Genomic DNA, 72,089 nt, shown 5'->3' on the forward strand with positions numbered 1-72,089 from the left:
TGTGTCTTTGTGTTGTGTTATGTTTTTCTCAATCTCCCATTGCCCCCACTCAGGGATAACCATTCCTCATGGGTTGCAGCTTGCTCCAAAATAGGTGCAAAAGGGTTTGCAATGTTTATGTCTTCTTGATGGATTCTTTCCTTGAATATTATGAAGTGTCCTTCTGGGTCTCTTTCTTTTTTTTTAAATTAATTAATTTATTTTTTCAAATACATTTGTCTCTGCCTCCCCCCTCCACCACTTTCCCTTGCTCTTTGCCTCCCTTCTTCCCTCCCTCAACTCTTCCCCTTTAGTTTTGTCCATGAGTCCTTGCTATATGTTTCTTGACTTTCCCCTTCCCTTCTTTTTCCCCTGCCCCTCCTCCCTCCTTCCATCTTGTCTCTGTTGGTTTCTTTTCCTTTCAGTGTTGCTGGTCTTATTTCCCTTGCATCTTTGTATTGTTGGTTAGGTTCCACTTATAGGTGAGATCATATGGTATTTGTTCTTTGCCTCCTGGCTTATTTTGCTTAGCATAATGCTCTCGAGTTCCATCCATGCTGTCACAAAGTTTAGTAGTTCTTTTTTTCTTTCTTCTGCATAGCATTCCATTGTGTAAACTGGATATCAAACTCTACTACAAAGCCACTATACTCAAAACAATCTGATACTGGCACAAGAACAGACCCATAGACCAGTGGAACAGAATAGAAAGCCCCAAAATAAGCCCAGGACTCTATGGGCATCTAATATTTGACAAAGGGGGCAGAAGCATAAAATGGAGCAATAGTAGCCTCTTCAACAAATGGTGTTGGGAGAGCTGGACGGCTACATGCAAAAATTGAAATTGGATCATCAGCTGACACCATACACAAAAATAAACTCAAGATGGATAAAAGACTTAAATATAAGTTGCAACACCATCAAAGTTCTAGTGGAGAACATTGGCAGGAAACTCTCAGATAGCCCACGCAGCAATTTTTTCACTGATATGTCTCCTAAAGCAAGGGACGTAAAGGAAAGAATACACAAGTGGGACCTCATCAAAGTAAGAAGCTTCTGCACGGCCAAAGAAAACATCAACAAAATGAAAAGGGAGCCAACCATATGGGAAAATATATTCGCTAATGATACATCAGATAGAGGTTTGATCTCCAAGATATATAAAGAACTCACTCGACTCCACTCCAAGAAGACAAAGGATCCAATCCAAAAATGGGCAAAGGACCTGGGCAGATGCTTTTCTAAGGAGGAGATACAGAGGGCCCAGCGACATTTGAAAGAATGGGTCTCTTTTTATGGCATTTTCTTAAAAATATATTTTGTGTGATAGAAATATTTCTACCCCAGCTTTTTTTTTTCCTGTCCATTTGCTTGGAATATTTTTTTCCATTTATTTACATTTAGTCTGTGTAAGTCTTTTGTTCTTACATGGGTCTCTTGTAGTCCCTGTATTTGTGGCTCATGTTTTCTTATCTCTTCAGCTATCCTAAGTCTTTTGTTGAGGGCATTTAATCCATTTACATATAGAACTATTATTGAAAGGTACTGATTCATCTTTTTCCCTTTGTACCCGTGTTCTTCTCTTACTTCCTCTTTTCCTTCATCTTCCTATAGCAGTCCTTTTAGCATATTTTGTAGTGCTGTTTTGATGGAGGTGTATTCCTTTAGTCTTCCTTCATCTGAGAAACTCCTTATTTTGCCTTCCATTTAAATTCAGAAACTTCCTGGATAGAGTAGCCTTGGTTGCAGGCCTTTGGTTTTCATTACTTGGAATATTTCTTGCCATTCCCTTCTGGCTTGTTGTGGTTTTGTTGAGAATTCAGCTGCTAGCTGTATTGGGGCTCCCTCAGATATTACTCCCTGTTTCTCCCTTTCTGCATTTAGGATTCTCTATTTGTCTTTTATATTTGATATTTTAATTATGGTATATCTTAAGGTGAGCCTCTTTGGGTTTCTCTTGAATGGAACCTTCTTTGCTTCCCAGGCTTGCATGGCTTTTTCTCTCCCCCAATTAGGGAAGTTTTTCATTGTTACTTCTTCAATCAGGTTCTCTATCTCTTCCTCTTCTTTTTCTCCTTCTGTTATCCCTATAATACAGATATTATTACATTTTAGGTTGTTCTGTTTTCCCTAAACATTTCTTCATTCTTTTTGAGTTTGTTTTCATTTTCTTGCTCTTTCTCGGAGCTTTTATCTACCTTGTACCCCAGCTCACTGATTCTATCATCTGCTTCCTCTAGCCAGTTTTGATTCCTTCTACTGTGTTCTTCAGTTCAGAAATTGTTTTCTTCATTTCCTATTGCCTCTTATTGATAGTTTCTATGTCCTTTTTCATGCTGATATAGTTTGCAGTAAGTTCCTCCTAGTTTTCCTATAATTTTTTGGGAATTCTCTTTGAGTTCACTAAGCTTCCTTAGAACCATTGTTTTGAATTCAGTTTCAGATATTTTACTTGCCTCTCTTTCATTTAGTTCTCTTTCTGGGGATTCCCCATTTCTCTTTAACAGGGGGAGGGCATTTCTTTTTCTTCTCATTATTGGTGAGACTCTTCTTTTTTGCTTTTACTTATTAAATTGCTCTGTCTTGGTTTCCTGCATTTGTAGTATGAACTTCTATAGTAGGGTCCCACTATTTTTTTTTTTTTTTCGTTCTGGATCTGCCTCTGATATTGTCCAATATTGACCTTGTGTCCCCTTAGGCAGTATGTTCGAGACTTCCACGAATCTCTATCTGTGGTTGTCTCCTTCAATCGTTAATTTCATCACTCTGCATTCAGCAGTCAGATTTAGACACCCAAGGGCAAAGCAAAGTCCCTTCTGGGAGTGTGGTGATTAGGTCCTCTCACACTGCACTGGCTCATGAGAGTGGTCTGCCTGAACCAGATATCTGCTGCCATATGGGGGAAGAGTCAGTGCTTGGATGCTGCCAGCTGGTCTCTCAGTTCTCTCCCCAAAGCCTCCTTCCCCTGTCTCTCTTCTGGTGTCTCCAGCCCACTGTGCCCCTGCCTTTGACTGAACCCAGGGTGACTGTCAGTAAAAATTTATGCATTGACCCTTTAAATGGGCCTGGGTGCCTCCTGCCACCCATCTATGGCACAGAGCAACCCTTTCACTTTTCCCATCTGGCTATTTCCTGTGTACTTTTTGTGCTGTATTGCTGTAGGCTATAGATTCCCACCTATGTTTCAGACCCCACTCTTCTCAGGGGGAACCAATTGCTCATAAATATCCCTCTGGCACTTCCACCCATGGCCACCCAGCCCACTTTCTCAAGTCTCTACTGGCACTCCTTACCCATTAGGTTGTGCTAAAGCTGATTCCTCTGTCTGTCCAAGGTTAAGGCTCCTCTCTCACTATTGTTCACTTGTTTTCCAGGTGATTTTTGCAGAATTTAGTTGTAATTCCTGATTGTTCCTAGGAGGAAGTCAGTGTGACTTCCATCCACTCTGCCATCTTTAAGTGTCCAAAATCATTTTTCTTCTCATTAGTCATCTCACATTGTTTTCCCATTCTTAAAATACCCTTATTCCCTCTCCACCTTTATTTGTCTTTACTCATTAGCTGTGGATATAGCGGCTGTTGCATGTCTCCAATTTTATTTCTAGATATTAACTATTTTTGTATTTCAAATCTCAATTTTTACACTTCTCCTCTCCTCAATTTTTTATTCTTTTCCCCCTTTCTATGTTTCCTTTTTCATTTTAAATTTTAATTTTCACCTGTCTTAGCCTGGTATTCATTGTTAACTCTTAGTATTTCTTCTCCCTATATCATTTAAAAATCACTTCTGCTTTTTTTAGACATATCTTAAGTTTTTCTTTCTTTCTTCTTTTCCTCTTACTTCCCTCCTTGCTACATTAATCTTTGCTCATTGTTGCTTATAATGCTGTGGTGGATTTTGTTTTTCTCTTATTAGGTTTTTATTTTTTTCTTCTCTCTCATTACTTTTTGTTTTTTTTCCTAAGTTTTAAATTAAATTTCTGCTTAATCATAATAGTTAAGATTCCTTTCTTTTAATCCATTCTGATTTCTTCCCTCCCTTTTTTATTTATGATGTAAGTTTATTTTTTCTCTTTGTCTACTCTTTATTCCTTTCTCTTCTTTTTGCTCCACCCTCTACCCTTTCAAAATCATTTTTCTTTCAGTTAGTCATCTCATATTTGTTTTCCCTGTCTTATAATAGTCTTAATCTATTTACAAATTTATTAATACTGGCTAATTTTCTGTTGATAGTGTGATTGTGAGTGGTGCTTAATTTTGCAGGTGTGGGTTTGTCCTGGGCTGTTTGATTTCATGCTGGCAGCACCTATACAACAGCATACAAGATGTGGTGGATAGATTGACTCTCGTTCATCCAGCTGGAGGGAAGAATCCACCAAAGAATAACCCCAAAACAATCAGAATCCAATTACAAAAACAGAACCCACATAAAGAGCATAAAGTTCATCCCATGAACATCAATTCCAGGGTATCAAGGAGACTGCACCACTGAATCACACAGGGCTCCTACAACAGAAGGTCACACCATGAAGACAGGGAATAAAAGCAAATCAATTTAAGAAGCAGAATAAAACAATAAGAGGCTCCTCTAAAATGGGAAAACAAACAAACAAACCCAGTCAAAAGTAAAAGAGAAATCCCCAGAAAGAGTGCTAAAGGAATTTAAGGAAAGCAAAATATCAAACATCAAATTCAAAGTAATGGTTATAAAGATGCTCAATGAACTCAGAGAGAACTGCAAAGAACTCCAGAGAAGCCACAGGAAAATTACAGTGAACTACACTAGTATTAAAAAGGGAATAGAAACTATCAATAAGAGCCAGGAAGAAATGAAGGATACAATATCTGAAATAATAAGCACAGTAGAAGGAATTAAATGCAGGCTAGATGAAGCAGAGTATCAAATCAATGAGCTGTAGGACAAGGTAGAAAAAAATTCCCAGAAAGAACAATACAATGAAAAAAGACTCAGAAAGAACAAAAGGGTTTAAGGGACTGCAGGACAACATGAAATTTAATAATATCCATATAATAGGGATACCGAAAAAAGAAAAAGAGGAGGGAAGAATAGAAAACTTACTTGAAAAGTTATGACAGAAAATTTTCCCTAACTTGATGAGAGAAAAAGTCATGCAAGTTCAAGAAACACAAAGGATCCCCATCAAGATGAAGCCAAAAAGGCCCACTTCAAGACACACCACAATTGAAATTTCTAAACTTAAAGAAAAAGAGAGACTCTTAAAGGCATCAAGGGATAAATAGCAAGTAACATACAAGGGAGTTCAAATAAGACTGTCATTTAATTACTCAACAAAAAACTACAAACCAGAAGAGAATGGCAGGAAGTATTCCAAGTGATGAAAAGCAAAGGACTTCGACCAAGACTGAACTACTCAGCAAAGCTCTAATTTAAAATGATAGGTTAAATAAGGAGTTTCACAGACAAACTAAGGTTAAAAATAATACATCTCCACCAAACCAGCATTTCAAGAGATGCTAAAGGGACTGTTTTGAGAAGATGAAGAGAAAGAGAGAGTGAGAGAGAGAGAGAGACAGGGAAAAATAGCAATGAATGGGTACATATCAATAATAACCTTTAATGTAAATGAATGAAATACTCCAATCAAAAAAAATATGACAGCTGAATAGATAAGAAAACAAGATCTGCATATATGGTGTCAACTAGAGACCCATATGTGAGCAAAACATCTACACAGGTTGAAAGTGAAAGGATGGAAAAATATAATAAACAAATGGACATGAAGAAAAGCTGAGGTAGCAATACTTATATCAGAAAAAAATATATTTCAAAGCAAATGCTGTACAAAGAGACAAAGAAAGACACTTCATAATACTTAAGGAAATAATCCAACAAAAATATATAACCATTGTAAACATATATGTACTGAACATAGGAGCAACCAAGTATATAAGAAATATCCTGGATGATTTTAAGAAAGGTATATACAGCAGCACACTCATAGTTGGGAATTTTAACGCCTTATTATCAATGACGGAAATATGTTCCAAGCAAAGAATCAACAAGAATATTGTGGCATTGAACAACCCTTGAGATCAGTTGGACTTAGTTGAATATACAGAACTCTTCACCTCAAAGAAACAAAATATACATTCTTTTCTAATTCACATGGAACACTTTCAAAGAGAGACCACATCGAATGTCACAAAATAGGCCTCGATAAATTCAAGAACATTGAAATCATATCAAGCACCTTCTCAGATCACAAGGGCTTGAAAATAGAGAACCTGAAGGAAAAAAAAAAAAAAAAAACAACAACAACTCTTAAACATTTAAATTCGTGGAGACTTAATAACATGCTATTAAAAAATAAATGGGTAATCAATGAGATCAAGGAAGAATTCAAAAAACTTTCTGGACAAATAAAAATGAACACACAACAACCCAAAATCTGTGGGACACAGCAAAGACACTTCTGAGAGAGACATTCATAGCAATACAGGCCTACCTAAAAAAAGGATATAAAATTTTCAAATAAACAATCTAACCCCACATCTATAAGAACTATAGGAACATCAACAAACAAAGAGAGAGTAGAAGGAAGGAAAAAATCAAGATCAGAGCACAATTAAATTACATAGAGACTGAAAGAACAATTCAAAGGACAAATAAATCCAGGAGAAGGCTCTTTGGAAACATAAACAAAATCAAAAAGCTTTTAAACAAATTCATCTAGAAAATAAAAAGACAGACGACCCAAATATTTAAAACCAGAAAAAGAAGAGGAGAAATTGCAACTGATATCAAAGAAGTACAAAGGATTGTCAAAAATTACTATGGACAAATATATGCTGAGAAATTTGACAACCTAGGGGAAATGGACAAATTTCTAGAAACATATAATCTTCCAAACTGAATCAAGAAAATTCAGAAAGCCTCAATAGACTAACAAAATCTAGTGAAATTGAAGTAGTAATTAAAAAAACTCATGGCACATGAAAGCCTTTAATGGTATGGCTTCACAGCTGCATTTTACCAAACATATAAGGAAGAACTAATTCCTACCCTTTACAAACTATTCCAAAAAAATTTCAAGAAGAAGGAGGACTCCCAAACTCTTTTCTTTTTTTTTTTTTTTGAGACCAGCATTACCCTAATTCCCAAACCAGATAAAGATAAAAAGAAAAGTAAAGGCCAGTATCACTGATGAATATAGATTCTAAAATCCTCAAAATATTGGCAAATGGTATCAAGCAATACATTACAAAGATCATACACAATGATCAAGTGGGATTAATCACAAAGATGCAAGGATTGTACAATATCCATAAATCAATTAATATAATACATCACATTAACAATACAAAAGACAAAAACCACATGATATCAATAGTTGCAGAAAAAGCATTTGAAAAAGTACAGCACCCATTTATGATTAAAGCACTCAGCAAAGTGGGAGAGGAGGGAGCATATGTAAACAAAATAAAGGCTATATACTAGAAGCCTATAGCCAACACCATATTCAACAGCAAAAACTAATAGCTATCCCCATAAGATAAGGAACAAGTCAAGGCTGTCTGTTTTCACCACTTTTATTCAACATGGTATTGGAACATCTACCCACAGCAATCAGACAATAGAATGAAATAAAAGGCATCCAAATTGGAAAGGAGGATGTAAAACTGTCATTATGTACAGATGACATGACAGTGTACATAGAAAACCCTATAGCCTCCACCAAAAAACTATTCAAACTGATAATTGATTTTGGGGAAAAAAAATCAACACAGGATACTAAGTCAGTATTCAAAAATCAAGGGCATTTTCATGCAACAAGAATGAATTATCAAAAGGAGAAAGTAGGGAAAAATCCAATTTATTTTAACAAGAAAAAATAAAGTACTTAGGAAGAAATTAAAACAAAGAGGTAAAACCTTTCTACTCAGAAAACTACAGGACACTGAAGAAAGTAATTAAGGAAGATAAAAATAAGTGGAATCATATGTCATGTTTATGGATTGGAAAGAATTAACATCATTAAAATGTCCATACTACCCATATGAATCTACAGATCAAACACAATCCCTAATAAAATACCAATGACATACTGTACAGACTAGAATAAATATTTCAAAAACTTATACGGAACCAAAAACCAACCCAAATAACAATCTTGAAACCAAAACAATCTTGAAAAAGATAAACAAAGTAGGAATAATCACAATACCTGATATCAAATGATATTATAAGGCCACTGTAATCAAAATAGTCTGGTACTGGCATAAGAACAGACACATAGATAAACAGAACAGAATATAGTGCCTAGAAATAAACCCACGTGTCTATGATAAATTAATATTCAGCAATGGGGGCAGGATCATAAAATGGAGTAAAAATAGCTTCTTCAACAAATGGTGTTAGGAAAACAAGAATGACACATGCAAAAAAAAATAGAACTAGATCACAAACTTACACCATATGCCACAATAAACTCAAGATGGATAAAAGACTTAAGTAGAAGTTGCAAGACCTTGAAAGTTCTAGAGGAGAACATAGGTAAGAAAATTTAAGATATTCCACACAACAATATTTTCACCAATATGTTCCCTAGATAAAGGGACATAAAGGAAAGAATAAACAAATTGGACTTCATCAAATTAAAAAGCTTCTGCACAGCTAAACAAAACATCAGAAAAATGAAAAGGAAACCAATCATATGATAAAATATATTTGTCAATGATAGCTAGGACAAAGATTTGATCTCCAAATATATAAAGAACTCATATGACTCAACACCAGGAAGACAAACAATCCAAATTAAAAAATGGGCAAAGGACCTGAACAGACACTTCTCAAAAGAGGACATACAGAGGACCCAGAAGCATATGAAAGGATGCTAAACACTAGCCATCAGAGACATACAAATTAAAACCACAATGAGATATCGCCTCCCACCAGTCAGAATGGCCATCACTAAAAAATCAACAAACAAGTGCTGGTGAAGTGGAGGAGGAAAGGGAACCCTAGTACACTGTTACTGGGATTGCTGACTGGCACAGCCACTATGGAAAATAATGTGCAATTTCCTCAAAAAGCTAAAAATAGAATTGCCTTTACAGCCAGCAATTCTGTAATAGGGCACAGCCAGGACCCTCACAAAGGGTATTTGTAACAGGGTCCAGAGATTGGGGTGTCCAAGAAAAATATATTCTTCCCACCCCAGGGCAGGCTGCCATGGGGGATGGGAACCTTGAGCAGTGCCATTGGGTGTCATTTTGCATGTCAATAACAAGATAGCTTCATTCCTCATTTGCAAATAGGGTTATTTTGCCTATCACGAAAGCTAATCAGGAAGGTTAAAAAGACTTAATACAGAATGTAATGGGGAGAGAAAGAGGAGAGACAGGGGCCTGCAGGAGAGACAAAGGGACACAGACTTTGGTGAACAGTGTGAAAACCATGCAGGAAGAAAGAAGGGAAAAAGGACTCTTGCTAGTGGGCCATGAGAAGGTGCCACATGGTTATGGATTAAGAGCTGGAGATCGCAGTGGCTCAGTGGATGGTACTGAGAACCACGGGAAGCCTGCCTAGCTGAGCCCCAGACTTCTGTTCTTTTTCTTCTGAAGGGTGGTAGCCCTTACTGGCCTGACTGGCCTAACTGGGCAAAAGGGGGAAGGCAGGACGGTGTGTGTGCTGGTGATTGTTTTGAAGAGATTTTGAGGTTTAAGGGTGACATTTAGCCATTCATCAAACCTGTATAACTTTTGAATAAATAGTTCCTTTCCTTTTCACCAAACTCTGTCATTCAGAGCTATAATTCCAAGGGCGGCGGGCAAAGGACCCATAACCGAGGGATCCTGGGGAAGGAGGGTGTTGTTGTTTTTTGGTAATAGCATCTGGGCATCCCCTCCCCCCATGAGTCTTTTTGTTCAGTAATGATTCCACTATTGGGATTATACCCTAAGAATTCTGAAACACCAATTAAAAAGAACCTATGCACCCTAATGTTCATAGCAGCACAACTTACAATACCCAAATACTGGAAGCAACCTAAGTGCCTATCAATAAATGAGTGGATCAAAAAACTCTGGTATATTTACACATTGGAATACCATGCAGAAGAAAGAAAAAGCTAGTACCCTCTGCAACAGCATGGATAGAACTGGAGAACATTATGCTTAGTGAAATAAGCCTGGCCATGATAGACAAATACCATATGATCTCTTCTACAAGTGGGACCTAATCAACAAAACAAATAAGCAATGAAAATATAACTAGCAACATTGAAAGAAAAAACAAAGCAACAGTAACAAGAGGGTAGGAGGGAGGAGTGTAATGGGGAAAAAAAAGGGAAGGGTGAAGTCAAGGAACATCTATAAAGAATCCATGGACAAAGCCAAAGTGTGGAAAGATTAAGGTTGGGACATGGGAGTAGGTGAGGCACAGGAAAGTGGCAGAGAGGAAATGTAGACAAATATATTTGAACAACAAAAAGAAATTTAAAAATTTTAAAAATAATGTAAAAAAAATTGACCTAGATGTATTATGGAACCCGAGGATTATGGAACTGATTCTAAGTACTAAGTTACCTTAAATACATGTATGGAAGAGCCACAGTACACCTTACAGGTAGTCAGTACTTGAGTAATAAAGGAACCATTATTTTCATTATGTAGTATGAAAGCATATATTAGCAGACAAGCACAATATCTCAAAGGTATACTATATCAAAACTACACTAAAAAATGAGCAATAACATGAAACAAAAATTTTATATAACTTGAACTATCAATAATTAAAAAAATAAATTCTAAAACATTCAGTGCAAATGAAGCTTTGCTCTAAAGGAAAAGAGCCCTGGCTAGTGTGGCTCAGTGGACTGAACACTGGTCTATGAACCAAAGGGTCTCAGTTTGATTCTCCATTCGGGCAGAAGCCTGGGTTGCAGGGAAGTTCCTCAGTGGAGGGAATGACAGAGCCATTGATACTTCTCTTCTTATCTTTCTCCTTCCCTTCTCCTCTGTCTAGAAATAAATAAATAAGATATTTTTAAAAAGAAGGAAACAGAACAAGGAATTTTGTGAGAGCTGAGGGGAAGAGAGGAATCTACATCTCCCAGTTTCCCCCCAAAGCAAAAAACAAAAAGCAGCAACAACAACAACAAAACAACTATGGCTCTCCATCACAAGGAGATTTCTCCTCCAGGACCTATTGAATAGGGGGAGTATTAGGCTAAATACCACTCAGGTTTATGTATGTAAACCAAGTAATTCATGAGTTTGGCCAAGGTTCAAGTTAATTCTGAAGCATTAAATCAAAATCTCACAGATTTGGCTCAAACATTTTAGAATGTCTTTAGTAGTGAATTACAAACCAGTCAGCTTCCTCTTACCCTTGTAATCTATCTAATCTAGGTAACAGAACCAAAATACTACTAGGACATGACCTGTCCTCAATAATAATTTTTGCAAAAAATAACTTTGCAAAAATAACCCAAAGAATTAAAACAGTAAATTACATTGTTAACTGTACTTCTGAGCAAAGTGGAGGAATTGAAGAAGGAAAGGAAGTAACTCAATAAAGAAGATGTTTGGGAGAGAAAGAAAATATTCTGTTCAGTGCAGAATTGGAAAGAGCAGGAAGATATTTGAAAAGAAAAAATGGAGGAGGAAGATGGTGGAAGAGTGAATGGGAGTCATGCTGACCACCTCCAAAGACCAAACTGGAATTGTGAATAAATAGTGGAGAAATTGCCTGGAAAACAATGGAACCATAGAGGTAGAGGAGCCTTGGAGCTGCAGACAGACAGTGGATTCAACTGTCACACATCCCAACTGGTGAGAAGTGTGGTGGAGGCTTGAGAGGGTGGGCTGGGCAAGCACGGGCACCAGAACCAGAGGGACATTGAAATGGCCAGTTGGATCCCCCTGAGAAGAACAAGGTCTGAACCATAAACAGAGACCCCTAGACTACAGCAGTTGAAACCAGGGAAACACACGGACAAAATGCAACCCCGAAAAGCTTAGGGGCACCCTCTGCTAGAGACAGGCAACTGGGGATGCAAAGAGACATTTAAAGGGCCAATGCAAAAATTTGCAGTGGCAGCCGCCCTCCTTGATCTCTGGGTAGAGGCTGCAGCAGAGTGGCCTGGTGCCTGGGAAAAGATTGATGAGGAAAACTTTGTGAAGAGAACTGAGACAGTGGCTGGCAGAACCCCGGTGATAAACTCACCTCCCACTCTGCAGCTACCATCTCGCTCAGGTACAAGGGAATCAATTAACCTGCCTTTTGTGCACTCCGCACACAGCTTGTATGTGTGTGAGCTGGGGGGCTAAGTGCAGAGAAGCTGGAAGAAATAGTGGCTCCTTGGTCAAAGGAGTCACACAGCTGCATAGAGAGCCTTGAGGAGAGACTGGAGACAGAGACATTGGGGAAAGAATGGGAGGAGAAACCAGGGAATCCCAACTTCTTCCCCTTCCCATAGTCTCTACTGTGTGCGAACAGGCCACACCCCCAAGAGCTGAAAAGCACACAATAGACAGCCCAAAACCACCCAGTGCAGGAGCGCGCGCACACACGGACCAAGTGGCCTGCAAGCGTTGGTGAGCGCGTATGTGGACAGACTCAGGCTGGAGAAGGCTCCAGAAGGTTTGCACCCACGGGGCCTGCGAGGGAGTGCACAGATCTGCGATGGCAGGCGTAAACCAGCCCACGCGAGCCGTGAGTGCACAGCGGTCCACAGAAATACTGGATCCAGGGCCAAAGGGGTCTCAGAGCTTCCCAGAGACCCTAGAGGAGAGACTGGAGACAGGATTAACTGGAGAGTCCCAGAGCTGACTTCCTGCCATTTCTGTAGTCTCCATTTGGCGTGGGAAGGCCATGCTCCCAAAGAGCCAAAAGCGGGGAAAGCACACAATAGAAGACACTAAACTGACCAGTGCTGGGGTGCCTGCCAGGCAAGGGTCCAGATGAGTGTGTGAAGTGGTGAATAAGTGCCCTTGGGATGAGGCAAGTGTACTCGAGCCCAGGCGGGCAGGGGATCCTGCTGGGCCTGGGGTGTGCGCGCAAGGAGCCAGCGTGAGAGTGTGGAGCAATCAACAGAAATAGTGGATCCCTGGCTGAAGGGGTCACAGAGCTGCCCAAAGCAGGAGTCAGACACAGACAGTAGATTCCTGGGAGGCTCAAACAAATGACGCAAGGTCATATAGGGTAAACAACTGAAATCATCAGAGGCAGGCTGAGAAAGAAAAGAAAACAATAAATAAATAAATAAAAAGGCCTGCCGACTACCATAGAAGTTTAATCCACAAAGTCAGGAAATCTAGACAAATCAATTGAAGCAGAAGCAAAAACAAATAAATAAGTAAATAAATTACTTAGTCAACTCTCATAAAAATGGAAAGAAAAAGAAGTTCCCCCCAAATGAGTGGAAAAGGGGACTCCCCACAGAGAGAGCTAAATGAAATAAAGGCAAGAGAACGACCAGATATTGAATTCAAAACAATGGCTATAAAGAAGCTCAATGAGCTCAGCCAGCTCAAAGATAACTATGAGAAGCATTAATCAAGACACTCCAGACACACAAAATCTCTAAGCTAGACGTTTTCACAGGAAAACTTTACAAAACATTTAAGGAAGAACTAACCCTTGTTCTTTTCAGATTATTCCAAAAAAATCCAAGAGAAGGGAAGAATCCCAGGCTCTTTTTATGACTCCAGCATCACCCTAATCCCAAAACCAGATAAAGACACTACAAAGAAAGAAAGCTACAGGCCAATTTCGCTGATGAACATAGATGTTAAAATCTTCAACAAAATATTGGCAAACCGCATCCAGCAATACATTCAAGATTATTCACCATGATCAAGTGGGATTCATCCCAGGGACGCAGAGATGGTTCAATATACTCAAGTCAATAAACGTAATACATCACATAAATACAAGAAAAGACAAAAACTTCATGATCATCTCGATGGACGCAGAAAAAGCTTTTTAGAAGGTACAGCACCCATTTATGATCAAAAAACACTCAGCAAAAGGTAGTAAATGGGGGATTCCTCAGCATAATAAAGGCCACATATGAAAAACCTACAGCCAATATTGTACTCAATGGGCAAAAAATAAAAGCTTTCCCACTAAGATCAGGAACACAAAAAGAATGTCCTCTTTCACCACTTCTTTTCAGCGTCATATTGAAAGTCCTAGCCACAATAGTCAGACAAGAAAAAAAATAAAAGGCATCCAAATAGGAAGGAGGAAGTAAAACTATCATTGTTTGCAGATGACATTATAGTGTACATAGAAAACCCTGTAGACTCTACCAAAAAAACTACTCAACCTAATAAGTTAATTTAGCAAAACAGCAGGTCACAAAGTCAATATTAAGAAATCAAAGGCATTTTTTGTACACTAGCAATGAAATAGAAAAAGAAGAAATCAGAAAAGAAAGTACCATTTGATATAGCAATAAGAAAAATAAAGTACCTAGGAATAAATTTAACCCAGGAGGTAAAAGATCTCAACACAGAAAACTATACAACATTGAAGAAAGAAATTAAGGAAGACACAAATAAATGGAAGCATATACCGTGGTCATGGATTAGAAGAATTAATATCATCAAAATATCCAAACTACCCAAAGCAATTTTTAGATTCAATGCAATCCCTATTAAGATACCAATTATGTATTTCTCAGACATAGAGCAAACAATTCAAAAATTTATATGGAACCATAAACTTCCCCTAATAGCTACAGCAATTTTGAGAAAGAAAAACAAAGTAGGAGGGATCACAATACAGGACATCGAACTCTACTACCAAGCCACTATACTCAAAAGAATCTGGTACTGGCACAAGAACAGACCCATAGACCTGTGGAACAGAATAGAAAGCCCAGAAATAAGCCCAGGTCTCTACGGACATCTAATATTTGACATAGGGGGCAGAAGCATAAAATGGAGCAATAATAGCCTCTTCAACAAATGGTGTTGGGAGACCTGGACGGCTACATGCAAAAAATTGAAATTGCGTCATCAGTTGACAACATACACAAAAATAAACTCCAGATGGATAAAATATTTAAATATAAGTTGCAACACCAGCAAAGTCCTAGAGGAGAACATTGGCAGGAAACTCTCAGATATCCCGTGCAGCAATTTTTTCACCAATATGTCTCCTAAAGCAAGGGACATAAAGGAAAGAATGAACAAGTGGGACCTCATCAAAATAAGAAGCTTCTGCACGGCTAAAGAAAACATCAGCAAAATGAAAATGGAGCCAACCATATGGGAAGATATATTTGCTAAAGATACATTAGATAGAAGCTTGATCTCCAAAATTTATAAAGAGCTCAGTCGACTTTACTCAAAGAAGACAAATGATCCAATCAAAAAATGGGCAAAAGACCTGGGCAAATGCTTTTCCAAGGAAGAGATAGAGAGGGCCCAGAAGCATTTGAAAGGATGCTCGGCATCACTAGCCATCAGAGAAATGCAGATCAGAACCACCATGAGGTACCACCTCGCACCAGTCAGAATGGCCATCATAAACAGATCAACAAACAATAGGTGCTGGCGAGTCTGTGGAGAAAAGGGAACACTAGTCCACTGTTGGTGGGAATGCAGACTGGTGCAACCATTGTGGAAAGCAGTGTGGACTTTCCTCCAAAAGCTGCAAATGGAACTGCCTTTTGATCCAGTGATTCTCCTTCTGGGACTGTACCCTAAGAATCCCAAAATGCCAATTCAAAAGAACCTATTACCCCAGTGGTCATAGTAGCACAATTTACAACAGCCAAGTGTTGAAAGCAACCTAAATGCCCATCAGTAAATGATTGGATCAAAAAAGTATGGTACATTTTTCCATTGGAATACTATGCAGCAGAAAGAAAAAAAGAACTACTAAACTGCACGACAGCATGGATGGGGGTAGAGAGCATTATGCTAAACACAATAAGCCGGGGGAAAAGACAAATACCATATGATCTCACCTATAAGCAGAACCTAACCAATAATACAAAGATTCAAGGAAAATAAGGCCAGCAACACTGAACAGAAAAGAAACCAACAGAAATGAGAGGGAAGGAGAGAGATGGTGTGGGGTTAAAGGAAGGGAAGTGGAAAGTCAAGGAACATATAGCAAGGTCTCATGGACAAAACCAAAGAGGAAGGATTGAGAAAGGGAGGGAGGATGGGTAAGTGAAAGAGGTGGGGGGAAGGCAGAGACAAATGTATTTGAAAAAATTAAAAAAAAGTACAAATATGTAGTTACAGAATAGCCATTGGGATTTAAAGTACAGTATAGGACATGTGTAGCCAAAGAACTTATATACATGACCAATGCACATGGACAATAATGTGGAGATTGCTTGAGGGATTTGGGGATGTTAAATGGAGGGAGTTAAAGGCAAAAAATTAAGGCAACTGTACTAGAATAATCTTTAAAATATATTTTAAGTAAAAAAATAAGAAAAAATCCTTAACACACCCCACAGTTAGGCTAAATTGTAAAAGACATTTAATAGAGGAGTCTGAACTTGAAAAAACTTAATGATAGAGAAAACAGATAAGAAGAAACAAAATGAACAAAGGTGCTTTTCCCCAGGATCTCAGATTCATTAGGTAGGAGGCCAAGACCTGTGTGAGACGTGGGTGATGCTCTCTGTGAAGTGGGGCTGTGGCCAGAATGAGAGCCTGAGACGTTAATTCTTGTGTTTTTAAATATTGAGAACAGTGAAGTTATTACTTGGAGGAAAAAATAACATTGTAAAATAGCTTTTGATTCACCAGAGGTAATATTAAATGTATTAAAGAGAAATAATTGTAATTATACTTTCTAAATCAAGATAATTTTGAACAAAAGTACAGTCTCTAGCGTATTTTTCAGAACTACAAGAATATTCAATTAAAGCTGAATATTTTTATTAATAAAAAGCTGATGTGAGAAAAATCAATTAAGAAAATGCAATACACTTTCTTTTGCAAAACATAAATTGGAATGTCTTGATTGACAGTGACATCAGCTTCCGCTTAAAGCCTGCAATAGAAGGTTCTGTCATGTTGATACTAAATGGGGTTTGGTCTAAGAGACAAGTAGAAAACAAAAATTAAATTAGTTCTTTCCCTCTTTCTCTATGTAAAAGTTCATATTGTTATTAAGTAAGACTGGAACTTTTTTTTTACCTGACAGATTCTTCCATTCTCCCAATGGAAAATAACTCAAGGAGCTTTACAGCCTTCTCCACAGATTCTAAATAATCCTGACTACATAGATCATCTTCCAGCAGCTGAGAGGAACACAAAGATTTTCCTAGGATATGGGAGGGTAAAATTTTGAAGTGGACTAATGACAGTTTTTCCCCATCTCTCATGTGATGTTTTTAAGAGTCAACCAGTCTGGAAAATGTTGAAGTTGTTTGTAGGAAAGGTAAACAGTGCCAAAATCAACGTTTCTTCCTTAGGGGGCTCTAGAGAAAATTGGTATACACATTAATTCAGTTCAGACAACTTAAGTTAGAGTATAAGAGAACCCCTGTGGCACCCAAATTGTACCCTAGAAATGTATTAGAGCTTTGATAAATTTTTGTTGGAGAAATTACAAACTGCTATCTAAAGGAAAAGGGAATTGCAATTGATCGATTATATATTTTAGGCAAAATGAAATTTTAAAGTGGGCCAGAAGGCTTAGTGAGTAAGGTTAAATGCATCAGACAGCCTGATTAGATTATGTAACTGTGATTAGAATTATATAAAATGGTTTCGTAGGAGATTGGTTAAAGTCAATAAAAACACTTTAGTTAAAATGGAGAAGCTAAGCATTTCTTGCATGCCATGTAATGAGGGCCACCAAATACAATTTCAGATAGACAACAGATAATTTTTTTCAGATAGCATGTCCTAAATATTACATGTGACATACTTATTCTAAAAAAAAGTATTCATTGTATATCCAAATTCAAAAATAAGTGTCCATTCTCTCTATTTCTATTTATTGAATGTGGAAAATTGACCTGTAATACATATAAAATAGAGTATGTGTTTTTTATACTTCCATCCCCCAAAGCACACTGAATTCATAATTGAATATGTATCCCTAAAACCTATATCTAGAATCCTAAAGATCAAGTATTTTTTATGAAATAAAACTCCAGGCAAGGTTTTCTAAGAAGTTCATTATAAGAGTTACTTTAGGGATATTTTTCCCAGAAACCTTACTTATCAGTGTCAGTTATAGAATTTAGAAAATAAAATCAGGAAGACCCAGTACGTTCACTACTTTTTAAATCAAATTATTGGTTTCTTTTCAATTGCACTGTGCTCTTAAAATTACTAAGTTTTGTGAAGATCATTAATATTAGTTTTTCTCAGCAAATGTAACTGACAGTTGATGCAAACTTATTGCCTGAAGATTATTGTAAAAAATTATTCCTGTATTTGTGCTAGAAGTAGACCTTGACAAGCCTGCTGCAGTGCTGAGCTTTTTCAAGCATTTTTTGTCAGATTGCCAAAGAACTGTTACATTATTCAAATCCTAACACTTACAAGGAAAGTCCCAAAGCAAACCTCTGTATCTTATGACAGACCACTGGTTCAAAAGAGCATATTCAGACAGAATATATTTACTCACAGAATGACAACATTATCTTTGTTATACTCATATAACCTAAACTCTTTAATTTAAGAATCTCCTTGTTAAAGTAGAGGACGTAGGTATAGAAAACTACACAACACTACACAACAGAAGAAAGAAATTAAAGAAGATAGAAAAAAAAAATAGAAGCACATACCATGTTCATGGATTAGAAGAATTAATATCATCAAAATGCCTATACTATACAAAGCAATCTCGAGGTTCCACACAATCCCTATTAAAATATCAATTACATATTTCACAGATATAGAAGAAACATTTCAATAATTTATATGGAATCATACATGACCATGAATAGCCTCAGCAATTTTGAGAAAGAAGAACAAAGTATGAGGGATCACAATATCTGACATCAAACTATATTACAAGGCCACCATAATCAAAACAGTCTGGCACTGGCAGAAGAACAGACACCTAAATCAATGGAGCAGAATAGAGAGCCCAGAAATGAACCCATTCTTCTATAGTCAATTAATATTAGACAAAGGGTGCAGAAGCATAAAATGGAGGAAAAATAGCCTCTTCAATGAATGGTGTTGGGATATCTGGAGAGCTACATGCCAAAAAATGAAACTTGACCACCAACTGACAACATACACAAAAATAAACTCAAGGTGGACAAAAGACTTAAACATAAGTTGCGACTCCATAAACATCCTAGAGGAGAACATAGGCAGGAAACTCAAAGATATTCCACACAGCAATATTTTCACCAATATGTCACCCGGAGCAAGGGACTTAAAGGAAATAATATGTTAATGGGACCTCATCAAAATAAAAAGCCTCATAGGAGAGCAAGGGCAAGATGGTAGGGAGTGAATGGAAGTCACACTGACATCCACCCTGGACCAATCTGGAATTATTACTAAGTTGTGGAGAAATCAACTCAAACAAACAATAGAATAATAGCAAGAGAGGGGCCTTATAACCTAAGACAGAGAGAAAAATGAGATTTTTAGCAGAACCTGACTAATACGGAGTACAGTAGAGACTCGAGAAGGCTGCTGGGCACCCATGGGTGGCAGCATTAGAGAGATATTTAAAGGGCTAGTTGGGTCCACCTAAGAGTGGGGTCTAAACAATAAACAGGTATCTCCAGCCTATAGCACCCGAGCCCAAAAAATACACAGATATCAGCCAGATGCGAAACTGTGGGCTGGCTCTGTGCCAGAGAAAAGGGTCTAGAGATGAAAAGAGCCATTTAAAGACCAATGTGTACATTTTTATTTGTAGCCACTATTCCAGCAATGGTGGGACAGAGTGCGCTAAAATAATACCTAACAAGAGACTGGGGAAGGCGGATTTTGGGAGAGAACTCAAGGAATAGTCAGCAGGATCCTAATACTGACTTATCCCCAATAGGGCAGTAACCATGTTGCTCAGACAGACTAGGGCTCTGAGTGGCTGCAGCAAGAGAGGACACAATAGCCTCATCCCCAGGATGGTCTATGCCCTGGCATGGTGGTGCTTAAGGGTGACTGCTGAGTACAGAGTGGCAGTCAGAGATAGTAGATCCTTAGCTAAATGGGGCACAGAGCTGTCAAGAGACACTTGAGGAGAGACTGTAAATGGAGGCTTTAGGGAGAGAACTAAGAGATGAGACAGCAGTATCCTGGTGCTGACCTCTCCCTATTTGGCAGCAGACATCTTCATCAGGCAGACCACTCCCCTGAGCAACAGCACTGTGAGAGAACTCCACCCACAAGAAGGACTTGGACCTGCCCAGTAGTGCCAAAGCAAAAATACTGACTGCAGAGTGACTAGATTAACAACTGAAGGAGAGAGCCACAGACAGTATATTCCAGAAAGTTTTGAACAGACTGCCTAAGATCAGACATGTTCAACATCTGACATCATCAGAAGCAGATCCAGGAAGGAAAAAAAAAAAAAAAAAAGGACCGTGGAAGTTCACACCACAAAGTCAGGGAGTCAAGACAGATCAATTTAAGAAACAGAAGCCAAAAAGAAGAGTCTCACAAATAATGGGAAGACAAAGAAACACACCCCCCAATGAAAGGAAAGGACGAATCCCAAGAAGGAAAATAAATAAAATAGAGGCAAGTAAACTATCAGATACTGAATTCAAAACAATGGTTCAAAGGAAGCCCAATGAGCTCAGTGAGCTCAGAAAGAATTACCAAAAACTGCAAGAAAACAACAAGAAACTTACTGCAAACTATATGATCATGAAAAAGGACACAGAACGTATTAATAAAAGGCAAGAGGAAATGAAGAATACAATTTCTGAATTGAAGAACAGAGTAGAAGGAATCAAAAGAAGGCTAGATGAAGAAGAATATCAGATCAGTGAGCTGGGAGACAAGGCAGATAAAAACTCCCAGAAAGAGCAAGAAAGTGAAAGCAGACTTACAAAAGAATGAAGAGGCATTTAGGGAAATGCCTGAAATGTAATAATAATTATATAATAGGGATACCAGAAGGAGAAGAAAAGGAAGAAGGGATAGACAACCCATTTGTAAAAGTAATGATGGAAAACTTCCTTAATTGGAGGATAGAAAAAGTCACATAAGTACAGGAAGCAAAGAGGTTATATTCAAGAGGAACGCAGTGAGGCCCACTCTAAGACACATAAAAATTAAAATGGCAAATATCAAAGACAAAGAGAGAATCCTAAAGGCAGCAAGGGAGAAACAAGTAGTAACATCCAAGGGAGACCCGATATGGCTACTATCTCATTTCTCAACAAAAGCATTACCAGCCAGAAAGGAATGGCAAGAATTACTCCAAGTAATGAAAAGCAAAAGCCTGTAACCAACATTACACTACCCAGCAAGGCTGTCATTTAAAACTGAAGGCAATGTAAAGAGTTTTCCAGTCAAAAGGCTAAAAGAATACACCTCCATCAAACCAGCACTGCAAGATATGCTAAAGAGACTGGTTTAAGAAGATGAAGAAAAAGAATGAGAAAAAGAGGAACAGCGGTACAAAGGGAAGAAAATGAACAAGTACCTAAAAATAATAACTTGAAATGTAAATGGATTAAATGCCCTAACCAACAAACATAGACTAGATGAACAGATAAGAAAACATGGTCCACACAAATGCTGCTGACAAAAGACCCACCTCAGAACAAAGGACCTAGACAGATGAAAAGTAAAGGGATGGAAAAAATATTCTTAGCAAATGACCAAGAAAAAAAGAAAGAAGAAGTAGCAATACTAATATCAGGCAAAACACATTTCAAAACAAAGGCTATAACAAGAGAACCTGGGGACACTTTATCAAACCCAAAGAATAATCCATCAAGAACACAAACATTGTAAACATATATGCACCCAACATAGGAGCACCCAAATATATAAGAAAAACCATGGAGAACTTCAAGAAAGATATAGACAGTAACACAATGATAGTAGGGGATTTTACACCCCAGTGTCAACTATGGATAGGTCTTCCTAACAAAACATCAACAAGAATATTGTGGAACTGAAAGAAAAAAAAAAACATTAGATCAAATGGACTTAACTGACATATACAGCACATTTCATCCCAAAGTGCAAAATATATATTCTTTTCAAATGCACATGGAATATTTTCAAACATAGACCACAAGATAGGACACAAAAAAAACCTCGAAAAATTCAGGAAAATTGAAATCATAACAAGTACTTTCTTGGACCACAAGGGATAGAAACTGGACACTGTGCTCAAGGAAAACTCTAAAATATTGAAAATCATGGAGACTGAATAGGATGCTATTAAACAATGAAAGGGTCAAAATGAGATCAAGTAAGAAATCAAAAAAAATTCTGAAAACAATTGAAACCAAATACACAGCAGTCTAAAACCTATGGGACACAGCTAAGGCAGTCCTGAGAGGGAAGTTCATAGCAATACAGGCTTCCTCAAAAAGATAGAAACATTGCAAATAGGAGACCTAACCTTACAGCTCCAACTCCTGCAGAAACAACAAATACAAAGCCTAGAGCATGGAGTAAGAAGAAAATAATCAAGGTCAGAACATAATTGAATGACATACAGACTAAAAGATCAAGTCAAAGGATCAATAAATCCAGGAGATGGTTCTTTGAAAAGATAAACGAAATTCATAAGCATTTATCAGATTCATCAAGAGAAAAAAAGAGAGGACCCAAATAAACAATATCAGAAATGAAGGAGGAGAAATTACAACTGGTACCATAGCAATACAAAGGATTGAATGAAATTCCTATGAATTATATGCCAAGAATTTCAAAAAACTTGACAAAATGGACACATTTCTAGAAAAATATAACATTCCAACACTGAATGAAGAAGTAGCAGAAAGCCTGAACAGACCAGTAACAGCTAGTATATTGAAGCAGTAGTCAAAAAACTCTTGGCACTAAAAAGCCCAGAATGGGACAATTTCTGAGGAGAATTAAAAAAAAAAAAAAACATTTAAGGAAGAGCTCACCACTGTCCTTCTAAGACTACTCAAAAAATTCCAAGACTAGAGAAGATGCCCAAAATCTTTCTTTATGAGGCCAGTATCATCTTAATCACAAAACCAAATAAAGACACAAAGAAAGAAAACTACAGGCCAGTTTCACTGGTGAACTTAGATACCAACATCTTCAATAAATATATAGACAAACCACATTGAGCAATGCATTAAAAAGATAATCCACCATGATAAAACGGGATTCATCCCAAGGATGCAAGGATTGTTCAATATTCACAAATCAATAAATGTAATACATCACATAAAAAAAGGAAAGACACACACCACATGATCATATCAATAGATGTGGAAAAAGCATTTGATAAGGTACAGCATCCAATTATGTTAAAAACACTCAAAAGTGAGTGCAAAAGGGGCATACATCAACAGAATAAAGGCCGCATATGAAAAAACTACAGCCAACATCATACTCAATGCAAAAAAAATTAAATTTTTCTCATTAAAAGACAAGGGTGTCTGTTTTCACCACTTCTATTCAAAATAATATTGGAAGTTACAGCCTCAGCAAATGGAAAAGAGAAAAATAAAAGGCATTCAAATTGGAAAGGAGGAGGTAAAACTATCATTGTTTGCAGATGACATGAGAATATACATAGAAAAGCCTGTAGAATCCACCAAAAAACTACTCGCCCCAGTATGTGAATTTGGCAAAACAGCAGAATATAGTCAATATTCAAAAATCAAAGACATTTTTTACACTAACAATGAGATATCAGAAGTAGAAATCAGGAAAAAAAAATCCTATTTACTACAACAACAAGAAAAAAAAAATGTTCCTAAGAATAAACTTAACCAAAGAGGTAAAAGACCTATACTCATAAAACTATACAACAGTGAAGGAAGAAATTAAGGAAGGCACAAATAAATGGAAATACATAACATGTTCATGGATTGAAAGAATTAACATCATGAAAATATCTATACTACCCAAAGCAGTTTATACGTTCAACACAATCCATATTAAAATACCAATGAGGTATTTCACAGAAATGGAACAAACATTTAAAAAATTTTGAGTGGAATCATAAACTATGCTGAATACCTGCAACAATTTTGAGAAAGAAGGAAAAAGTAGGAGGGATCACAATATCTGACATCAACCTATATTACAAGGCCACTGTTATCAAAACAGTCTGGTACTGGCAGAAGAACAGACACATAGATCAATGGAACATAATAGAGACCCCAGAAATAAACTCCAGTCACTCTGGTCAGTATTCAACAAACGGGACAGAAGCATATAATGGAGTTAAAGTAGCCTCTTCAACAAATGATGTAGAGAGATCTGAACAGCTACATTCAAAGAAATTGAGACTGGACACCATCTTACTCCACACACAAAAATCAACTCAAGACGGTTAAAAGACTTAAATATAAGTTGCAACACCATAAAAATCCAAGGGAAGAACATAGACAGGAAACTCTAAGATATTCTGTGCAGCAATATTTTAACCGATATGTCTCCTTGAACAAGGGACATAAAGGAAGGAATAAACAAATGGAGCTTCATCAAAATAAGAATCTTCTGCACAGTTAAAGAAAACATGAGCAAAACAAAAAGGGAACCAACTGTATGGGAAAATATATTTGCCAATGATACCTTTGATCTTCAAAATATAGAAAGAACTCACATGACTTCATGATGTTCAGGAAGACAAACAATCCACTTAAAAAAATGGGCAAAGGACCTGAACAGGCATTTCTCCAAGGAGGACATACACAGAGCCCAGAAATATATTACAGGATGCTCAGTACTAGTTGACAGAGAAATGCAAATTTAAACCAAAATGAGATACCACTTCACACCAGTTAGAATTGACTTCATAAACAAATCAAGTATGGCTAGGTTGTAGAGGAAAGGGAACCCTAGTGCACTGCTAGTGGGAATGTAGTCTGGTGCAGCCAGTGCAGAAAACAGTATGGAATTTCCTTAAAAAGCTAAAAATGGAACTGCCATTTGACTCAGCAATTGCATTGTTGGGATTATATCCTACGAATCCTAAAACACCAATTCAAAAGAACCTATGCACTCCAATTTTCATAGCAGCACAATTTACAATAGCCAAGTGTTGGAAGCAACCTAAGTGATCATCAATAATGATTCAATCAAAAATCTATGGTACATTTACCCAATGGAATTCTGCGGAGTAGGAAGAAAGAAAGAGCTGCTACCCTTGGTGACAACATGGATGGATCTGGAGAGCATTTTGCTAAGTGAAATAAGCCAGGCAGTGAAACATTGTCAATACCATATGATCTCACCTATAAGTGGAACCTATTCAACAAAATGAACAAACAAGCAAAATATAACCAGAGACATTGAAATGAAGAACAAAGTGACAGTAACTAGAGGAGAAGTAGAAGATAACGGGAAAAAGAGGAAGGTTCATCAAGGAACCATGTATAAAGGGCACATGGACAAAGCCAAAAGAGGGTAGGATGGAGGGTGGGGTCTGGTGGGGAGGGAGTGGTGGAGGGAAATAGAGGATACAGTACTTGAACACTAATTTCAAGAAGAAAGAAAAAAAGAATATCATGTAACACTTATAACATATTGTTTTGTAATTTCAACCATATAAAAGATAAAGTGTTAGTTAATCTTTCATCAATAATAGAAGGCTGATAGTCTGTATATACATGCTGATAGAAGTTTTGCCTGGCACAAGGAAAGAAGAAATAAATAATATAAATCATATTTTTTTATATTTCATTCCATCTCTACTCCCTTATGAATATTAAACACTATCCACACTTAAATACAAAATATTTTCCTTTGATGGAATTATGCTTTATATATAAAATTAAGGGGCTTGTATTTGTAAGAGAGAAGTCATCTGTCACCAGATTCACCTCAAAATGTATATGATAACTATCATTCTGGTATCCATCCTTTTCTCTTTTTCCCCTTTATGTTCTTAATCAAGCCTTTAATAATGTCCTATGTGTTTATAACCCTTAAATATGTATTCCCATTTCTAAATTTGCTTCTAAGTTACAATGTAACTATTTCCAGTTGTGCACAAAATAACTCAGCTGCTTAGGCTCAAATTATTGAGGAAACTTTGACAGATCAACCTTCATATAATCAACAAATTTACCCACCCATTCCTTTTTTATAGGGAAAATTTCAAGTGTTTCCACATACGAACTTTTATGTATATTCTAACGGCCAACTCCATGCAACACATGTTATTAGCTCATATCCAAACTATTACTGTAAACTATAATTGGGTTCTGTTCATCTACCCTATACTTACTCCTGATAATGACCCTCTCAAGGGAATTTTTTTTTTAGAATATTCTTATGCCAGGACAAGAGTGTTTTGATTACAGTGGTCTTGTAATATAGCTTTATGTCCAGCATTGTGATCCTGCTGCTTTGTTTTTCTTTCTCAGAATTTCTGTGGCTATTTGGGGTCATTTATGGTTCCACATAACTTTTTGAAATGTCTGTCCTATGTCTGTGAAATACATCATTGGTATTTTAATAGGGATTGTGTTGAATCTATAAATTGTTTTGGGTAGTGCAGACATTTAGATGATGTTAATTTTTCCAATCCATGAACATGGTATATGCTTCCATTTATTTGTTTATTCCTTAATTTCTTTCTTCAGTGTTGCATAGTTTTCTGCATACAAGTCTTTTACTCCCTTGGTTAAGTATATTCCTGGGTACTTTATTTTTCCTGTTGCTATAGCAAATGGGATTTTTTTGTCCTGATTTTAGCTTTTGATGTTGCATTTTGGGTGTACAATAATACCTTCGATTTCTCAATATTTATTTTGTATCCTGATGTTTTGCCAAATTCACTTATTAAGTCAAGTAGTTTTTTGGTAGAGTCTATAGGATTTTCTATGAACACTCTCATGTCATCTAAAACCAATGACCCTTTGCAATTTGGATGCCTTTTATTTATTTATTTTTTCTTCTCTGACTTCTGTGTCACAAGAACAGACACATAGGTCAGTGGAACAGAATAGAAATCCCAGAAATAAACCAATGTCTACATTGTCAATTAATATTTGACAAAGGGTGAAGAAGCATAAATTGAAGTAAAAATAGCCTCTTCAACAAATGGGGCTGGGAGAAATGGACAGCTACATGCAAAAAATTCAAATTTGATCATCAGCTGACACCATACAAAAAATAATCTCAAGATGGATAAAAGACTGACATATAAGTCGCAACATCATGAAAGTCCTGAAGGAGAACATAGGCAGGAAACTTTCAGATATCCCATGCAGCAATATTTTAACTGATGTGCCCCCTAAAGCAAGGGATATAAAGGAAAGAATAAACAAGTGGGACCTCATCAAAATAAAAATCTTCTGCATGGCTAAAGAAAACATCAGCGACATGAAAAAGGAACCAACCGTATGGGAAAATATATTTACCAATGATACATCCAATAGAAGTTTGATCTGCAAAATATTTAAAGAATTAACATGACTCCACTCCAAGAAGACAAACAATCCAATTTAAAAATGTGCAAAGGACCTGGGTGGACACTTCTCCACACAAGAGATACAGAGGGCACAGAAGTATATGAAAGGATGCTCACCATCACTAGCATCAGAGAATCGCAAATTAAAACCACAATGAGGTATCACTTCACATCAGTCAGAATGGCCATCATAAACAGATAAACACACAATGGGTGCTGGTGAGGCAGTGAAGAAAAGGGAACCCTAGTACACTGTTGCTGGGAATGCAGATTGGTGCAGACACTGTGGAAAACAGTTTGGAATTTCCTCAAAAAGCTTTTTGACCCACTGATTCCACTGCTGGGATTATACCCTATGAATCCAAAAACACCAATTCAAAAGAACCTATGCACCTCGATGTTCATAGCAGCACAATTTACAATAGCCAAGTGCTGGAAGCAATCTAAATGCCCATCAGAAAATGAGTGGATCAGGGCAGATACTTCTCCAAGGAAGAGTTACAGAGAGCCCAGAGACATTTGAAAGGATGCTCGGCATCACTAGCCATCAGAGAAATGCAGATGAAAACCACAATTAGATACCACCTCACACCAGTCAGAATGGCCATCATAAACAGATCAACAAAAATGGGTGCTGGCGTGACTGTGGAGAAAAGGGAACCCTAGTACACTGTTGGTGGGAATGCAGACTGGTGCAACCATTGTGGAAAGCAGTGTGGAATTTCCTCAAAAAGCTGAAAATGGAACTGCCTTTCGATCCAGTGATTCTCCTTCTGGGACTGTACCCTAAGAATCCCAAAATGTCAATTCAAAAGAACTTATGCACCCCAACATTCATAGCAGCCCAATTTACAATAGCCAAGTGTTGGAAGCAACCTAAATGCCCATCAGTAGATGGTTGGATCAAAAAATTATAGTACATTTACACAATGGAATACTACACTGCAGAAAGAAAAAAAAATACTACTACCCTTCATGACAGCCTGGACGGAGCTAGAGAGCATTATGCTAAGCAAAATAAGCCAGGGGACAAAAGACAAATACCATATGATCTCACTTATAAGTGGAACCTAACCAACAAAACAAACAAGCAAGGAAAATATAACCAGCACTATTTAAAGAAAAAAGAATCCAACAAACTCAAGAGGGAAGGAGGGAGGTGGGCGGGGAAAGGGAAGTGAAGGGTCAAGTCAAGGAATATGTATAAAGGATCCATGGACAAAGCCAAAGTGGGAAAAGATTGAGGGAGGAAGGTTGCAGAGGGGATGGTGGAAAGTGGTGGTGGGAAGGTGGAGTCAAATGTATTTGAACAAAAAATAAAATAAAAATATTTTTAAAAAGAAACATTCCCTTTTCCTCACTGAACTTTTAGGTATTTGGTGTTTATCATCCAAATGAATCAATTGTATGTCATAAAAAGCAAATACTTAACTGATGCTAATAATTATGGTATAGGTTAGAATTATTTTAGAATTTCATATTAGTCTAGCACTAAGTAATGTAGTGATATATTATTTTTAAGTTATATTATTTGTCCTATATTAATATAAACAAATTTTGAGAATATACTCACACAGACCTTATTCTATATAAATTTCTATCTATAATCTTCCTCATTAGTGATTGGCATACTTTCATAATTATTTATCAAGGAATGAACTTTGTAGTTTAGTCATTTTAGACTCACTTTTGTCCTTGTTTGTCAATCTACGTCACAAGGGTGTTCAAAAATTAATTAGTTAACATGCAAGATTCTTTGAAGATGAAAAGCACTGTGAAATTGCTAAGTGGTTCTAGCAATTCTCCATAATACCTATTTTTCTTTTATATTTGTTAACTTTCATATAGCTCCTATTAATCCTTAAAATTTTAAAAAGTATGTTTATTGATGAGAGAGAAATAGTGCACAACATTGATTTGTTGCCTCTCATATGCACCCAGCCTGGATTGAACTCGCAATCTCAGTACATGCCTTGAGGAGGAATCAAACTCCAACACTTTTGATGTACAGGGACAACACTCTTAACAATAGAGCCACACGGGCCAAGGCCTATTAACACTTTTTGCTAACATTATATATTCAAATTATTTAACAAATTAACTACATTTGGATGTAGGTTCATGCTTTTCATGACTTTGGATACTTCTTTCCAGCCCCTTCTTGCCTGTAATGTTTCTTTTGAGAAATCAACTGATAGCCTTATAGGAACTCCTTTGTACGTAACTCTCTCCTTTTCTCTTGTCGCTTTTAAGACCCCCTCTTTATCTTTAATTGGGGTAATTTAATTATTTTGTGTCTTGGTGTGTTCCTTCTTGAATTCAACTTCTCTGGGGTTTTCTGAGCTTCCTGGGGTTGCATGTCTATTTCCTTCACCAGATTGGGGAAGTTTTCCTTCATTATTTTTTCCAATAATTTTGCAAACTCTTGCCCTTCCTCTTCTCGTTCTGGCACTGCTATTATTTGGATGCTGGAATGTTTAAAGTTGTCCCAGGGGTTCCCAAGTCTCTATTTCTTTCTTTCTTTTTTTTAAAGTCTTGTTTCTTCATCTTGTACTGGTTGAATGTTTATTTCTTCTTTTTGTTCTAAGTAATTGATTTGAGTCCCAGTTTCCTTCTCTTTACTGGGTTCGCTGAATTTTTTTTCTTTATTTCACTTCGTATTGCCTTTACTTTTTCCTTTATGTTGTGGCCATACTCAATCATTTCTGTTAAGCTGTAAATGGAGGAGTCTTAGGTATTCACCAAGGCAGGGCAACACACTTCACTGCATTGTGGTGCTGTATGTGGGAGAAGGGTCAGATAGGGAACAATTCCACTTGCTTGTCTCTTGGCCACTATAAATCACTTCCCATGCTACCCCCAAGATAATTGTGCCCTTCTGGTTCTGACTCCTGGAGGAGGTGGTTTATGTACCTTTTAGGACCCCCTCCAAATGACTCTCCTGTAAGATTTTTAATTTCTTCCCCCACCACAGCCCCCACAGGTTTTTACAGACAGAGGTTTTGAGGATTTTTTTTCCCATGCTGGAACCCTGGTTTGTGTGGTCTGTCTTACTCCCCAGCTTTTCCTTCCAGTTTATCTGCAAGTGAACGTGTGACTTCACAGTATGCCAGCTAAGATTATTCTATTCAGCAAACTATCATTTAGAAAGGAAGGGCAGATAAAGTGCTTTCAAGATACGTTCAAGTTAAAGGAGTTCATCATCAACAAGCTCTGATTATATGAAATGTTAAAGGGACTTATCTAAAAAAGAGAAGATAAAAACTATGAACAGAAAAATGAAAACAATCTCACAACTATAAAAAACTGATCCTAAAAACAGAAACAAGAACAAAAACTAAGAAAACAACTAGAACAGGAACAGAATCACAGAAATGAAGATCACATGGAAGGGGAGAATGAGTGAAAAGGTACAGAGAATAAGAAATATAATTGAGAGGTACAAAATAGACAAAGGAAGGTTAAGAACAGTATAGGAAATGAAGAAGCCAAAGAACTTACATGTGTGACCCATAGACATGAACTAAGAGGGGAGGGGAATATTTTAAGGAGGTGGGTGCAGGACAGAGTGGGGGAAAAGGGGAGAAAAATGAGGCAATTGTAATAGCATAATCAATAAAATATACTTAAAAATTTAACTAGGCTTTTCCTTCACAAGGCTCAAAAATATTTATTTACCTATGTCCTCATGTCTCCTATTCTCAGTTTTCACTACCAAATATTAATATATTTCTATCTGAGGTTCTCTTATAATTCATAAAATCTTACTATTTTTTCCTACTTATGTTTCTTGCATTCATTGGAATTGTGGACTGGTATACATAAGTAGCACCAAAAAAAGGAAATGTCACTATTACTGATTTTTAGAGGTATATACTTTTGAAAATCATTCATTTGGAACAAATGGCACAGTCCAAAGGGCAAAAAAAAATCTACTTGTGCAATTCACTGAGCAAGGAAGAAACAATTGCTTTTTTCCAAGACCTAAATTTTTCATAATAAGTCACTTAAACTGTCTTTTATGATATTTAATTATATAGTTAAGGAAGTTTGAAGAAGTTTCTCAGGTATCCCAACTTCTGACCTTGGATGTGCCCAATTGTATCCACTGCCCAGCAATATCTTTGGAAGCTAGAGAAGGAACATTCCTCCAGCACACATAATCTGTGATTAGAACACTCATTTCCATTAAGCATCTGAACATCAAAACAATTATCTAGACTTATCACAATTACTTTATGTACCTAAATTTGTAAAACAGAGGCATTCACTTAGGATGAAATCCTAGAATTTTTTTCATAGCTCCAGCTAGGAAGAACCCAGACATTTTCACTATTTTCTTTGGCATATTCCTTTCTGATTATAAGTGGGATCATGGAATGTTAAATGTATCAAAAGTGTTTAAATATGCCAGCTTTTAAAAAGAAGTGCTCTTCATGTTATTATGAAATTTTCTTCCTCAAGAGATTATGGTACCGACCAATATTTTTATCAAAAACAGCAGTTACAAAACTCAGCTACATGTAAATGCTTTTGCCTTTATTTAGTGAACTTAACTGAGCTAATATTTTTATATATTCATATGTTTATCATGCATCCTGTCTCAGAATGAGCAGAAACCAATGAAACAACAAGAAAGTAAACTAAAAAATAATATTGGTCCAATATATTAATAGTAAATTGTATTGCTGCATACATACACACACATATGTACATATATAATACTTTTAATGCTATCATAGGAAAACATTTTTTAAAAGTACCGTATCCTTTCTGTGATAAATAAAAATTATACCAATATACATAATTAACATATATAATTTGATGAATTTGGAGATAAGTACAAACTCATTGAAACCATTAGCAGAATCTATGTCATGAAAGCTACCCATTACCTTCCAAAGTTTTCTCTCATGCTCATATTTCTTTCTCTTCCTTTATATTTTCCTCTTTATCTTCTTCTTATTTATTAATATTATTTATGTTAGTATGATTTTGTGATAAGTGCATATAAGATTTTCCAATAGTACACTTTTATATCTACAATAAAGTATTATTAACTAAAACACCATGTGGTACAGATTTCTGGGATTATTTATCTTCCATAGTTGAAACTTTGTATTCTTTGACTAATACCTCCCATTTCCTTCTCCCCCCATCCCCAGGCAACGACCATACCAGTTTGATTTCATGAGGTTAGTTATTCTAAATTCATCATATAAGTGATATAATATAGTATTTGTGTTTCTGTACTGGACATAATATCTGCCAAGTTCATGCATGCTTTTGGAAAACGCATGATTTTCTTCTTTTTAAAGGCTGAATAACTCTGTGTGTGTGTGTGTGTGTATTACACTTTCTAAACCATATATCCATTAATAGGCATTTAGTTTGCTTCCACAACTTGGATACTGTAAATAATTCAGTATTAAATGTGGGAGTGCATATATACATAGCTTCAAGTTCCTGATGTCAGTTCCTTTGTTTATATACCCAGAAGTAAAATTGTTAGATCACATGGTAGTTTCTTTTCAGTTTTATTTTTTTAATTACAGTTACAGTTGTCGCCATTTCCTCTCTTTACTCTCCCTTCCTTCCCACTCCCCATCGCCCACATACAAACCTCATCCCCATTATTCTTGTCCATGGGGCCTTTATACATGTTCCTTGACATGACCCTTCCCCTAATTTTCCCTGCTGTCCTCCTACCACCACTGCTCTAGTCAAAGTCAGTTTGTTCTATATTTCTATGTCTCTGGTTTTATTTTGCTCACTTGCTTATTTTGTTGATTAAGTTTCACTTATAGATGAGATCATATGGTATTTGTCTTTCACCATCTCACTTATTTAGCTTAGCATAATATTCTCTAGTTCCATCCATGCTGCCGTGAAGGGTAGAAGTTCCTTCTTTCCTTCTACTGCATAGTATTCCATTGTGTAAATGTACTGCAGTTTCTTGATCCAGTCATTTACTGATAGACATTAAGGCTGTTTCTAGCACTTGCCTATTTTAAATAATGTTGTTATGAAATTGGGTGCATAGGTTCTTTTGGGTTGGTGCTTAAGGATGCTTAGGGTAAAATCTCAGCAGTGGAATAACAGGGTCTAAAAGCAGTTCCATTTTTAGATTTTCGGAGGAGATTCTAAACTATTTTCCACAGCACCAGTCTGCATTCCCAACAACAGTGGACTAGGATTCCCTTCTCTCCACAATCTCGCCAGCACTTCTTGTGTTTGTTGACTTGCTTATAATGGCCATTCTGACTGGTGTAAAGTGGTATCACATTGTGGTTTTAATTTGCATTTTTCTGATGTCTAGTGATGTTGAGCACCCTTTCATATGCCTCTGGGGCTTCTCTATGTCCTCTTTTGATAAATGTCTGCTCAGGTCTTTGCCCATTCTTTTAAAAATAACTTAATTATGTTTATTTTATTTTTTGAAAGTCATTAATTTATTTTTTTATTGTAGATGAAATAACTTTATTCTGTTTTACTAACTGCCCATCTAGAACTACACTGTCTGCATTAGGTCTCTTATACATCCCATCATTCATGCTATTAGATTTTTTTTGTTGTTGTTCAAATGCACTTGTCTCCACCTTCCCACCACCACTTTCCCCTGCCCACCTTCCCCACCTCCCTCCCTCAATCCTTCCCCACTTTGGCTTTGTCCATGGATCCTTTATCCATGTTCCTTGACTTGACCCTTCCCTTCCATTCCCGTCCCCACCCCTCCCTCCTTCCCTCTTGACTCTGTTGGTTTCTTTTTTTCTTTCAACAGTGCTGGTTATATTTTCCTTGCTTGTTTGTTTTGTTGGTTAGGTTCCACATATGGTATTTGTCTTTCTCCCTTTAGCTTATTTCACTTAGCATAATGGTCTCCAGTTCCATCCATGCTGTCATGAAGGGTAGTAGTTCTTTTTTTTTCTTTCTGCTGCATAGTATTCCATTGTTTAAATGTACCATAGTTTCTTGATTCATTCATCTACTGATAGGCACTTAGGTTGCTTCCAACACTTGGTTAATGTAAATTGTGCTGCTATGAACATTGGGACTCATAGGTTCTTTTGAACTGGTGTTTTGGGATTCTTAAGGTATAATCCCAGCTGCAGAATCACTGGGTCAAAGGCAGTTCCATTTTCAGCTTTTTGAGGAAATTCCAAACTGTTTTCCACAGTGGCTGCACCAGTCTGCATTCCCACCTACAGTGTACTAGTGTTCTCTTTTCTCTACAGCCTCTACAGCCCCTGTCATTTGTTGATCTGTTTATGATGGCCATTCTGACCATTTGGAAGTGATATCTCATTGTGGTTTGAATTTGCATCTTTCTGAGGGCTAGTGATGCTGAACATCCTCTCATATGTCTCTGGGCCCTCTGTATCTCTTCCTTGGAGAAGTGTCTGCCCAGGTTCTTTGCCCATTTTTAAACTGAATTGTTTGTCTTCCTGGAGTGGAGTCATGTGAGTTCTTTATATATTTTGGAGATCAAAACTCTATCTGATGTATCACTGGCAAATATATTTTTCCATACGGTTGGCTTCCTTTTTATTTTGCTGATATTTTCTTTAGCCATGCAGAAGCTTCTTATTTTGATGAGGTCCCATTTGTTTATTCTTTCCTTTATGTGCCTTACTTTAGGGGACATATTGGTGAAAAAATTGCTGCACGGGATATCTGAGAGTTTCCTGCCTTCTTTGCCCATTTTTTAAATTTTGATTGTCTTCCTGGTGTTGAGTCATATGAGTTCTTTATATATTTTGTAGGTCAAACCCTTGTCTAAGCTTTAATTGGCAAATGTATTTTCCCTTACAGGTGGTACTTTTTGCACTTTACTATTTTTTTTTTTTAGCCAGGCAGAAACGTTTTATTTTGATTCATTCCTATTTGTTTATTCCTTGCTTTATTTCCATTTTCCTAGGGGGATGTATCTTTCAATATATTACTTCATGGTATATCTGAAATTTTCCTACCTGTGTTCTCCTCTATGACTCCTATAGTGTCATGACTTATATTTAAGTCTTGTATCCATCTTGGGTTTATTTCTGTGTATGGTGTAAGTTGGTGGTCGAGTTTAATTTCTCTATGTGGACCTGTCCAGATCTCTCAACACCATTTGCTGAAAAGGTTATTTTTAATCCATTATATGCTCCTGCATCCATCATCAAACATTAATTTACTATTGAGGCATTGGTTTAATTCTAGGCTCTCTATTCTGTTCAACTGGTCTATGTACCTGTTCTTATGCCAATAGTAGACTATTCTGATTACAGTGGACTTGTAATATAGTTTGATATCGGGTATGTTGATACCTCCTACTTCCTTTCTTCTTTCTTAAAATTCCTGAGGCTATTTGGGGTCATTTTTTGTTCCATATAGATTTTTGAAATATTTGTTCTATATCTGAGAAATATGTCATTGGCATTTTGATAGTGATTGCATTGAATCTATAAATTGCTTTGGAAGTTATGGACATTTTAATGATGTTAACTCTTCCAATCCATGAATACAGTATATGCTTCTGTTTATTGTGTCTTCCTTAATTTCTTTCTTCAGTGTTGTGTTGTTTTCTAAGTTCAGTTCTTTTATCTCTTTGGTTAGGTTTATTCCTAGGTTCTTTATCTTTCTTGTTGCTATAGCAAGTAGGATTTTATTTCCTGATTTCTGATTCTGTTATTTCATTTTTGGTGTACAAAAATGTTTTTAATTTCTGAATATTGACTTTGTATCCCACTGTTTTGCCACATTCACTTATTAGGTCAAGTAGTTTCTCTGAGGATTCTATAGAGTTTTCTATGTACATTATCATGTCATCTGCGAACAATGACAGTTTTACTTCCTTCTTTCCAATTTGGATACCTTCCATGTACTTTCTTGTCTGATCATTGTGGCAAAAACTTCTAATACTATGTTTAATAGAGGTGGTGAAAGCTGACATCCTTGTCTTGTTCTTGACCTTAATGGGAAAGCTTTTGGTTTTGCCCACTGAGAATGATATTGGCTGCAGATTTTTCATATGTGGCCTTTACCATGTTGAGATATGCTCCCTCTGTTCCCACTTTGCTGAATGTTTTTATCATAATTGGGTGCTGTACCTTGTTAAATGCTTTTTCCACATCTACTGATATGATCATGTGATTTTTATCTTTCCTTTTTTTTATGTAATGTATTACGTTTATTGATTTGTGAATAATGTATCATCCTTGCATCCTTAGGATGAATCTCATTTGTTTATAGTGTATGATCATTTTTTTGAAGTGTTTTACTTTTTATTTTCAGAGAGAGTGGAAGGGAGGGAGGAAGAGAGAGAGAGAGAGAAATATTAATGTATGGTTCCTTCTTGCATGCCCCCTACTGGGTACCTGGCTTTCAACCTAGGCATGTGCCCTAACTGGGAATTGAACCAGTGACCCTTTGGTTCACAGGCCAGTGCTCAATCTATTAAGCAACACCAGCTATGGCTGTGTGATCATTTCAAGGTATTCCTGGATCTTTGCCAACATTCTGTTGAGGATTTTAGCATCTATGTTTATCAGTGATATTGGTCTGTAGTTTCCTTCCTTTGTTGTGTCTTTATCAGCTAATGTGATTAAAATGATTCTGGCTCCATAAAAAGATTTTGGAAGTCTTCACTCTTCTTGGATTTTTTGGCATAGTCTGAGAAGGATAGGGGTTAGCTCTTCCTTAAATGTTTCATATTTCTCCTGTGAAACTACATTCCAGGGCTATTGTGAGCTGGGAATTTTCTGATAACTGCTTCAAACTCAGAAGCTGTTATTGGTCTGTTCATATTTTCACCTTCCTCTTGATTCAGTTTTTGAAGAGTATATTTTTCTAGAAATGTGTCCATTTCACCGAGGTTTTCAAGTGTCTTGGCATATGATTTTTTGTAGTAATTTCTTACAATCCTTTGTATTTCTGTGGTGTTAGCTGTAACTTCTCATCTTTCATTTCTGATTTTATTTATGTGGGTCCTCTTTTTTCCTTGATGAGTCTGGTCAAAGAGTTGTCAATTTTGTTTATATTTTCAAAGAGCCAGCTCCTGGATTTACTGATCCTTTGCATTGTTTTTTAGTACCTATGTTATTTAATTTTGCTCTGATCTTGATTATTTCCTTCCTTCTACTTGCTCTGGGCATTGTTTGTTGTTGTTCCTCCACTTCTTGTAGATGTATGGTTAGGTTGTTTGTTTGAAGTGTTTCTATCTTTTTAAAGTAGGCCTGTATTGCTATGAATTTCCCTCTCCAGAGTGTCTTCAGTGTTTCCTATAAGCTTTGGATCATTGTGTGTTAATTTTCACTTGTTTCCAGCCACTCTTTTAATTTCTTTTTTGATATCATGGTTTACCCTTTCACTGTTTAAACATTGCTATTCAATTTCCATGAATTGGTATGTTGCTGAGTTTTTTCCTTGAGGTTGACTTCTAGTTTCAAGCCCTAGTGGTCCAAGAAAATGCTTGATATGATTTCAATTTTCTTGAATTTGTTGAGGCTTGTTTTGTATCTTATCATGTGGCTTTTGTTTGAAAATATTCCATGTGCATTTGAAAAGAATGTGCATTTTGCTTTTTGGGGATGAAAGGTTCTGTATATATCAATTAAACCTATTCGATCTAGGACATTTTCCAATGCCACAATATTCTTGCTGATATACTGTTTGAAAGATCTATCCCTTTTTTTTTCCTGTGGGGTGTTAAAATCCTCTACTGTAAATGTGTGGATATCTATCTCTACACATTCCTCCAATCTGGAGTCCTCCAAGATTTTTCCTTATATATTTGTGTGCTCTTATGTTGGGTGCATATATGTTCACAATATTTGTATATTGATGGGTTCTTACATTGAGTATCATGAAATGTCCTTCTGTGTCTCTTTTTATGGCCCTTGTTTTAAAGTTTATTTTGTCTGATACAAGTATTGCTACTGCAAGTTTTCTTCCTTTCCATTGGCTTGGAATATTTTTTTCCAACCATTCATTTTCAGTTTGTGTAGGTGTTTTGTTCTGAGGGGATCTCTTGTAGGCAGCATATGTGTGGGTCATGGTTTTTATCCATTTAGCTACTCTATGTCTATTGATTGGCACATTTAATCTATTTACATTTAAGGTTATTATTGATAGGTACTTATTCACTGACATTTTTCCCCATTGTACCCATGTTCCTCTCTTACTCTCTTCATCTTTTTAAAGAAGTCCTTTAGCATATCTTGCAATGGTGGTTTGGTGGAGATGTATTCTTTTTCCTTTATTTAGTCTGGGAAATTCCTTATTTTACTTTCCACTTTAAATGAGAGCATTGCTCGATAGAGTAGTCTTGGTCACAGGTCTTAGTTTTCTATACTTGGAATATTTCTTGCCATCCCAATCTGGCTTTTAGTGTTTCTGTTGAGAACTCAGCTGCTGGCCTTATGAGGGCTCCCTTCTATGTTACTTCATGTTTCTCCCTTGCTGCCTTTAAGATTCTCTTGTTTTTTTCTCTAAATTTGGCATTTTAATTATTATGTGTCTTGGCATGGCATCTTTGGGTTCATCTTGACTGGGACTGTCTGTGCTTTCTAGATTTATGTGACTTTTTATCTCCTCAGATTAGAGAAGTTTTCTATCATTATTTTTTTCAAACAAGTTTTCTATCCCTTGCTCCTTTTCTTCTCCTTCTGGATTTTCTATGATTCAAATGTCAGATTCCCTTAATCTATCTTCATATTTATTGAATGATTTTTCATGCAGCTCTTTTATCTGGGTATTTCTTTCTACTTTGTCTTCCAGCTCTCTCATTTGGTCTCCTGCTTCATCCAACCTGCTTGTAAGTCCTTCAAGTATTTTTTTTTTATTTCAGATATTATACTCTTCATTACTTTCTGTTTTTTGTTTCTAGTTTCTATTTCTTTTTTTCATGCTATTGTACTTCACTCTCAGTTCCCTGCAGTTGTCACTGAGTTCCTCCAACATTCTTTTAACCATTCTTTTGAATTATATGTCTGATAGTTTCCTTGCCTCCATTTCATTTATCTCTTTACTAGGGAGTCTTCCATTCTTTTCAATTAAGAGTTCTTTCTTTGTTTCTCCATTTTAAGTGTCTCTTTTTGTTTGTTTTTGTGATTCCAGATGTTCTGCTTTTCTTGTCTTCTTGGGTTGAATTTCTATGGTAGGGGTTCTGTGGAACTCAGTTGTTCAGTCTCTTTGGTCTCCTTGTCTGGATGCTCTAGGATTGTCCTTTTTTCTGTTTGTGTGGGCTGTCTTGTTTTACTTGGGCTTTACCTGTTTGTAGTTCCCCACTCCAATGAGCTTACTAGTAGTCACAACTCCCACCTTCTCTAGTATGCTATTGAACAGGTGTTGGTTAACGAAGCAGTATATCTAGACAACCAGACTTATGCTTACAAAACAACTCCCCCACCACATCAGCAATCTCAACCATAACTGAACTACGATTAATAAAGTTGAAGAGAGGTTGTAGATATTATAAGATATGGCAAAGGGACTATGAGATGACCAAAAGAAAGGGTGATGTTATTGCGTGGTAAAAGGGAGGAGAATTGACAAGAGTTGGGAAAGAACTGAAGCCAAAGGAGATAATAAAATTTAAAATGTACATAAAACATGAAAGGGTGATGGGGACAATGGGGTAAGAAAAGGGAAGAGTGTACACTGTGAGTTTGAAGTAAAATTGAAAAGGTGCTAGACCAATGGGTACAAAATTGCAGAAAAGCCACAGCAAGGTTGATAGCAAAGAAAGCTGAATGAAGTCTAATAAAAGTGGAATGGGAATAAGAATATTGTAGAAAAGCAAAATGTTAATGAGATGTCTACAGTAAAGAAAAATGATTTTGAGAAGATGGTGGAAGCAAACTAATAAGAGTAATGAGTAAAGCCCACTTTTAAAGAGGGGGGATAAGAAGAGGAGAGAAAAATCAACGAAATAAAATTCCTCACTGAACTGATCAGGGGAAGGGGGGATGTGAAATGGAATAAGGCAGAGGGATAGTATTCTATGGGATTTAAAGTACAAACAATAGTGAAGAAATAGGTGATCCTTTGGAGAAATACAGCAATAAGTGTGGTATTTCACCCAACTAGCCTGTGTTTATAAAAGGTAGAAAAGAAATAAAATTCTTGTTTGAGGGGAAAAATAATGTGACCTGACTTAAGAAAGATCATTTATGTAAGGTTAGATGGAGGAGAAATAGTGAGACTAAGGTATAGAAATTTGGTGTAGTGTGAGAGAAAATAAGGTTAGTCACAACAATAATAAAGTACAGGAAGATGGAAAAATGTATTAAGGCCAGGGAAGGGCACTGTGTGGGATTTGAAGTAATACTAGTGTGGAAAGTAATATATAACCTGAATAAAAAGAATAAAAAGTAAACCTCCGAGATTAGTGTGTTTTTTGGAATAAAGTGAAGTAAAAGAAGAAAAATTAAAATGCACTATGAAAGAGAGGTTAAAAACCAATGCAAACAAACAAAATCTAAATAAACAAAAAGAAGAAAGATACATTTTTAAAAATGCAAGTTCTGTTGAAGGGCAAAGTGAAATTTGTGTCAGATGTTGCTGTTTGTCTTCTGACTTCTTTCTGGATCTGTCTTTGGTTCTCTCTCAGCTTCAAGTCTTACTCTTTAGAAAAAAAGGAAAAGAAAATTAAAAAAAACAAAACAAAACAAAACCAGGTCTTCCTGGTTCCTGCACTCAGAGGGGTACTGGGTTCCATTTTCTCATTTCCTCTAGTTCTTCAAGGATGGGGACTCTGTCTGGGCTGCAGTAATCACAGGTGCCCAGTTTCCAGCCCAGCCCTCAGAGCACTATGCAGCCTGCACTCTCCACCCTATGCATTTGCACCCAGACAGCCACCAGTAAGCCACATCACTTCGCACCCGTTTTATCTGTCCCTGAGGTTCACTGAGTGGGAGCAAATTGTACCCCACTCCTCCCTCTTTGCTCGCCAGGCCACTGAGCACTTGAGGTCCTTACACTGAGTGCTTTAGTTTCCTTTTTGAAAAAAAAGTATCTTTCTGCCTCTCCAAGCCACCCTCGGATTTCCACAGAGTCCCGAGTCTGACAAGTACCAAATCTGTCTGGACATGGCCAGTTATGGTCCACCTCCTCTCCCAGCTCCAGGTGTCAACAGAATCTCCCAAATTCTCTGGCAATGTCCCAGCCAGTGACTGCCGCCCCATCCTGGATATGCCATCAGCTGTGTCTCTTGAGTGTGTTTTGCTGTCCAAGCAAATACATGCTGTTTTATGAGAGTGCCAAGTGCTTCAGAAAGGCTGACCATAAAAATGAAGTTAAATAAATTATTTTATCACTTAAATATTCAAATCCCATTATTTAAAAGAAAGCCTCTTTGAATCAATAAAAACAGTGGAGAACATATTCATCTTTTTTCTGCACTTGATGATGTATGACTTTCCAATTTACGTAGAGGGGACAAATTTGAGGAAGGGTCTTTAGCAAGTTAGCAGCCTGTTGTTGTTGCTATTGTTGTTGCTGTTGTTGTTGTTTTGTGCCTTTTTAATTCCTTAGGAACATGTCAGTGTAATGTCTTCCAGGATTTTTTTCCCCCTGTGGCCTGCATCCATTCTCAGGTGAAAACATCTTCAATTAGCATATAAATAAGTTGATAAAAATCAGAAAAAAGGCTGATAAATATTAATAATCAAACCTAAATACTGTTAAAATTCAGTGGAGTTATTTTTAGAATTAGGGATGTCTTTTACTAGTACCAAAAGTTTAGATTTTGCCCATGGTGCATAAGAAATTTGACATATCTCTCTCCCTGCTGTTAGAATTTTGAAGGGAAGAAAAGAGGATCAGGCATAGTAAAAGAAGTAGGTAAGTCAGGAGAAGTGGAAAAAGGAAGTTCAGAAAGAGAAGAAGGGGAAAGAAACAATGTAAGAAGCCAGAGAGATAAACGAAGTACAGAAGGTAAACAGGCCTTGAGCAAGAAGAGTAAGGGATCTTCTAAAATTCTTTTAGTAAGTTTATCTTTAGATTTGCAAGAAGAGTCAGAGGAAAAACTCTTTAGTGGACCCTTTTAGTTTTGGTTTTAGAAGTTTGAGTTAGCAGCTCAAATGTATCAAGGCATTTATACAATTTAGAATTATTTTCTCTAAGGGAAGTGATAGTAGCCTCTTTATTTCATTTAGAGTCCTCAAGGTACCAGTTAAAGAAAGCTTTCCATTATTCCTGAGAGATGCAGTGTTTTCTTTGTTCTAATGAGCACACAAATAAATAGACAAGCTTGGGAGTTTCAAAAGAACCTCATCTGTGTCAACAAAGCTTGAGGTCATCTCACTTAATTTTTACCCCAAAACCTAGACAATTGCAATTATCTGGGCAGTTATTTTTATGCATGTAATTAGCTAATGTCCAAGATAGTGACTTCAGGAAGAAGGTGTGTGTGAGAGGCCCCTATTAAGCAATGATTGCTAGATTTTATCTATAAATTTAAGTCCAATTAGCCACCAGGAGCACTCCTTCACAATACAGTTATTTTCAGGATCAACAGATGTCAACTCACATCTTTTAGATTGGCTTTTACTTTTTTAAAAGATAACTTTTGGTGAGAATACAAGAAACAGGTAACTCATGTACACTATTGGTGGGAATGTTAACTGCGGCAGCTACTATGAAAAAAAAAATGTATGTGGCTACAAAAACTAAAAAGAGTAGATCCAGGATGGCAGAGGAATAAGTGGAAGTTACACTAACATCCTTCCAGGACCAATCTGGATTAAAAATAAATTGTGGAGAAATTATCTGTAATAAACAACTTACCGATAGTGGGAGAGAAGCCTTATAGCCACAGACAGAAGAAAGAGCTTCAACATAATATGACCAGTAGGGAGTGCAGTGGAGACATGATAGGGGCTGGCTGGGTGCTCTTGAACAGCAGCTGAAGTGCTAGAGGGATATTTAAGTGGCTGTTTGGGTCCCTCTGAGAAGTGTGGGGTCTAAACCCCAAGATGGGATCCCCATCCTACAACACCAGAGCCCCAAAAGTACACAGATAACATCCAGCTGTGAAAAGCAGCAGGGTTTCTCTCTACCAGAGATGGTTGGTTAGAAACACAAACAGCCATTTAAAGGGCCAATACATAAGTGTTCATATGCAGCCACTTACCCTGGGCTCCAGCAAAGGGAGGGCAGAGTTAACCAGTGATACCTGAGGAGAGACTGGGGATGGTGTCTTTGGGGGGAGAACTGAGAGAGCAGCTGCCAGGATCTTGGTACTGAATCATCCCCCATACTGCAGGAGCCATCTTGCTCAGGCAGACTACTACATTCCCCGTGGCATCATCCTGAAGGGAAGTAATAGCCTGGCCCCAGGAGCTACTATTTTCTGTCCTGGGATGCATAGCCTGACTGCTGATTACAGAGTGACTAGATTAACAACTGAAGGAGTCAGGCACAGCAGATCTTGAACAGACTGCCTAAGGCCATACGGGGAGACCACCTGACATCACCAGAGGTGGGTGCAGAAAGAAAACACAGTGTTAAATAATAGATGCTACAAAAAAAAAAAATATATATATATATCTATAGATAGATAGATAGATAGATAGATACCTATCTATATCTCCACCATAGTCTTTTCCATGATTTGAGATATTTTCTTTCCTGATAGTTTTTCAAAATCTATTTCTTGACTTTCAAGTTTGTGCATATTTAGTCACTAGGTTTTATGTTACAGTTTGTTTTTTTTTTCAGTTCTCATATTTTGCCCCTCCTTTCTCATACTCCATTTTACCTTCTTTTCTCTTATTATTTTTGTTTTAAATGTCGTCTTCTCTCTTGCTACGACTTTTTTTCATTCTGCATTGTCACTATTTCTCCCCTGTCTGGAATCTCAAAATCAATTTTTTTGTCAATGGTCATCTCACAATCTTTTTCTCTCTCTTAAAATACCCATGTTCCCATTCCACCTTAACAATCTTTTCTCATTGGTTGTGGATAGGGTAGTTTTTGTTGCATTTTTTCAATGTTATCTCTATATCTTCACTATTTCTGTATTTTAAATATCAAATTTTATGATTCTCTTCTCCTACTCCATTCTGCTTTCATCTACCCCTTCTTTTATTCACCTCAAATTTTAATTTTTCCCTGTTTTGGCTTGGTTTCTTTCTTTTCTTTTGGTTCTTTCATCCTGCCCTCCTTTTTTTTTTTTTTTTTGTCTCAAATTTAAATTTTCCCCATCTAAGCCTTTTTCTTCCATCCTGATCATATTTTCTTTTCTTTTCCTCTCAAATTTAAATTTTTCCCTAACTTAGCCTGGTTTTTATTAATCACACTTAGTATTCCCTTTCCCTCTAACATCTCAAAATCACTTCCCTTTCCTCTAGATATCTCTTAAGCTTTTTTTTCTGTCTTTTTTCTCTCTTAGTTCCATCCCACTTATTATAATTTTAGTTCATTTGTTGTTGATAGAGGTGTGGTGGATCTCTTTCTCCAATTTGGTTCTTATTTTTTATTATTTATTTACTATGTATTTACTTTTTTCTTTCTCTCACTTTATTTTGTTTCATTTTGTTTATTTCTGTTTAAACATAATAGCATATGTTTCCTTTATCTTACCCAATTCCACCTTTCTCATTTCCTGTTTTTTACAATGTAAATTTTATATTCTCTCTTCAAATTGCTCTGATCCCCTACTCTTACTAGTGCTCCTCCCTCTATGCTCTCAAAATCATTGTTCTTTCAGTAGGTCATCTCATAGTCACTTTCTTTTCTTATATTAGTCTTAATATCGTTACACCCTTATTAATACATATTAATACAGGTTCATTTGTCTTTGATATTGGGATTGTGGGTGGGAGTTACTTTTGTGGGTGTATGTTTCCTGGGCTGTGTGGTTTTGTCCTGGCAGCACCTGTACAACAGCATACAATGTGCAGTGAGTGGAGTGACCCTCAGTCAATCAGCTGGAGGGGAGAACCCATCAAATAATGACCCAACAACAATACTTCTGCAGAGCCAACATAAATGACATAAAAGAAATCCAAAGACCATCAAGTTCTGGATATCAAGAAGACTGCAACACTGAATCCCACCGGTCTTCTACCATAGATGTTCACACCACAAAGACAGGAAGTCAAAGGTCAATTTAAGAAGTAGAAATAAACAAGAAGAGTCTCCCCTAATGTGGGGACACAAAGAAACAATCCCCAATCAAAAGAAAAGGAGGAATCCTCATATAGAATAATAAATGAAATACAGGCAAGTAAACTATCAGATATGGACTTCAAAACAATGGTTATAAAGAAGCTCAATAAGCTCAGTTGAGAATAAATACAGAACTACAGGGAAGCAACAAGGAATTCACTGCAAATTAAATCAGCATGAAAAAGGACGTAGAAACTATGAAAAAGATCCAGGAGGAAATGAAGAATACAATTTCTGGATTGCAATACACAGTAGAAGGAATTAAAAGCATACTAAATGAAGCAGAATATTGAATCAGAGAGCTGGAGGACAAGATAGAAAAAAATTCCCATAAAGAGCAAGAAAAGGAAAAAGACTGAAAAAAAATGAAAAGGCATCAAGGAAGCTGCAGGACAACAACACAAGCAAAAACATCTGTATTATAGGGATACCAGGAAAAATAAAACAAAAAAAGAACAAGCAATAGAAAACCTGCTTGAAAAAGTAATGACAGAAAACTTCTCTAATTTGATGAGAGAAAAAGTCACACAAGTCTAGGGTCTTACAAGGACCCAATCAAGACAAACACAAAGAGGCCTACCCCAAGACACATCATAGTTAAATGGCAAAATTCAAAGACAAAAAGAGAATCTTAAAGGCAGCAAGGGTGAAACAGGAATATCATACAAGGGAGCCTTTATAAGGCTAGCATCTGACTTCTCAACAGCACTACAAGACTTAAGGAGATGGCAAGAAATGTTTCAAGTAATGGAAAGCAAAGGCAAGGCTGTGGAGAAAAGGAAACCCTAGTGCACTGTTGGTGGGAATGTAGACTGGTGTAGCCACTGTGGATAACAGTATGGAATTTCCTAAAAAATCTAAAAATAAAACTGCCTTTTGACCCTGCAATTTCAGTGCTCAGATTATACCCTGTGAATCCTGAAACACCAATTCAAAAGAACCTATGCACCTTAATGTTCATAGTGCAGAATTTACAATAGCCAAGTGCTGGAACAGCTTAAGTGTCCATCAGTAAATGAGTGGATCAAAAACTGTAATACTGGGTGCAAGGGAAAGTGGTGGGGGGAAGGCAGAGACAAATGTATTTGAAAAATAAATTAATCAATTAAAAATAAATAAATAAATAATAAAATTTAAAAAAGAGGAAGAAAACTGATACATTTACACAATGGAATACTACATAGCAGAAAAGAAGGAATTCTTATCTTTTGCAACAGCATGGATGGAACTGGAGAGCATTATGCTGAGTAAAATAAGCGAGGTGGTGAAAGACAAATACCATATGATCTCACCTATAAGTGGAACCTAATCAGCAAAACAAACAAGCAAGTAAAATATAACCAGAGACATTGAAATGAAGAAAAAACTAACAGTAACCAGAAGGGTGCGGGGTGGGGGATAACAGGTCAATGAAGGGGAAGAGTCATCAAGGAACATGTATAAAGAACCCGTGCACAAAAACAATGAGGATGGAGGATTGAATGTGTGAGGTGGGGAAAGGGAGGGAGTGGGAGAGTAATGAGGGGAAATGGGAACAACTGTAATTGCACAATTAAAAAAAATTAAAAAAATTAGAAAAAATACTCATGAAATGGTTTAATTAGCAAATCAATTATCTAAAACTTCAGGAAAGGACTGAGTCCAGCGTTATTTGAGCCTTAGATTACCAGGAAAAGATTACCAAACTAATGGACCTTCAAAAGTACCCTAAAGTGCCTTCTTCTCAGAACCCAAATAAAAACAAAAGCTATTTTTCTTATGAAAGACCTAGATATTTTAGAAAAGATTTCCACAGGTTTAAACAATGGCAACAGCTGAATCTTAGCAAGGTTCCCTACCATGTCTCCTCCTACAATATTAGGCATGCTCTGGGCATATTAAGGGGACATTTTCCTTATTTCAAATTGACAAGTTGGTGGAATTGGATATTAGGACTGGGAACAAATTAGTCAGCACTCTAGTTGATACTGGAGCTACATTTTTGTCCTAAATCCTGAAACACTTTTAATGTCTCCTCCTAGGAGTTCAGAGTTCATCCATGCGGTTGAGGTCACCAACAAACTCATGACAGTCTCTAAATATCTACCTATTTCTTTCAAACTAGGCCCCTCACTGGCAGCCACCACTTCCCATTTGTTTCATTAGCTCCTGTGCACCTTCTAGAAAAAGATTTTCTGGAAGTAAAGAAGGCACATATTTCTTTTTCCCAAAAGGAGGAACTGGTACATGAACTATTCTTACCTGTTTATCTTGTCACTAAAATGGTCTTCATCCAAATTCCTGTTAATTCAATTGACCTAATTCATAATACCCAGCCCTTTCCTCAAATATATCTAGCAGGCAGTCTGTGGGCATGGATGTGCCACAATATATTTATCACCCCCAATCGTAAATATTTCACTCTCCAACAGTAAATAATACATTTTAAACCCTGAGGACCTAACTGTAGTACAACTTACAATGAAAGGCTTTATACAAGGGACTTGTTGCCCCCTTGCATTAGTCCTTGTAACACCTCTGCCCTACCTGCTTATAAAACAAATTGGAAGAGGATGGAAGCTTGCCCAAGACCTAAGGGATGTTAATAATATAGCTATTCCTCAACACCCAGTGGTCCCTTCCACTACAATCTTGCTTTCCAATATCCTCCTTAATAGCCAATATTTTTCAGTTGTTGACCTCTGCAGTGCATTTCTCAGTATCTCGGTAGATCTAGAGTGTTTTTTGTTGTTGTTGTTTTTTGTTTTTTGTTTTTTTTTTTTTTTTGGCCTTCACCTGGGAAGGTCTGCAGTTTACATGCGCTATTCTTCCTCAGAAATATACAGAAAGCTAAACATATTTCTCTCTGATGTTTAAGGCTGAGTTAGACACCATTTTCTTCCAACATATGTTTATCTAGTTTAATATGTAGAAAATTTGCTTTATGTTCTCCTTCTAAATAACCTCCTCTGACCAACAGCCTCCATTTATTCTGTAACTTAGCTTCCAAAAGGAACAAAGTATCTAAGAAAAAAGTCTTGTTTTGTCAGATCTCCCAACCCCAGAGGAAGTAAACCTAATGCTTTGTTTTCAAAATCACAGCCACTTTATAACCTGCTTAAGAGCTCCCCTTCCTATCCCTAGCAAAATGATGTCCAAAATCCTTTAAAAAGGTAAAAACCCAGTTTACTTTGGCTCCAACTCTGGGGAATCTGAATTACAACATTCCTTTGAATTTATTCATACATGAATGAGAGGGCAATGCTTTTGGAATCTTCACTCAATCCCATGAAGAATAAAATAAATCAGCAGAATATTACGGCCAACAACTGACCCAGTTGCTCTGGGACTTACCCCTTGTCTTAAAGTGGTTGCCTTGGTCTCCACCCTTATAAAAGCTACAAAGAAAATTTCCATATGGTCCAATTTTACTGTGTTCTTTATTCCATTGAAACTCTCCTTAATTTTTATCATACCATCAACTTTCTGCTGCTAGCTGTCTGGTTCACTGTGAAAATTTTCTTCTGTCTTAACTATACCTTATTATCACCCAGTAAAATTTGCTCAATCCTGCTGTTTTGTTACCCCTTCTAAATGAAATATTTTCCATGACTGCATCACACTGACTGTCCAACTTTTCACCCCACAACTGAACCTCCAAGAAAAGCCTTCTTAATATAGATTATGAATGGTTTACTGATGATTCATATGTATGGGGCTTAATGGTGGTTTCTAAACTGGGTATGCTCTCGTTTCTCTTAGTGAGGTCAAAGACTGTGTTTTTTTTTTCTAACGTTAAGTCTTCTCAACAAGCAGAAATACATGTTCTTACCAGGGCATGACTGCTAACCAAGGATAAAACTGCCAATATCTATGCCAATAATAGGTATATCTTTGGGGTGGCTCATGATTTTAGCATGCTCTGGAAACAGAGAGGTCTCCTTACATCATCTGAAAGAGAAATTAAAAATAAAAGCTATGTGCAACTGTCCTTGATGTCATCCATGCCCTAGGTGTTTTAGCCATCATCAAAACCCAGGGCATTTTTCTGCCCAAAGTGCAGAAGCGCAAGGGAACAGAGTAGCTTATGCTGCAGCCAAGCCAGCCACTTCTCAACAAGGAACAGGAACCCTACCTTCAAAAACCTTTCCATTTATGCCTTACCTTCAGTTGCCCCTTTGAATCAGAGGCTGGCAAAAGACCAGGCTGCCTTTCCAGAGAATGAAAGAGAGAAATGTATCTAGTAAGATTGCTTTTTCAATCCTGAGGCACCTATGGATAGGCCCCAGTCACTACCCCATTCTTCCTAGTAGTCTCCAAAAGAAAATTTTGACATTTATTCACAGTTTGACCCATTGTAATGATAAAATAGTCCCATGAAGGAAACAATATTATTGGGAAAGCATCCCCAGTCGTTGTGCGTCAGATATACAAAGTGTGTAAAATTTACCCCCAGCAAATAATTCTGGCAAACCATTTCAGGCCTCCATGGATCACTTCCCACTACCAACAGTCACTTGTGACAATTGGATTTTACCAGCTCCTTGTTTCACAGGATACAAATACATACTGATTATGATTTGCAAGTTTTCACAGTGGGTTGAGGCTTTCCCATGCCACCAGGTCACCACTATGGAACTAGCTAAGGCCTTACTCAAAAAGAGTATTTTAACTTGGAAGGCCCCACAAGAACTCCATAGTTATCAAGAAACTCATTTTACAGGAGAAATTATCCAAAATGTACAAAATTTGGCCTATTTATCAACATTTTTAAAAAATACTTTATTTTTAAAGAGAGGGGAAGGGAAGGAAAAAGACGGGGAGAGAAACATCAATGTGTGGTTGCCTGTCACTCATTCCCTACTGGGGACTTGGCCTGCAACCCAAGCATGTGCCTTGACTGGGAATTGAACTGATGACCCTTCAGTTGGCAGGCTGGCATTCAATCCACTGAGCAACACCAGACAGAATGTCAACATTTTTATTGTGTTTATCATTCCTAGTCATTTGGCTTGGTGAAATAAACAAGTGTAACTATTAAAACCCAGATGTCAAAAATTTGTGAGGCATCTAGACTGCCAGAGCCTGAGGTCCTTCATTGGTCTTTAACAATTTTTGATCTACTCCCACTGGAAAAAACATTTTCTCCTTGTGACATTGTTACAGGTCATCCATGCACCTAGATGAAAGACTGCACCAACAGGTGCTTATTAAGGAGGATCTCTTATATTGCTGCAAGTAGCTCATCTTCACTTTGCAACATACTACTAACCTTGTTGAAGATTTTTTCAACACTGTGTTCCTGGGATACAAAGAACATTCCCCCATCTTCACATCTGAAAACTGTATACTGAAAATGGTACCAAATCAAAAATTCTCTCCAACCCTGCTGGAAAAGGCCTTATGAGGTACTTTTAATTAATCTATGTGTGGCTAAAATTTAAAACATTGACTCATGAATTTATATTTCTCATTTTAAAAAGACTTCAGATCCAGTTGCAGAGCAAACTGCTTAGCCTATTGCAAAGGTTGAACCTCTGTTTGTCAAAAGACCCAGTAACCAGGACAAGAAGTAGACAACATCCAAAATGGATAGACTTCTCAAAGATTTGAAACTGAATTAGTAACATGGACTCTTCTTATGTACCACCCTTATGGAATTGATGTAACATTTCTATTCCTGAACATTTTTATGGTTGTCCCTTGAAAGACAGGTTCATTATATTCCCAGTGTTCCAGTCATTTTGCATCATCTTTTCCTGGACCATGCAATACTTCTTGATAATTCTTGCTATTTTAACTTTTGTAAATGGAAACCTTGGTGTAGAAATATTATGGTATAATACTGTCAAACCCTGTCCTTCTCAGAGAACTTGTCTGAATGCTGAATCTGCCTGTTTCTACCTATGGTAAAACTGGTAATTCCATGGTTTTCCTTGTAAACAGTTTCTCAACCAGCTCTAACTTTACTGTTAATTTTATTAAACCTTTCCCTTTAAAAATTTAAGTTAAACTGAAAAAGGGTTGGAGAACATTATGCTAAGTGAAATTAGACAGGTGGAGAAAGACAAATACCATGTGATTTTACCATAAGTAGAACCTAATCAACAAAACAAACAAGCAAGCAAAATATAACCAGAGACATTGAAATAAAGAACAAACTGACAGTAACCAGAATGGAGGAAGAGGGGATGACATGGGAAAGAAGGGGAGGGGTTTTCAAGGAACATATATCAAGGGCAGATGGATAAAGCCAAATGGTGGAAGAGAGGATAGGTGGAAAGAAGGTGTGTGGTGGGGGAAGATGAAGGCAACTGTGCTTGAACAAAAATTAAAAAATTGGAAAAGGGGGTTCCAGCTTTTTTCCTTTGTATACTTTCACTGACTCCATACACTGGTCACCATACATATATACATACTCCCCCCAGGTGGACCCAATCACCTGAGTCAGTTCAAGTAATTTCTAGCCACTTCTGATCACTTTTCTACCTATATATTAAATGCCTTAAGTATGGTTGCACCTCTCTCAACCCTGACCACTTTTAAACTCCCTTTTTATAAGGCAATCATGAGAAGAAGTAGCTCACACTGTCAAAAATCTAAATGTTCAAATATTTCATGAAGAATTTTTAAAAGAATCTTCAAAGCAGACTGAGCCCTGGTTAGAAAATGTTCTCACCTCTCTTCCTTTCAATGAATCCAAAAATGAACAAACTCTCACAGGAATGTTTTATACCCTTACAAGTTACATTTTTGTCTGTGCATGCAAAGATAATATGATTGTGATTGTCTAGATAGCTGGAGGTTTACTGGGCAATGCCTTTTGGATCATTTGACATCCCCTTTTCCTTTTACCATCTTCAAACTAACAATGGCCACCATTCCAATTTACTATTGGAGAAGTAAGAGAGTCTTCCCAATAGTAGATGACTACTCTGATAAGATGCCTTCTGTTTATCAACATAAATGCTATGCCTTTTCTGTGGGATGTGCCCTTCCAGCAGGTTTTTCAGAAGATGAAGGTAATCATTTTCTTAAAATTGTATTTTCATGGGATGGGCTTGGTAGAACTTAATTGGATATATTGACACAGAATCTAACTGGAACCATCTGTCAAGTTGCTTGCTCAACTGCTAGAGCCATTTAAGCCCTGCAAATATCTTGAGAGTCCTTACCATGAGCAATATTACTTGACCACTGAATCACTCAATTATTTACTCAAAACCCAATGTGGAGTTCATGCCATAGCCAATACTTCCTGCTGTACCTGGATAAATACTTCTTCCCAGGTAGAATTATTTTCCAATGATACCTCAGACAAGGGTTTGATTTCCAAAATATATAAAGAACTCACACAACTCTACTCCACGGAGACAAATAATCCAATTACAGAATGGGCAAAGGACCTGAACAGACACTTCTCCAAAGAGAACATACAGAGGCCCAGAGACCTATGAAAGGATGCCAAGCATCACTAGCCATTAGAGAGATGCAAATTAAGACCACAGTGAGATTCCACTTCACACCAGTCATAATGGCCATCATTAATAAATCAACAAACAACAAGTTCTGGCAAAAGTATGGAGAAAAAGGAAGCCTAGTTCATTATTGGTGGGAAACAGACTGGTGCAGCCACTGTAGAAAACAGTTTGGGATTTCCTCAAAAAACAGAAAAAAAAATGGAACTGCTTTTTGACCCGACAATTCCACTGCTGGGATTATAGTCTAAGAATCCTGAAACACCAATTCAAAAGAACTTATGCATCCTGTTGTTCATAGAAGCACTATTTACAATAGTCAAGTGCTGGAAACAGCTTAAGTGCCCATCAGTAAATGAGTGGATCAAAAAACTGTGGTATACTTACATAATGGATTACTACAAAGCAGTGAAGCAGAAAGAAAGAAAGAACTCCGACCCTTGGTGACAGCATAGATGGAAATGGAGAGCATTATGCTGTTAAATTCAACAAATACTATATAACCTCACCTATAAATGGAACCTCATCAACAAAACAAACAACAGTGAAATAGAACCAGAGACACCAAAATAAGAAACCAACTGACAGTAACAAGGGGTGAGGGGGGAAGGGAATAATGGGGGAAGAAGGGGAAGGGTCATGAAGCAACTTGTGTAAAGGACTCATGAGCAAAGACAAATTGTGGGGGAGGATGGAATGTGGGAGGTAGGGATAGGTAGAGCAGGGGAAAGAAATGGAGGGAAAATGGTGACAATTGTTATTGAACAACAATAAAAAGAAAATAAAATAGATTTAAAAAGAAACAAACAACCAAACTACTTAATCTTGCCAAATCCTTTAAGGGGCATTCAACTTTGTTTCTATTGCTACCAGCTGGTTAGAATTTAAATTTCCTAATGTTTCAGTTGGTTCCCAACTGTCATCAGAGCTGTTCTGAGGTCTGGACTGCAAATTTTACTATTCATTATTGTTCTCATTAATTACATGTACTTTGCTGTTAAGCTATTGATGTTCTATATAGTGAATGTTAAAAACTCTTTACAAAACCTCATGCAATAGTTGTGAAAAGAATAGAAATGATTCAACAAGCCAATGTACCCCTTCCTCTTTTGTAATCCATGATGTTGAATATCTTTTTTCCAATTATTCCCAATCTCCTGGGACTTTGCAAATTAAATTCCTTTGCTTGCACTTTAAACTTTTATGTACTGTTTTGACTGCTGAAAGGCTTTTTGAGGTCGGCAAGTCTGAGAAACCTCTTGTAAGCAAATAGCTCTAGTTGCTCTTTTGGCTACTGCCCTGCCACGGAAGTCCCACATAGAGACTAGATTTAACCAGAGCAATAGCCAATCCACTCTGGTACTCATATAGAAGAAACTAACCTGATGGGTCAATGCTGTCTGTCAACAAGTTTTGTTTTAGAAGGAGAAATGTCAACCCCATTAAGAAAGGTTCCTAGTGGCTATTTGGGCCACAACTTATAAACAGAGTCTAACAGCCACTTCTAAACAGGGACCTCTCATGCACATCTCACTTCAGGGTAAAGCCACAATGAACTTTCTGCCTTCTGCAATATGTCCCTATTATCTGTACTGACCCTTATACAGGAGTTTCTAGGACTAAAATTCAACCAATAGGTCTGAGGTTTTCCCCATCCAACCAGAGTTGCTTAGCTATAACCTCATTTGTATATTCAACAACCAATTGGAGGAGCTGTATTTTGATAAATCAGAATGATGCTATTTGGAACAAGGAATAAGAACTTAGAGTCCTCATTTGCATATAAATGGGCCAATGAGAGACCAGGGTAGTTTCCTCTCTGTCTTAAAGCCACACTTTCAGTTTCCACCTAAGGCTGTAGTTCCTCAGCTAGAGCAGTAACACCAGAGATGTCTTGCTGGCTGAAGCCATAACACTGGAGCTGTTTCACCAGAGCTGAGCTATAAGACCAGAGCTATAATACTGGTGCTCTCTTGCTGGAGCTGATCTATAGTACTAGAGCTGTAACACCAAAGCCACTTCACCCCAGCCACATCGGCATCACTTGAGCTGTGTTATCCCCAAGTTGTTTCATGCCTGAACTGTTCACAGCCTTGTTATTCCAGAGCCATGCTGTTCCACAGCTGAGCTGTTTCACAATTGAGTTGTTTTCACTGCATCCAAAATTGGGGATTCCTGCTGGTGTAAAACCTTCAGTTGACACATTTCATTATGGTGTGAATTTGCATTTCCCTAATGATTGGTAATGTTGAGCATTTTTTCATATATTTTTTCTTTAAATGTCTTCTTTGGAGAAATGCCTGTTTAGTTCCATTACACATTTTTAATTTGGATATTTGTTTTCTTATTATTGAGATGTGTAGGGTAAGTGGAGGCAGTCTGGCTTCCTCAGATGCGTGGGTAACTGGAGGAAGCAGCTTCTCACAACCTTGGAGTCTGATAAAGCAGTGTTCGCATGGCCTTCAGCCCAGGTGCGATAAACTGCCCCATAGCCTTGAGTAGGCTTGCGTGCACAGCTCATGCTAGGTCACTTCATGTTCTGGCCTGAGACTGGCTTTGTTTGTGGCTAATACTTAAGGTGTAGGAGCTTTGGACATGGGAGGGAGTCGGGAGCCAGTAGAGACACAGGCTTGTGGCCTGTGTACTCCCCAGATATGGGCTTGAGGCCTGTGTGACTCTCCTGAATACAGGTATGTCAAGTATCCCCACGGTTCCATGTATCTTCTTCCATCTACCTGAGTCTCGGTGGACCTTCTCAGCCTAGAGAGGCTGAAATACAAGATGTATGTATCTCTTATATATTTTGAATATAAAAACTTTGTCAGGTATATGGTTTGTAAATATTTTATTTTTGTGTATTGCCTCTTTGTTCTTGTTGACTTTGCTATGCAAAAGCTTTTTAATTTGATAAAATTGCTATTGTGCATTTTTGCATTTGTTCTGTTTTTGGTGTCATATCCAAGAAATTATTGCCAAAGCTAATGTTCAGAAGATTTTTTTCTTATGCTTTCTTCTGGAAGTTTTGTGGTTTCAAATATAATGTTTAAGTATTTAATAGATTTGGGTTGAATTTTGTATTTGGTATGAGAAAAGGTTCGAATTTCATTCATCTGGATGTGGCTATTGAATTTTTGCAATACCACTTATTGAAGAGACTATCCTTTCCCATAATGTGTTTTTGGCACCCTTGTCAAATGTAATTGATTGTTTACACATGGGTTTAATTCTGGGTTTTTTATTCTATAACATTGGAGCATATGTTCATTTTTCTGTCAGTACCATACTGTTTTAATTTTAAAATCAAGAAGTGTGATGCCTAAATCTTTTTTTCTTCTTTCTCAAAATAACTTGGCTTTTTGGTGTTCTTTTTATTCCATATATATCTAGTTCGCCATTGGTGGGGATGCAGACAGGTGCAACAACTCCAGAAAACAATAATGTGTTTCTGCACAAAATTAAAAATGAAACCGCCTTTTGACCCAGTGATTCCACTTCTGGGGATATATCCAAAGAATCCCAAAACACCAATTCAAAAGAATATATACACCTCTATGTTCATAGCACAGTTATTTACAATATCCATGATTTGGAAGCAACTGAAGTGCTCATCAGTAGATTAGTGGATAAAAATGCTGTGACATATTTACTCAGTGGAATACTATGCATCATTAACTAGAAGGAATACTTACCTTTTAAGATAAATATCAGGCAATGAAAGATAAATACCATATGATCTCACTTAGAACTGGAACCTAAGGAACAAAATTAACTAATAAGTAAAATAGAATCAGAGACACAGAAACAAAGAACAGTCTGATAGTTGTAAGATGGGAGGTTGGGAATAGGTGAAAGGAGGTGAAGGGAACAAGGCAAAGAACATATTAGTATCACCCATTGGCATGAACAATGATGTGAGGATTGACTGTGGGAAAGGGGATCTGGTGAAGGGGGAGAAAGGTGGAAAATTGGAGCAGCTGTAATAGCATAAACAATAATATTTTTAATTAAAATTATAAAATGAAAAGTATGCCAGAATAAATCTGAAAATAAATTTTAAAATTCTAAGTTGATAAAAATTATGCAGAAATGTAGAACAAAAATATAAAAAGATGCAAAATAAGAAAAAAATAAGTATCAACCAAGAAACTCTAATATAAAACAAAGGAGAATAAGTATCAGAATCAGCCCTGGTTGATGTGGCTCAGTGGACTGAGTGCCAGCCGGAGGACCAAAGGGCTGCTGGTTTGATGCCCAGTCAGGGCATATGCCTGGGTTGTGGGCCAGGTCCTGGATGGGGGATGAGCGAGAGGCAACCACACACTGATGTTTCTCTCCCTCCCTTCCACTCTGTCTAAAAATAAATAAATACATTTTTAAAAAGGTAATCATAGAGAAATTACCCAGATTTAACAGTGATTTTTTAGAACAATGAATTAAAAAGATATGCACCAGGACTCATTCCAATTAAATTTTAGTACATCAGAAAAAAAAATATTGAAATCTTAAAGAGAAAAGCAAACAATTAAATGCACATTAAACGATCAGAAACAAAAATTGCATATTTCTTACCCACAAAACTGGAAGCTAGAAAACAATGTGACAATACAGTAATATTTTGAGAAGAAATGATTATCAATTAAAATTGAATGCACAAATAAGTCATAACTTTATGTAAAAGTGGAATAATGATATTATCATACAGACAATAGCTTACCAGATTTAATATTCATACGGCTCTTAAGAAACTACTAGAGAATGTTCCTCATCAATATAAGGAGTTAACCCAGAAAGGGGAAGTCTTTGGATGCAGTAGAGACACAGACACAGGAATGCTTGGGCTAATGACATCCAAATTGGAGAATGACCACTGTACACCCGGTATAGATGGACATCAGCTCAGACTGAAGCTGTCAAAAGGCTCTCGGTTTTCATCAAAATTAAATACACAGAATACCTGATGCACCGAAGTGCCTTCCAGGGGTAATAAGATAACAGGAAAGTTGAGAGTGGCTTGAATAGTGATAAATACCTAAATATGTAAGAGATGACAATAAAATGGGATTATTAGTGTTGCAAAAGATAAAACATGTTGCAGAAGATAAAACATTTTTCAGAAAAGGCAGAATATTAATTGAATAGAATTTGTATATTTTTAATAATATAAACACTGAATATTACTCTAACCAAAATTACTGCATAGTTAAATTTGAGAGGTAGGAGAAATTATATAGTAGAGATGAAAGGAGAAAAGAGGTCGAAGTCCATCTTTAATTGCATAAAGTCTAATAAAAACACTAAAACTAAAAAATAAACTGGAGCAATATGAGAATAATACTTGGAGATAGGGCAATAATCAAATGAAAAGAAAAAGGAATAAAGAAATTGAGAAGTATAGTAAGGGGAGGAGGAGAAGAGAAAGAAAAAATAAGTTAAAGAGAACAAGGAAAGAAAAAGATAAGGTTGAATAGGAGGAATATTTCATGATATCAGAAATTTTTATAAGATTACAGTAATTAATAGAGTGCGGGGAGTTTCAAGATGGAGAAGTGAATGAAAGTCACACTGACCTCCTTCTAGGCCAATCTGGAATTATAACTAAATTGTGGAGAAATCACCAAGAACAAACAAGTGAACAATAATGAGAGAGAAACCTTATAACCCCAGACAGACAGAAGAATCAGCTTTAGAACAACCTGACAGGTAAGGAGTGCAGTGGAGACTTGAGAAGGCTGGGTGGGCACCCAGGGGCGGCAAGGCCAGAGGGATATTTACATGGACAGTTGGATCCCCCTGAGAGGAGTGAGGTCTAAAGCATAAGCGGTGACCCCCAGCCTACAGCACCAGAACTCAAAAGGCACACAGATAATAGCCAACAGCAAAAAACAGCAGGGTTGCTCTCTGCCAGAGACTGGAGGCTGGAGATGCAAAGAGCTGTTTAAAGAGCCAAGGCATAGATTTTTGTTTGCAGCCAGTTCCCTGAGCTCTGGAAAAGATGGGGACAGAGAGTGGGATAGAGGAGCCATAAGAAAGACAGGGAAAGGAAGCTTGGGGATAGAACTGAGGGATTTGCCAGCAGAATCCTAGTGCTGAGTCCTCCCGTATGTTTTAAATTTGCATTTCTCTGATGGCTAGTGATGCTGAGTATCTGTCAATATGTCTCTGGGCCCTGTGTATGTCCTCCTTGGAGATTTGTCTATTTAGGTCCTTTGCCCATTTTGTAATTGGATTGTTTGTCTTCCTGGAGTGGAGTCATGTGAGTCCTTTATATATTTTTGAGATCAAACTCTTGTCTGAGGTATCATTAAAAAATATATTTTCCAATATGTTTGTTCCCTTTTCATTTTGTTTATATTTTCTGGAGCCATGCAGAAGATTTTTATTTTGATGAAATCTTACTTGTTTATCCTATCCTTTATGTCCCTTGCTTTATAGGACATATTGCTAAAATTATTGCTGTGTAGAATATCTGAGATTTTCCTGCTTATGTTCTTCTCTAGGACTTTTACAGTGTCATGACTTATATTTAAGTTTTTTATCCACCTTGAGTTTCTTTTTGTGTATGATATAAGTTGGTGGTCTTGTTTCATATTTTTGCATGTAACTGTACAGCTCTCCCAACACTATTTGTTGAGGCTAGTTTCACTCCATTTTATGATCCTGCCCCATTTGTCAAATAGTTATTGACCATAGAGACATGGGTTTACTTCTGGGCTCTCTTTTCTGTTCCATTGATCTATGTGTATTTTCTTATGTCATTACAGGACTGATTTGATTACCGTGGCCTTGTAGTATAGTTTGATATCAGGTATTGTGATCCCTTCTACTTTGTTCTTCTTTCTCAAAATTGCTGTGGCTATTCAGGGTTATCTATGTTTCCATGTATATTTTTTGAAAAGGTTGTTCTATATTTGTGAAATGTGTCATTTTTAGCTGAGGAAAATCTTGGATATTCTATGCAGCAATATTTTCACCAGTATGTCCCCTACAGCAAGATACATAAAGGGGAAAAAATAAACAAATGAGACTGCATCAAAACAAAAATCTACAAGGTTCCAGAAAACATAAACATAAGGATTGCAATGAATAAATAAATTTCTTTGGGTAGTATGGACATTTTGATGATGTTAATTTCTCCATTCCATGAACACATCATATGCTTCCATTTATTTGTGTATTCCTTAATTTCTTTCTTCACTTTTGTGCACTTTTCTGAGTATGGGTCTTTCACCTCCTTGGTTAGTTTTATCCTTACATACTTAACTTTTGCTGTTGCTATAGAAAATGGGATTCTGATTTTTGTTTCTGATATTTCATTGTTTGTGTACAAAAATGCTTTCAATTTCTGAATATTTACTTTGTATCCTGCTGTTTTGCCAAATTTGCTTAATAGGATGAGTAGCTTTTTGGTGGAGTCTATAGGGTTTTCTATGTACACTATCATGTGTATTACATTTATTCATTTGCAAACATTGTACCATCATTTCATCCCTCGTATGAATCCCAGTTGATCATGGTGGATGACCTTTTTAATGTATTGCTGCATGTAGTTTGACAAAATTTTGTTGAGGACCTTAGCATCTATGTTCATGAGCAACATTGGCCTGTAGTTTTTCTTGGTTATGTCTTTATCTGGTTTGGGGATTAAGATGATGCTGGCCTCATAGAAAGTTAGGAAGTCTTTCTTTTGGATTTTTTGGAATAGTCTGAGAACAACAAGGACTAGCTCTTCTTTAATTGTTTTGTAAAATTTTCCTGTGAAACCTTCTGATTCAGGGCTTTTGTGTCCCAGGAGTTTTTTGATTACTGCATCAATTTCACCAGCTGTTATTGGTCCCTTCAGGCTTTCTGCTTTTTCTACATTCAGTTTTGGAAAATTATATTTTTCTAGAAATTTGTCCATTTCAGCCAGGTTTTCAAATCTCTTTACATGTAGTTGTTTGTAGTAATTTATTATAATCCTTTGTATTTCTGTGGTATCAATTGTAATTTCTTCTCTCTCATTTCTGATGTTATTTATTTGTGTACTCTCACTTTTTTTCTTGATGAGTCTGGTCAAACACTTGTCAATTTTGTTTATCGTTTGAAAGAACCAGCTCCTTTATTTATTGATCCTTTGAATTTTTCTTTTAGACTGTATGTCATTAAGATCTGCTCTGATCTTGATTATTTCCCTCCTTTTATTCGTCTGAGCTTCCTTTGTTGTTGGTTCTCCAGTTCTTGAAGATGTTAGGTCATTTATTTGAAAGGTTTTATCTTCTTTTATGTAAGCCTGTATTGCTATGAGCTTCCCTGTCAGACTGCCTTTGCTGTGTCCCATAGAATTTGGAATGTTGTGTGTTCATTTTCATTTGTTTCCAGAAAATTTTTGATTTCTTCTTGGATTTCATTATTGCCCATTCATTGTTTAATATCAGTTTATTCATTCTCTATGAATTTGAATGTTTTTCAGTTATCTCCTCAAGGTTGGTTTCTAGTTTCCAGCCCTAGTATTCTGAGAAAATGCTCATTATCATTTCAATTTTCTTTCTTTCTTTTTTTAATTTTATTTTAATTTATTTTTTCAAATACACTTGTCTCTGCCAACCCCTCACCACTTTCCCTTGCCCCCTCCCTCCTTCCCTCCCTCAGCTCTTCCCCTTTGGTTTTGTCCATGAGTCCTTGCTATATGTTCCTTGACTTTCCCCTTTCCCTCCTTGTCCCCGCCCCCCTCCCTCCTTCCCTCTTATATTGGCACAAGAACAGACCCATAGGCCAGTGGAACAGAACAGAAAGCCCCGAAATAAGCCCAGGTCTCTATGGGCATCTAGCATTTGACAAAGGGGGCAGAAGCATAAAATGGAGCAATAATAGCTTCTTCAACACATGGTGTTGGGAGAGCTGGATGGCTACATGCAAAAAATTGAAATTGGATCATCAGCTGACACCATACACAAAAATAAACTCCAGATGGATAAAAGACTTAAATAGAAGTCGCAACATCATAAAAGTCCTAGAGGAGAACATTGGCAGGAAAATCTCAATTTTCTTGAATTTGTTGAGGCTTTTGTGTATTGTCAACTAGTCTGTTTTTTAAAATATTCCATGTATATTTGAAAAGATAGTGTATTTTTCTTCTTTGGAATAAAGGGTTTATATACACACACACAACATTTTATATATGTGTATTTATTTGTTTATATATGTTATATATAACATATAAACACATATGTTTATAAACGTGTGTATATATATAATGGTAATCCATTTGATCTAATACTTTGTTCAGTTCCAAAATATCCTTATTAATATTCTGTTTAGAAGATCTATCCATTTTTGACAGTGGGGTGTTAAAATCCCCAGTATAAGTGTGTTGCTGCCTATAACTTTCTTAAAGTCCTCCAAGATTTTCCTTATATATTTGGGTGTTCCTATGTTGGGTGAATATATGTTCACAATGTTATGTCTTCTTGATGGATTCTTCCCCTGAGTGTTATGAAATGTCCTTCAGTATCTTTTTTCATGACTTTTGTTTTGAAGTGTATTTTGTCTGATATAAGTATTGCTACTCCAGATTTTTTCCTGTCTATTTGCTTGGAATATTTTTTCCAACCCTTCACTTTCAATCTGTGTAGGTCCTTTGTTTTGAGGTGTCTCTTGTAGACAGCATATGTGTGGGTCATGTTTTCTTACCCATTCAGCTACCCTATATCTTTAGTTTGGAGCATTTAATCCATTTACATTTAAGGTTATCATTGATAGGTACTTATTCATTTTTCCCCTTTGTACCTGTGTTCCTCTCTCACTCATTTCTTCCTCTGTTTATAGTGGTCCATTTAGCATATCTTGCAGTGCTGTTTTGGTAGCAGTGTATTCTTTTAGACTTTTGTCTGGGAAACTCTTTATTTTGCATTCTTTTTAATTGAGGGTCTTGCTGGGTAGAGTAACCTTGGTTGTAGGTCTTTGCTTTTTATAATTTGTAATATTTCTTGTCATTCCCTTCCAGCTCCCTTGTGTGTTACATCTTGTTTCTTCCTTGCTGCTTTTAAGATTCACTCTTTATCTTTAAAAGTTGGCATTTTAAATTATGATGTGCCTCGGTGTGGGTTTCTCTAGGTTCCTCTTGATTTAGACTCTCTGTGCCACCTAGACTTATGTAACTATTTCTCTCATCAAAATAGAGTTTTCTTTATTTTTTCAAACAAGCTTTCTATCTCTTGTTCCTTTTCTTTTCCTTTGGAATTCCTATGATTTGAATGTTGTGTTTCATGTTTTCTTGTAGTTCCTTTAAGCTATCTTCATAATTTTCCAGTCTTTTTTTATGCAGCTGCTTTACAGGGTATTTCTTTCTACCTTGTCTTCCAACTCACTGATTTAGTCTTCTGCTTCATCCAGCCTGTCTGTAATACTTTCTAGTGTATTTTTTACATCAGAAATTATATTATTCATTTTATTCTCCATTTCTCCCTGGATCTTGATTATTTTCTATTTCCATTTTCATACTTTTGTAGTTTTCACTCAATGTCATGTAATTGTCTGTGAGTCCCTTGAGCATCCTTATAACCATTCTTTTGAATTCTATGTCTGATAGTTTGCTTGCCTCCATTTCATTTAGCTCTTTTACATTGGAGTCTTCCATTCCTTTCAATTTCAGTTTCTTTCTTTACCTCCTCATTTAGGTGACTCTTTTTGTTTGTTTCTGCCATTCCCAATGCTCTAGTTTGGCAGATGTCTTTGTAGAGTGACCTTCTGTGGTAGGATTTCTGTGGGACTCAGTGGTGTGGTTTCTCTGATCTTGTCTGGATGCTCTTGGGTTTCCCTTTCTTCTGTTTGTATGAGCCCACTTGTACTTGGGTTTTACTTGTTGTTGGCTCCTTTGTTAGTGGGTTCTCACCTACAACAGGTTTACTGATATTCAGAACCCCCACCTTATCTGCATGTGATAAGAAGCAGGGGGAAGGCAAAATAGAGCAAGACAGTGAGATAGTATTCTATGGGATTTAAAGTACCAACAAGTAGTTAACAGGTAGGACATCCTTTGAAGAAGTACAGCAAAAACTGTGATATTTCAGCCAACTAGCCACTTTTTATAAATGGTGAAAAAGAGATAAGACTCTTAGTAGAGGGGGAAAGAATGTAAGCTGACTCCAGAGGGTAGAGCACTTATGCGGGGTTACAAGGTGAGACATAGTGAGAGTAAGGGATAGAAACTTGGCATAGTGTGTGAGAGCATAAAGTTAACCACAGCAGTAATAAAGCTCAGGAAGATAGCAAAATTGTCTGAGACCAGGGAAGAGTGCTGTGTGGGACTTGGAACAACAATACATGAAATGACAAGAAATATATAACCTGAAAAAAAAAGAATAAAAAATAAGAGACCAAGAGTAGTGTGTTTGGGGAATGCAAGTGAATTGAAAGAAGAAAAGTTGTAATGCAATATGAAAGGGAGGACAAAGAAAACTACTCAAAAATGAAATTGAAAAAAAAACCAAAGAAAACTAAATGGAAAGAAGCAAAATAAAAAATAAATAACAAAATTAAAATAACAGAAAAAATAAAATGCAAAATCTGAAGAATATCAAAGTGATATTTGTCTCAGTTGTTGATGTTAGTATTCTGTTCTCTCTCTGGATCTGTCATTGGTCCCTTCACAGCTCTAGGTCTTATTTTCTTACACTTGAAAAAAAAACACAAAAACCTCCTGGTGACTTTAAACCTCCCAAGTGGATTCTACTGGTCATTCTGAATGTTTCAGGCAGAGGATGTTGGGCTCTGTTTCATTTGTTTCCTGTGGCTCTACAGGATGTGGGTTCAGTCTGGGCTACAATTTTCACACGTCCCTAGCCTCCAGATCAAGCCTTCAGAGTACTGGGCAGCCCACAGTGTCCATATGCACCAAGATGGAACCTTTAATCCACCTCATAATGCAACCTTTTGATTAGTCCATGAGGTTCACTGAGTGGGAGCAAGTTGCACCTGTCTTCCTCCCTCTCTGCTGGCCTGGGCGTTGAACGTGTACAAAGTGTCTTCATAGCAGTTTAGTTCCCATATTAGATTAGTCTCTCTGGGGACTTCTACCTCTGTTAGCCCTTGCTTCCTCCTTTGATCAATTCATGGAGTGCCCTGATTTGGAGCAAATTGCGACCCTCCTCCTCTCTCTTTGCTGGTCTGGCTCCTGTGCATGAGCGGTCCTTGCAGAGTAGCTGGGAGCCTTTTTTTGAGCAAACTCCTCTTGATTGCAGGCTGCCATTCCTAACAAGCACCTGATTTTTAACGCAGCCCAACTATATGCCTGGTCCCAAGACTATCCGGATCACTTTCAAACATAGCCCAACTCTTTTTCCATCTCCATGTGTCACCTGGCTCCCCAATTCCTCTGGTACTGTTCCAGCCAGTGGCCATAGTTCCATCCACAGCAGCAGGTGTGTCTCCCACTGCATCTTTATACCCCCATCAACTTCAAGAATCCAGGTCTCTCTTGGTACAGGTATGGTCGTCTTGCTCTGGGCGGTGAGAGAGCTGCCAAGTTTGAATTGCCAGCCCAGCTGTCCTTCAATGCTCCTGAGCAACCATGATCCTGACACAAGGTCAGGGGACTGCAGCAGCCATGGTCCCTGACACACCACGTGAGAACCTTCCTGTCAGCCTACAACATCTCCTTACCATGTATCTTTAAACATCCTCTGCAATCTTTGCCTTTCAAGCTTCATATGAGGCAGTGTTTCATTGGCTGTTCATTCTGTTCTTCAGAAGATTGGCTAGGCATCCCAGTTGGGTCCACAAGCAAGTGGATTCAGCTCCCAACTACTTTGCGACCATCTTCTTTTCAGGTCTGTTTCTGATATGTCATTGTTGTTGTACAAAAATTCCTTCAATATTTGAATATTGACTTTGTATCCTGCTATTTCACCAAATCCATTTATTAGGTCAAGTAGTTTATTTTTGGCGAAGCCTATGGGGTTTTCTGTGTACACTCATGTCAACTGCAAGGACAGTTTTATTTCCATTTTTCCAATTTGGATGCATTATATTTCTTTTTCTTGTCTGATCACTGTGGCTAGAACTTCTAATACTATTTTGTATAGAATTGGTGAGGGTAGACATCCTTGTCTTATTCCTGATCTTAGTGGGAAAACTTTTAGTTTTTGGGTATTGGGTATGATGTTGACTGTGTCTTATAAATAGGATTTATTATGTTGAAGTATACTCCCTCTACTCATACTTTGTTGAGAGTTTTTATCATAAATGGGTGCTTTACCCAAGACTATTTCAGCATATATTGATAAGATCATGTCATTTTTTTTCTTTCATGTTATTTATATGATGTATTACATTTATTGGTATTCAAATACTATACCATACATGCATCCCTGGAATGAGAACCACTTCATCATTGTGTATGATCTTTTTCCTGTGTTGCTTGATGTGGAAGGCCTGTATTTTGTTGAGTATTTTAGCAGCTATGCTCATAAGGCGTGTTGGCCTATAGTTTTAATTGTTTGTTGTGTCTTTACCCTCTTTTAAAATTAGGATACTACTGGTCTCATAAAATAGTTTGGGAGTCTTCTGTCTCCTAGAATTTTTCAGAATAGCTTGAAAAGAGTAGGACTTAACTCTTCCCTGAACGCTTGGTAAAATTCCCCTGTGAATAAGTCAGGTCCAGGTCTTTTCTTGGCAAGGAATTTTTTTATTACTGCTTCAATTTACTAGCTGTTATCAGTATATTCTGCCTTTCTGTTTCTTCTTGATTCAGTTTTGGAAGATTATTTGTTTCCAGAACTTTGTCCATTCACCTAGCTTGTCCAATATTTTGTCATATACTGGTTCACAGTAATTTTTCACAATCTTTTCTACTTATTTGGTACTGGATATAATTTCTCCTCTTTCATTTATTTTATTTTATTTTAAGGAATTTAGTTATTTTTTGCAAATACATTTGTCTCTGCCTTCACCCAACCATTTCTCTTGCCCCTTCCCCCCCTCCCTTCCTCAATCTTTCCATTTTGGTTTTGTCCATGCGACATTGTTATATGTGCCTAGACTTTCCCTTTACCTTTCTTTTCCCCTGCACCCCCCTTCCTCCTTCCCTCTTGTCTCTGTTGGTTTCTTTTCCTTTCAGGGCTGCTGGTCTTATTTTCCTTGCATCTTTGTATTGATGGTTAGCTTCCGCTTATAGGTGAGATCATATGGTATTTGTCATTCACTCCCGGGATTATTTCGTTTAGCAAAATGCTCTCAAGTTCCTTCATGCTGTCGCAAAGTTTAGTAGTTCCTTTATTCTTTCTGCTACGTAGTACTCCATTGTGTATATGTACCATAGTTTTTTGATCCAGTCATCTACTGATAGGCACTTAGGTTGTTTCCAACACTTGGCTATTGTACATTGTGCTGCTATGAACATCGGGGTACATAAGTGCTTTTGAATTGACGTTTTGGGATTCTTAGGATATAGTCCGAGCAGGGGAATCACTGGATCAAAAGGCAGTCCCATTTTCAGCGTTTTGAGGAAATTCCACTCTGCTTTCCACAATGGCTGCACCAGTCTGCATTCCCACCAACAGTGGACTAGGGTTCCCTTTTCTCCACAGCCTTGCCAGCACCTGTTGTTTGTTGATCTGTTTATGATGGCCATTCTGACCGGTGTGAGGTGGTACCTCATGGTGGTTTTGATCTGCATTTCTCTGATGGCTAGTGATGCCGAGCATCCTTTCAAATGTCTCTGGACCCTGTGTATCTCTTTCTTGGAAAAGGATCTGCCCACATCCTTTGCCCATATATTGATTGGATCATTTGTCTTCTTGGAGTGGACTCATGTGAGTTCTTTATATATCTTGGAGATTAAACCCTATCTGATGTATCATTAACAAATATATTTTCCAGAAGGGTTGGCTCCCTTTTCATTTTGCTGATGTTTTCTTTAGCCAGGCAGAAGCTTCTTAATTTGATAACGTCCCACTTGTTTATTCTTTCCTTTATGTCCCTTGCTTTAGGGAACATATTGGTGAAAAAATAGCTGTGTGGGATATCTGAGAGTTTCCTGCCAATGTTCTTCTCGAGGAATTTTATGGTGTTGTGACTTATATTTAAGTCTTTTATCCATCTTGAGTTTATTGTTGTGTATGGTGTCAGCTGACGATCCAATTTCATTTTTTTTGCATGTAGCCGTCCAGCTCTCCCAACACCATTTGTTAAAGAGGCTATTATTGCTCCATTTTATGCTTCTGCCCCCTTTGTCAATATTAGATACCCATAGAGACCTGGGCTTATTTCGGGGCTTTCTATTCTGTTCCACTGGTCTGTGGGTCTGTCCTTGTGCGAACACCAGATTGTTTTGAGTATAGTGGTTTTGTAATATAGTTTGATGTCCGGTATTGTGACCCTTCCTACTTTGTTTTTCTTTCTCAAAATTGCTGAGGCTATTCAGGTTGTTTATGGTTCCATATAAATTTTTGAAATGTCTTTTCTATTTCTGTGAAATACATCATTGGTATCTTAATAAGGATTGCGTTGAGTCTATAAATTGCTTTCGGTACTATGGACATTTTGATGATATTAATTCTTCCAATCCATGAGCACGGTATATGCTTCCATTTCTTTGTGTCTTCCTTAATTTCTTTCTTCAATGTTTTATAGTTTTCTGCATTCAGGTCTTTTAACTCCTTGGTTAAATTTATTCCTACATACTTTATTTTTCTTGTTGTTATATCAAATGGTATTTTTTTTCTGATTTCTTCTATTTCATTGCTGGTGTACAAAGATACATTTAATTTCTGAATATTGACTTTCTATCTTGCTGTTTTGCCAAATTCACTTATTAAGTTGAGGAGTTTTTTGGTGGAGTCTTTTTGGTACAGATTTTTCTATATACACTATCATGTTATTTGCAAACAATGATAGCTTTACTTCCTCCTTTCCTATTTGGATGACTTTTATTTCATTTTCTTGACTGAGCACAGTGGCTAGACTTTGAAAACGATGCAGAAAAGAAGTGGTGAAAGCGGACATCCTTGTCGTGTTCCCGATCTTAGTGGAAAAGCTTTTAGTTTTTATCCGTTGAGTATGTTGTTGGCTGTAAGTTTTTCATATATTTTATTACGTTGAGGAATGTCTCATTTATTCCCATTTTGCTGAGTGTTTTGATCATAAGTGGGTGCTGTACCTTATCAAATGCTTTTTCTGCATCTATCGACATGATCATGTGGTTTTTGTCTTTTATTTATATGATTTATTATGTTTATTGATTTGCAAATATGGAACCATTCTTTTATCCCTGGGAGGAAACCCACTTGATCGCGGTGGATAATCTTTTTAATGTATTGCTGGATGCGGTTTGCCAGGATTTTGTTAAGGATTTTAGCATCTATGTTCATCAGTGAAATTGGCCTGTAGTTTTCTTTCTTTGTAAGATCTTTATCTGGTTTTGGGATTAGGGTGATGCTGGCCTCATAAAAAGTAAATGGGAGTCTTCCGTACTCTTGGATTTTTGGAATAGTCGGAGAAGAACCGGGGTTAGCTCTTCCTTAAATGTTTCATAAAATTTTCCTGTGAAACCATCTGGCCCAGGTTTTTTGTGTGTAGCAAGTTTCTTGATCACTGCTTCAATTTCCCCAGCTGTTGTCGGTCTATTCAGGCTTTCTGTTTCTTCCTCCTTCTTTGTTGGATGATTATACTTTTTTGGAAATTTGTCTATTTCATCAAGGTTTTCAAATTTCTTGGCATATAATTGTTCATAGTAGTTTCTGACAATCCCCTGTATTTCTGTGGTATCAGTTGTTATTTCTCCCCTTTCGTTTCTGATATTATTTATTTGGGCCCTCTCCCTTCTTTTCTTGTTGAGTCTGCTTAAAAGCTTGTCAATTTTATTTATTTTTTTCAAAGAAACAGCTCCTGGATTGGTTGATCCTTTGAATTGTTCTTTTCATCTCTATGTCATTCAGTTCTGCTCTAATCTTGACTATTTCCTTCCTTCCTCTTGCTCTGAGGTTTTTTTGTTGTTGTTTCTCCAGTTCTTGAAGGTGTAGTGGTAGGTCTTTATTTGAAATGTTTCTTTCTTTTTTAGGTAAGCCTGTATTGCTATGAACTTCCATCTCAGGACTGCCTTTGCTGTGTCCCATAGGTTTTAGACTGTTGTCTGTTCATTTTCATTTGTTTCCAGAAATTTTTTGATTCCTTCTCTTATATCATTATTACCCATACATTGTTTCATAGTCTACTGTTTAGTATCCATGAGTTTGCAAGTTTTTGAAGTTTCTCTTTGAGGTTTATTTCCTGTTTCAAGCCCTTGTGCTCTGAGGAAAAGTTTGGTATTATTTCAATTTTCCTGAATTTGCTGAGGCTTTCTTTGTGTCCTATCATGTGGTCAATCTTTGAAAAACTTCCACGAGCACTTGAAAAGAATGTGTATTTTGCTTCTTTGGGACATAAGGTTCTACATATGTCAGTTAAGTCCATGTGATTCAGTGTGTCATTCAGCTCCACAATATCCTTATTGATGTTTTGTTTGGAAGATCTGTCCATTTTTGACAATGGGGTGTTTAAATGCTCGACTATAAGCGTGTTGCTGTCTATATCTTTTTTGAAGTCATCCAATATTTTCCTTACATATTTGGGTGTCCCTATGTTCGGTGCATATAAGTTTACAATGTTTATGTCTTCTTGATAGATTCTTCCATTAAGTATTATGATGTGCCCCTCTGGGTCTCTTTTTATGGCCTTTGTTTTGAAATCTACTTTGTCTGATATAAGTATTGCAACCTCTGCTTTCTTCTCTTGCGCATTTGCTTGGAATATTTTTTTTTCATCCCTTTTCTTTCAATCTGTGTCGGTCTTTTGCTCTGAGGTGGGTCTCTTGTAGGCAGCATATGTGTGGGTCATGTTTTCTTATCCGTTCAGCTATCCTGTGACTTTTGATTGTGGCATTTAGTCCATTTATATTGAGAGTTATTACTGATCAAGAATCCTATTCATTTTTCCTCTTTGTACTATGTTTTTCTTCTTCTCTTTTTGTTCATCTTCTTAAAGCAGTCCCTTTAGCATATCTTGTAGTGCTGGTTTGGTGGAGATGTATTCTTTTAGCCTTCTTTTGTCTAGGAAACTCCTCATTTCCTCTTCTATTTTAATTGAGAGCCTTGCTGGGTAGAGAGCCTTGGTTGTAGGCTGTTGCTTTTCATTACTTGGAATATTTGTTGCCATAGCCTTCTGGCTTGTAGTGTTTCTGTTGAGAAGTCATCTCCTAGCTGTATTGGGGTGCCCCTTTATGTTACTCCCTGTTTATCCCTTGTTTCCTTTTGGATTCTCTGTTTGTCTTTGATAGTTGCCATTTTAATGACGATGTGTCTTTGAGTGGACCTCCTTGGGTACCCCTTCAGTGGCGCCTTCTGTGCCTCCTGGATACATGACACCTTTTCTTTCCTCAATTTGGGGATATTTTCCATCATTACTTTTTCAAAGAGGTTCTCTATCCCTTGTTCCTCTTCTTCTCCTTCTGGTATCCCTAATAAGGAGATATTATTGCGTTTCAGGTTGTCCTGCATTTCTCTAAATGCCTCTTCATTCTTTTTGGGTCTTTTGTCCATTTCTTGTTCTTTCTGGGAGATTTTTTTCTACCTTATCTTCCATCTCACTGATTCAATACTCGGATTCATCCAGCCTGCTTTTGATTCCTTCTTCTGTTTTTCAATTCAGAAATTGTATTCCTCATATTCTCTTGTGTCTTCTTGATAGTTTCTATGTCCTTTTCCAGGTTGATATAGTTTGCTATAAGATCCTGTTAGTTTCTCTGCAGTTTCTCATAGTTATCTTTGAGCTGGCTGAGTTCATTGAACTGCCTTAGAACCATTGTTTTGAATTCAATATCTGATAGTTCTCTTGCCTCTATTTCATTTAGCTCTCACTGTGGAGAGTCCCCTTTTCCACTCATTTAGGGGAGCTTCCTTTTCTTCCCATTTTTGTGACTCGATTAAGTAATTAATTTATTGATTTATT

This window comes from Pteronotus mesoamericanus, unplaced genomic scaffold (genome assembly GCF_021234165.1).
Source record: "Pteronotus mesoamericanus isolate MK-2021 breed Mesoamerican mustached bat unplaced genomic scaffold, CSHL_Meso_final scaffold_36, whole genome shotgun sequence".
NCBI lineage: Eukaryota > Metazoa > Chordata > Mammalia > Chiroptera > Mormoopidae > Pteronotus > Pteronotus mesoamericanus.